The sequence below is a fragment of the Lynx canadensis genome, chromosome X, assembly GCF_007474595.2.
Source record: "Lynx canadensis isolate LIC74 chromosome X, mLynCan4.pri.v2, whole genome shotgun sequence".
NCBI lineage: Eukaryota > Metazoa > Chordata > Mammalia > Carnivora > Felidae > Lynx > Lynx canadensis.
In genome coordinates this window covers 42,121,348-42,190,470 of record NC_044321.2, presented here as the reverse complement: position 1 = coordinate 42,190,470, position 69,123 = coordinate 42,121,348, and the positions used below count along the sequence as shown (strand labels likewise).

Below are 69,123 nucleotides of genomic sequence, written 5' to 3'. Positions count from 1 at the left end.
CTTATTCCTTGGTGCTAGGGGGTCTTAAAATTGAGATTTCTAGCACCGGTGGTCTGGAATACACACATGATGGCCTCACTCATTCCTTAGAAGTGTTCTATTGTGCTGGAAGGTTCCAAAGAAACCATTAACTCCTTCATTCTTACAAGGAGGACATACATTATTTGTATTATAAGGAATGTGTAAGGCAGGTGTGCTGGTCCTAGCAAGAAGAGAAGCAGGGAAATGGGCAAAAAAGCAGTCCTTCAAAAAACAGCCCTTCATGGGGCCCTTTCAATTTCTCTTCTCTCTCTTTAAGGTCCTACACAAAAGGAATCTGTCCCATTAATCTTTCAAAGCCTTAGAACGTGGCTCTCACAACATATTTAATGTTGGTAGTATAATCAGAAATAATTTGTGATCCCTGGAAAAAGAAAGATGAGGCATAAATTTCTTGACATAAGAAAAGTCACTTTAGAGGTGCCTGCATGGCTCAGTCAGTTAAACATCTGGCTTCTGCTCAGGTCATGGTCTTACGGTTCCTGAGTTCGAGCCCCACATTGGGCTGACTGCTGTCAGCATAAAGCCCACTTTTGGATCCTCTGACCCCCCCCCTCGCTGGTTCTCTCTCTTTATCTCATAAAAAATAAACTTAAAAAAAGAAAGAAAACTCATTTTAGACTCTTGCTCATCTTGCAATTTTTGCCTGACAAGCACTACTTGCACATTTCTTGTAGAACTTCCTGAGATGTGTTGAAATTGCACAAGAATAGATTTCAGTAGATAATGATTTGAAGGAAACAAAAGAATGTGAGAACAAAGAGACAGTATCAGGCCAGAAGATAGCCTAATCATATCGGCAACAATAAATCAGTGGTAAAACTTCCATTTCTGATTCAAAAGTAAAGGTTGACCTGACACATATTCTTGAGTCTTCTTTGCAGGATTTAAATCCCTTTGAGCACTCAAATACCGGACCAACTGGAGCCAGAGAATTGATGATGCTGACCAGCTGTCCTGACTTCAATTAACTTGAGACCTGGTCTCAGTTGCCTTAAGATGACCTTTGCTCCAATTCCATGCTGAATTCCCAATTTTGCAAGCCCTTCCACGAATATATATGCACTTTTAGCTTGAAACTTACCCGTTTTTATTGTTGAAGGAGACACTGCTTTGGGAGTGTTCTCCTTTATTTGTTGCAAGTAAAACTCTTCCTTTTCCTATTCTTTGCTTGGATGAGTCTTTTGGCTCCATTTCTACCAAAAGGTGAACCCAGTTTTGGGTAACAGTAAGAACTACAGTTGACCCTTGAACAACATGGGTTTGAACTGCACGTGTCCGTTTATACCAGGATTTTTCTCAATAAATACAGTATAGTATTATAAATATATTTTTTCTTCCTTATAATTTTTTTGTTTATTTATTTTGAGATAGAGCGAGTGAGAGTGGGGGGAGGGCAGAGAGAGAGAGAGGGAGGGAGAGAGTGAACCCCAAGTAGGCTCTGCACGGATAGCACAGAGCCCCATGCAGGGCTTGAACCCACAAGCCTGAGATCATGACCTGAACTGAGATCGAGTCAGATGCTTAACCATCTGAGCCACCCCGGCACTCCTCCTTATGATTTTCTGAATAACATTTTCATTTTTTTCTTTAGCTTACTCTTAAGAATACAGTATAAAAAAATACAGTATATAATACATGTAACATACAAAATATGTGTAACTCTACTGCTTAGGTTATCATTAAGGTTTCCAGTCAACAGTAGGGTATTAGTAGTTAAGTTTTTGAGGAATCATAAGTTATTTGTAAATTTTCAACTGTGGGGGCAGAGGATTGGATCCCCTAACCCCTGCATTATTCAAGGGTCAACTGTATGTATGTGTATTTTTTTAAGTAGTCTTCACACCCAGCGCGGAACCCAACGTGGGGCTGGAACTCCGGATCCTGAGATCAAGACCTGAGCTGGGATCCAGAGTGGGATGCTTAACCATCTGAGCCACCCAGGCACACATGTATATATACTTTTAATATCTGTTTAGGTCATTGTTCCCTACTGGACTATGATCCTCTAGAAAGGAGGAGGTCTATTTTATTAATATTTGAATCCAGAGCTTGTGGTGTATTAAATCTGGCATCAGTAGGCACCATTTACATGTCTATTTGTTATTGTACACAACTGACACAGATTTTTTTCTTAAATGATGTATTTTTATCTACACTTCCCATACCAGTAGGGCACGGCGATTAATACTTGTTGACTACCTGAATGAAAGAATGAATACCCCCAAGAACCACATATTCCTATATGATTGGCGCGACGCGCCCCTATGAAGAACAGCAACAATTACTTCTTAAGGCCCCTGTTCCACGTACGCCAGTCGATGCCGCAGTGTTTTCTGGGAAAGGTAGTTCTAAAGCCCGTCGTCTGGCCCCGGTCAAACTGAGCCCAAACTAAACTTCCCAGAAAGCAGCACACTCGCCTGGGAAGAGGGGCAAGATGGCGGACGCTGAAGACGGTACTTTGCGACCCGCGGGAGCCTCTGCTGCCCCAATTTCATTCAGCTTCAGTCGCATGTCCGCCAGGAGACGGCTGGCGGATCCGGGAGACGACGCGAGTGCGGCTCCGGAGGAGAAGGATTTCTTAAAGACCGTGGAAGGGAGGGAGCTGCAGAGGTGAAGCGCCGTGTCTTTCATCCCTTGGAATTAGGTTCGGTGGGTTCAAGCGGGAGGGTGGAATCTGAGTTGATTGTTTTGGTGGCAGCGGCCACCAAACCTTTGGAGCACAGCCTGAGGAAATTCGTGGAGGCGAGAAGGCGGGAGTGTGTAACAGGGGAGGTGGGGAAATTGGACCTGACAGCCAGGGCGTTTGAGAAAAGAGGATGTATTCCTGAGAGGGTGTGCCTTTAGCACTTGGGGGCCTTGAGATTTGTGCGTTTTGAGAGAAGGAAAGGAGTGGAGAATGACAGGACCCCTAGTTTCTCAGCTGAAGCGGTGGAGCTTCTCCAGTATAGGGAATGGGGTGGAGTGGCAGATGGAGTTTTGGGGAGGCCATCATCAGCTTAATGCGGAAAGGAGAGTTGGAGGGAGAGACTTCCAGAAGAGAATAAGCCATCCAGGGGTTGGTGTGGAGCCTGGACCTGGGGAGAGTCTGGGCTGAAGATGGTGACTTGTGAGTCATTGTGAAAGCCACGGAAGTGGGTCTTGGGCTGAGCAGAGGTTCCAGGACTGAAGGCTGATTCCTCAAAGGCACTGATATTTAAGAGTTGGGGGTGGGGGAGAGAATCTAAAGAAAACACCATTAGACACATGACATGAGAGCGAGGGTGTGGTCCCTCCAGCTGGGGGTGAGTGTGGCTCTTGTGTTTTCTCTGAAGGGAGGAGTGTGGCTCAGAACCCACTGACCATGCTACTCTCCCAACTTCACATCTCTGTGTCCACATCAGTGTGAAGCCCTCAGAAACCCCCAAGGAACTCGTCATCCCTTTGATCCAGAATGGCCATCGCAGGCAGCCACCGACCCAGGCTCCTGGGCCATCCACAAACACTGAGGCCTTGGTGGAAGGGGTGCTGTCTCAGGCTGTAAAGGAGATCATTGAGGGTAAGTGATCCCCTCTTTGCCTTGCCCCAGTGAAGGAAGAGGGGGAGGAAAATGGAAGGAGAGGGTGGGACCTCATTGCTTCCTCCCATTCTTCCTTAGACTCCAAGAAGTCCCTGGAGGAAAGAGAAAATTCGGGTGTCGACCCCATGCTTGCTATCCCCATGATCCAGAAAGGATGCATCCCTAACGGAGAAGGGGCAGACAGCGAACCCCGAGCTGAGACAGTGAGCTGGCCCCTAACTCCTCCAGCCCCAGCCTCTCTTTGCCCTGTCTGCCAGGCTTGCCTCTCTGCACCCAGCAGGGAAAGTCAGTGTGTGTACTAGAGGCCTGCTGCCTAGCTCTTCCTCCTTCTGTCCTTTTTTGGAAGCATTAACAGAGGAATCCAGATACTGAGGTGTGGAAAAGCACTTGCATTCTGAAATTATCTGAACAAGATGAGCAAATGGAACAGGAAATGTAAAGATCCTGAGGGTAGATTCTGCCTAGAGTGTTTGAGGAACACCAAGGAGACCAGTGTAGCTGGAGGGGAATGAGTGAAGGGGAGGAGTAGTAGACAATTTCAGGCATCCCAAGACCAGAAACACAAGTTTGAAGACACATAGGAACACTAATAATATTAAATGCCAAGTAGAACTGTCTGTGATGACAGAGTGTAATCTATCACACTGTATTAAGCAGAGGTAGAAAGTGACAAAATTGGAAAGTAGGAAGTGGCTGGGGCTAAACTAGGCAGGGCCTTGTGGGCCATGGTGAGGACTCTGGCTTTTATTGTGAATGATATGAGGGCCATGAGAGGGCTCTGAGCAGAGAGGGTGAAGACTTAAGATTTCACAAGATCTCTCTGGCTACTATGAGCAGAACAGACTAGTAAGTAAAGGCGGAAGCAAGGAGACTAGTAGTGCAGGCTAGAAATGATGGAGCCTCAGACCAGAGTGGTAGGAGTGAGGCCTGGAAGGACAAGTAGGGTTTAGTGAGAGAGGGAGGAGCAGCGTGAGTACCAATGGCAGGAACAACCTAAGCAACAGCATGGTGGCAGGGAGTCGGTGTTGTGTGTGCCCATCGGTGAAGCAACTTGCAGTGTGTCTAAAGTGAGTATAAAGAATTGGAGTGAGGATGGGAGGTGATCGATAAGGAGAAGTGAAGGGTATGTCTACAGAAGCAACAAAGTCTGTCTTTCATACACATGGATTCTACTTTTCACCTCTTTATTCGCAATTTTTTAGCGATGCTTCTTTGGGGCCTATTTCTCTTACAGCCCCAGACCACCCTCTCTTTTGACTGAACTGTTCTCATTGGCCTTCAGATGTCTTCTGATGTCTTTCATCTTAAAAAATAGGACCTTCATTTCACTTTCCACCCTGTTCCCTCTTTGGCCTCATTTCTCTCATTTCCTCTCCTCCCCCAGCCTTCCACATCTCAGTTGAACCCAGGTACATCTATCCTTCCTCTCAGCCAAAAAACCTTAGTCAGTGTTGACTCCCCTCTTTATTCCATACCCCAGGTACAGCCTTTCAGCAAAATCCTATCATGTCCCTTTGCAGAATACATCCAGAATCTGACCACTTCTCACCATCACCACTCTGGTCTGAGCCACAAGTATCTTTCATCTGGACCATTGCTGTAACTTCCTCACTGGGTCCCCTTGTGTGGTGGCCAGCATCCTGTAGCTCCAGCCCAGATCTCCTGATTAATGTCTCACCACCCTCTCTGCCTCCACAGCACTGTTTCAGTCAGGTTGATTTTCATGATGCTCTTCCCACACCAGATCTTGTCCTGCCTCAGGGCCTTTGCTCTTATTGTTCTCTCTGCTTGGACTACTCTCCCTTCTATATCCTCCTGGCTCCCTCTGTCATCTCTTTCTGGTCTCTGCTCAGATATCAACTCAGTAACCCTCTCTTCTCCATCCCTCTGCATCCCCTTAAGCTGCTTTATTTTTCTTTATATAACTTATCACTACCTGACATACCATGTTTTGTGTATTTTATTTATTGTGTGTCTCTACAACTAGAATGTAAGCCTCACAGAGCAAGGGTTTTTGTTTTGTTTACTGCTTTATCCTCATCACCTAGATTAGTACCTGGCACAGAACAGGTGCTTTATAATTATTTGTTGAAGGACAACATGGAGGAGTAAAGTGAGAGACAGCAAGAGGAAATCAAAACTAACCTTAAGCTTATGGAAAAGAAGCATTGAGGGTCACCCTGTGGGTGTTAGTAAGCGCACTTCGGAGGACCCACTGTGAGCCAAGCCTAACCATCCTTCCTCTGCCTGAACCTGTAGGTGCCGGAAGAAGCTGATTACGAGGCAGTCCCTGTAGAGGCCTATGGGCTGGCCATGTTACGAGGCATGGGCTGGAAACCTGGCGAGGGCATTGGCCGCACCTTCAATCAGTGAGTTCTAGGGTAGGGGCAAGGGGCAACAGATGGGGGCAGCGAACAAGACCCCCATGGTTACTACCCATCCAAAACCATCCAGGCAGGGAGAGGGCATGTTACCACCCTAATTAATTTAGTAAGCCTTTCCACTACTGTTTCAATCTCCTATTTACCCTTTGAAACTCTGTAACGAGATCCCATTTATGTAAAGGTTACTTTTCTGAACATCAGCTTCGTCATCTGAAAATGGGGATAATGACAATATTGACTTCCCAGGTCTGTTGTGGAGTTATGTGAAATTATACACATAAAGCACTTACAGCAGGCCCTGGCCCCAAATAAACATAGACTAGACATTTGCTATTATCACACAGACTTATGGTCACTTCTTCTCAGTTCTCAACTCCAAAGAATTCTGAAAACCAAACATTTTTTTCATAAACCATTTAGTAGCCAAACATGACCTGAGACACAGAGCATTTTATAGTCTATTTCTCCTGCTTGGCGTGAACATTTGTATGATTTCCCCTGTAGAAATATCAGGGTGTTTGATTACAGGGATCTGCCTCAGGTCCTGCTGTAGATACTATGTAATAGATGGTCTATCCAATGTGTTATTAGGTTGGACCAATGAAATTGTTATTTCTGTAGATCAAAAGCAGTCCTAGTGTGAGATGGGGAAGGCTATTCTTGAACATGTTGACAGGGTGGAATTTGAATAGTAGTGCGTGGGGGAGGCACTGAAAACTTACATTTTCCCCCTCTCCTGGCCAACAAGCTCACATACTGTGCTCCCTGCAGAGTGGTAAAGCCCCGTGTCAACTCACTGAGACCAAAGGGGTTAGGGCTGGGTGCCAACCTGACTGAGGTCCAGGCCCTGGCCCCCACTGGCCCCCACCGCCTGCCAAAGCCAGATGAGGAGCAAGAGAAGGATAAGGAAGACCAGCCTCAAGGACTGGTGCCTGGGGGAGCTGTGGTGGTTCTTTCTGGCCCGCACCGAGGCCTCTATGGGAAGGTAAGGAACAAAACTGTGCCGGGAGCCTGAGACAGGCAGCGGGGAAGATTGATGTGAGGGCCAGAGGGAGGAAGACTTGGGTTTGGGGTGGAAAGGGCTGGAAGTCCTTGTCTTTCAGGCGTGCCTGGCTTGCTGCCTCATTCGGTAACTCAGAACCACTTGCTGGGCCTTTCTGAGCCTCAGTTTCCAACTAAAAGAGAGAATGCCATATGCCACATGTTCCTGAAGATTAAATTCTTAAAATATATCCAAGCCACAGAGTCTGTCAGGGGAGACATATGGACCAGGGCCCGTCCCAGACCTTGGGTCAGTCTGGTGGGGGAGACACAGGGGTCAAGCCTATTGGAATAAGAGTGGACAGCTGGGGCCTAGGAATGTGGGTTTAGTCCACATTCCTAACTTCCTCCCCCCAACCATTCAGGTAGAAGGCCTCGATCCTGACAACGTTCGGGCCATGGTTCGCCTGGCCGTGGGGAGCCGCATGGTGACTGTTAGTGAGTACTACCTGCAACCTGTCTCACAGCAGGAGTTTGACAAGAATTCCTTGGATCTCAGTGAGTGAGCTTTTTACCTAGCTGGGAGAGTTAGAGAAGCATTCCACGGGGCGGGGTGGGGGGGGTGGTAGGGCCTGTCCCAGGTGGTGGGGGTGGCGGGGAGATCAGCAGTCTGCCTGGCAGGCGTGACTTCTGGTCAGAGGTCAGGAGGCGAGAATGAAGATAAGTGGTTTATTCAGTTTGAGGAAAAATTGATGTAGTAACCCTGGGGCTTTCTTTTGCTTCTTTCTGAGAGAGAATAAACAGGTATGGAAACCAATTCCTATCCTTGGGAGGTCTATTCAGGGTGATGAGCCTGTCTTCTTCTAGGGAGTGAGGGCAGCTGGGACTAGGCCATGACCAGGGATGAAGGCATTCTAGGCATGGCAGCAGGATGGGGCAGTTTGGCAGATGGGAGATTGGTGCTGACAGAGCTCTCAGGATTTTCTAGCCCATACTAGGTGGTCGCCTCAGATTAGCAGCATCAGCGCAGGCTCGAGTGGCTGAGGAAGGCTTCCTAAAGGAAGCCCCAGCAGTTGAAGGGAAGGGGAGAGCATTCCATTGGTGTAGGCAAAGTCATGATGGTAGGAGGGGACACTGAGGCAAGTGGGAGGTGGCCTGAGGCTGAGGTGTAGCCTGCAAGATAAGAGAATGGCACACTGAGGCTCCTTCCTCCTTCTCCCCACACACCCTTGTGTAGGCCAGATGCGTAAAACTTCCTCAGTGCAACAGAATGGAACAGCTTCGTCATGGAAGGCCCTCTGGGATCAGGACCTCCCCAGCCAGCAAGAGGACTCACAGAGGAAGCGAAAACACCTTCCCGACCGGTGGGACCCTGGGCATCTGGGATGGGGGGGAGAAGGCAAGGCTGTGGAGAGGCTCCAGCAGTCAGAGAAGGCTTCCAGGGCAAGGCAGGCACATAGAAGGAACTAGAGACAGCATTATGGGTGGGTTTCACAGCAGCAGCAAAGGTGGGGTGAGCAGAATGTGCATCTAATGAACTAAGCCCCGTGTTGGCCCCTTTCCACAGACAGGGGGAGCCTGCTGCCAAGAATGAGAAGGCAGGTCCCAGGAGCCAGCACTGGTTGCACAGGGACCTACGCGTACGCTTTGTGGACAAGCTGCACAAGGGTGGCCAGTATTATAACACCAAGGTGGGAACCCTGCAACCTGGGTTCTCCTCCTCCCCCAGGGACTAGGTCCCCATAACTCCAACATTCTCACATCCCTTGACCTCCCCAGATGACGATCGAAGATGTCCTCAGCCCAGATACCTGTGTGTGTCGAACAGATCAAGGCCAGGTCCTGGAAGGTGAGTCTGAGGGATGGCCACTGGGTCGTTATCATCCTGGAGGCTGATGGGAAGGCTGTCTTAGACCAAGAGGCTGGTGTGGGCAGAGGCTGAGAGATAGGGTAGAGTTCAGATATTTTGTAAGGTCCAGAATCGTCTTTTTTTTTTTTTAATTTTGAGTCTTTTTTTTTTAAGCTTATTTATTTATTTTTGAGAGAGAGAGGGAATGAGGGAGGGAGAGAGAACCAGCAGGGGAGGGACAGAGAGTGGGATGGAGGATCTAAAGCAGGCTCTGAGCTGTCAGCACAGAGCCCAATGCGGGGCTCAAACTCACAAACCATTAGATCATGACCTGAGCCAAAGTTGGACGCTTAACCGACTGAGCCACCCAGGCGCCCCCAAGGCCCAGAATCTTCTGACAGAACATTAGGCGCTTCTGTGATAGTGATTATCTGAGCCCCTCCTTTCCCCATCTGCGACATTGGCATGAAAATGAGCTATTTCTCCCTCTTGTACAGATGTGTCCTGAACTCCTTGTGCAGGGCAGGGCATATAACGTGCCCACAGTAAACGGTATCTGTTGTCATCACCCATCATCTTCCTACATAAGTGCTCCCTTTTTTAGGAACTGTTCCTTAGGTGTCCTCACCCACACCTGTCAACAGGGTACAGAGTGGCTCTCAGGAATACAGAAAAGGACTTGTGACAGGACCCTGGGTGGGCTAGTCCTGGCTGTGGGCCTCACTTCCTCCCCTCATCTGTAGGTCTGAGGGAAGACATGCTGGAGACCCTGGTCCCCAAGGTCCAAGGCAACCGGGTTATGGTGGTGCTGGGGCCACAGGCTGGAAAGGTGAGTCCCAGACCTGGGCATGGGGGGTGGAAGCATGCAGGGGATGTCCCAGAGTCTGGGTTGGCTCTGCTGACTCCACCCGCTCCTACTCTAGGTGGGCCGCCTGCTGGACTGGGACAGAGAACAGAGCCGGGCTGTGGTGCAGCTGCAGAGAGAGAATCAGCTGGTGGAACTTCACTATGATGCTGTCTGCCAGTACCTGGGCCCCAGTGACTCAGATGAAGACTGACCCATGGCCCCGTTCCCACCCCCAACGCTGCCACCTGCTCTGTATGGTGTGGAAAGACAGTCTTCACAAAGGTGGGGAGGTCATTGTTCCATCCTCCACTTGCACCTCAGCCCCAGGACCAGGACAGGGACAGGGCATAAGATAGATGGGCCTGAAGGGAGGCTTGAAACAAACCTGGTATTCTCCAGAAGCTAGTGTGTAATAAAAATCATTTCAAAAACTCAGTAAAATGACAAGATCGTAAGTGTGTGCTGAGCTGAGTAGAAACGGGAGCTGAGCTGATGGAAGTGGGAGCCGTTCCAGGCTTCAGCCCCACCTCCCTGCATGGGCTGACAGACAAGTTCAAGGATCTGTCTGCTTACAAGTTCATTCTTGGAATACAGAAGCTACGAAGTGTGTCCCCTGAGCAGACGCTATGGAGTCTGGAGTGCCACATCTCTGTACAACTTCCTGAGGAAGAATCCTAGTGGTGGCTCTACTTTTTTTTTTTTAATTTTTTAAATGTTTATTTTTGAGAGAGAGAGAGACAGAATCCGAAGCAGGCTCCAGACTCAGCTGTCAGCACAGAGCCCAACACGAGGCTCAAAGTCACAGATGGCAAGATCATGACCTGAGCCAAAGTCAGAAGCTTAACTGAGCCACCCAGGCGCCCCATTGGTGGCTCTACTTTTTACTCTTGGTCCAGACCAGACGTCCAGAGGATATCTTGAGCCAGTGATGAGAGTCCAGAGGAAGGGAGTCTTCTACCCACAAATGGGATGTGTTTGTACTATTTCTCAGAGGACTCAGTTAATTTCAGGGCCCCTGTTTTAGTCCCCAAACTTTGGCTAGAAGGTAAAAAAAAGTTTTGTCCCAGGTAGGATTTCTCTGATCCAGGTAACTGGACTCTCAAAAAGGTTATTGTCAGACAGCCCTCAAACTTTTTCCCATTTAATGGGCTGAGATCCAAAATCAACAAGGGAAGCAAGAGCTTTAGGTCCAATTGCTTCTAAGTCATCCCCAAATGCAAACTGGTGCAGCCACTCTGGAAAACAGTTTGGAGGTTCCTCAAAAAATTAAAAATAGAACTACCCTATGACCCAGCAATTGCACTACTAGGCATTTATCCAAGGGATACAGGTGTGCTGTTTCAAAGGGACACATGCACCCCCATGTTTATAGCAGCACTATCAACAATAGCCAAAGTAAGAAAAGAGCCCAAATGTCCATCGATGGATGAATGGATAAAGAAGATGTGGTGTGTGTGTGTGTGTGTATATATATACACACATACATACAATGGAATATTACTCGGGGATCAGAAAGAATGAAATGTTGCCATTTGCAACTACGTGAATGGAACTAGAGGGTATTATGCTAAGTGAAATTAGAGAAAGATAAATATGTAATTTCACTCATATGTGGAATTTAAGAAACAGATGACCATAGTGGTAGGGAAGGAAAAATAGATAAAAACAGAGGGAGGCAAACCATAAGAGACTCTTAAATACAGAGAACAAACTGAGGGTTGCTGGTGGGGTGTTGGGTGGGGGGGATGGGCTAAATGGGTAATGGGCATTAAGGAGAGCACTTGGGATGATGAGCACTGGGTGTTATCTGTAACTGATGAATCACTAAATCTACTCCTGAAACCGATACTATACTATATGTTAACTAACTTGAATTTGTTTTAAAAAGATGATATAACTGTTATATACACCCAAAATCAGAGTACCTAAGTATATAAAGAAAATATAGATATATATGAAGGTAAAAATAGTTTTATTACACTATATGTTAACTAACTTGGATTTAGATAAAATTAAAACTACAAAATAAAAACACAATAAATCATCCCTAGTCACTAAGTTATTGATGTAATAAATGGTATTTGAGTTAGATCTAGACCACTGGTATGAACTCCTGACCTGTCAGGACATGGCCCAGTGCTGTAGAATTTTTTTTAAAAAATAATTGAATTATCACATTAAAATTATTACAACTCTTGGGGCGCCTGGGTGGCTCAGTCGGTTAAGCGTCCGACTTCAGCTCAGGTCACGATCTCGCGGTCCGTGAGTTCGAGCCCCGCGTCGGGCTCTGGGCTGATGGCTCAGAGCCTGGAGCCTGCTTCCGATTCTGTGTCTCCCTCTCTCTCTGACCCTCCCCCGTTCATGCTCTGTCTCTCTCTGTCTCAAAAATAAATAAAAACGTTAAAAAAAATTTTTTTTAATTATTACAACTCTTTTTTATCTGATTAAATCTTTTGAAAATTTTAATTGTTGAATACATGTTATCATACATACATACAATGTTATCTTAGTTTCAGGTGTACAACGTCAAGTGATTGAACAATTCTAATACATTACTCCATGCTCACTAAGAAAAGTGTAGCTACCATCTGTCACCATACAACATTATTACAACATTATTGACTCCATTCCCTATGGTGTACTCCTTGTCTCCCTGACATTTTTTTTTTTTTTTTGATAACTGGGAGTTTGTACCTCTTAATCCCCTTCACCGATTTCACCCATCCCCTTCCTCTTTGGCAACTACCCCTAGAGCGGGGCGATAAAGGTAAGCTACTGTCTCTGCCCAGCAGAGGCAGAATGCTGTTTAGAGCCAAAATGAGCAGGTATAGAAAAACAGTTGGCCAAATCAATGGCCATATGCTGAGTAAGGTAAGGGATGATTGGAAGACCTTCCAGTATCATAACCCCATTGTGAAGTACAATTGCACAGGAGCGCCTGGGTGGCTCAGTCAGTCAAGTGTCTGACTTTGTTGGTTCAGGTCATGATCTTGTGGTTTATGGGTTCGAGCCCTGCGTTAAGCTCTGTGCTGACAGCTCAGACTGGAGCCTGCTTCGGATTCTGTGTCTCCTCTGCCCCACCTCCACTCATGTTCTGTCTCTCTCTCAACAATAAATAAACATTAATTTTTTAAAATGTGTTATGAAGTATAATTGCACAGACAGATATTACTGATTTACTAATTTACTGATCCCTAATTAATTCCAGAACCCCTCTGTTTTCAGGATTGGCCAAGCAGGGCGGTTAAAGCAGACAGCAGAGGACAAACCCCCACCCCTAGTTTCTCCCGTTGCTGAGTCATAATTGTGATGGTACACACTGTCCCCAGAATTCCAGGCTGGGTTGTATTTTTCATGTTGGGGGGAAGGGTCACAAGTTCTAAAGGTTCCCAATCTGGCACGTCCAGTAGTCCATTTGCCTTATTGTATGTGCTACACCCAGTCAAGAAGGCCTCCTTTCTCCAAATCATAATAAATTCATCTTGGTAACACCCTCAAGAAGAGCTTAAAGCTTCCTGGAGAATGGTACTGGTCCTCTGTCTCTGCCCTGCAATGTGGTATAACCTGGCAGTTTCAGACAATCCCTTCCTCTCCTCCATGTGTCATAATACTTAAAATAGATTTCATCAGATTTTGGTTTCCTGGAGATGACATTTCTCCTGAGCCTGTCTTTAAAAACAGGGCCAAGGGGAAAAAAATAAAAACAGAGTCGGGGAGGGAGGGAGCCTCTGGGTGGCTCAGTCAGTCTTGATCTCATGGCTCACAAGTTTGAGCCCTGGGTTGTGCTCTGTACTGACAGCTCCGAGCCTGGAGCCTCCTTCCGATTCTGTGTCTCCCTCTCTCTCTGCCCCTCCCCCGCTCATTCTCTCTCTCTCTCTCTCTCTCTCTCTCTCTCTCTCTCACACACACACACACACACACACACACACAAATAATAATAGACATTAAAAATACAAAATAAGGGGGCGCCTGGGTGGCGCAGTCGGTTAAGCGTCCGACTTCAGCCAGGTCACGATCTAGCGGTCCGTGAGTTCAAGCCCCGCGTCAGGCTCTGGGCTGATGGCTCAGAGCCTGGAGCCTGCTTCCGATTCTGTGTCTCCTCTCTCTCTGCCCCTCCCCGGCTCGTACACGGTCTCTGTCTCTCTGTCTCTCTGTCAAAAATAAAACATTAAAAAAAATGGGCTGGGGGCGCCTGGGTGGCTCAGTCAGTTGAGTGGCTCTTGATTTCAGTTCAGGTCATGTTGTCACTGTTCCATGAATTCAAACCCAGCCTAGGGCTCTGTGCTGGCCTTGAGGAGCTTGCTCAGGGTTCTCTGTGCCTCCTCTCAAAAATAAACATTTATGTAGGTAAAAAAACAAAAACAAAAACAAACAAAAAAAAGCGGGCCTGAAGTTCTTAAATACAACCCTGTGTCCCGAACACATAGCCCTAACAGAACACCTCGTCCCCCAACAGACCACGGTGGCTTTTTGTTTCCCCTGAGTTCATCCCTCCTGATCCCTCAGTTCCAGGACAGGCTCCTTACATTCTGAGAAGCGTGGACAGCATCAAGAAGCTTCCCCGATCTGTCCCTTGTTCATCGCACACAAAGAAAGATGACCCTGCACAGTTTTCTCTTGGCCCGATGCCTGGTGCTTGCCGGCTACCAAGGTTGCCCTTTGCCAGCTGTTGCTGTGGCAACAGCTGTGAGCCTGTGAATTCTCCCTGGGCCACTCACAAGGCCAGGGCTGTGACCCATACAATTTGTTCAGACTGGCTTCTTCCACATCACAGGGAATGAGCAAGATGTGGTTGAAAAAGCATCTGCCTCTTCTGCTAAGTCTCCAGAAGTCTCCCTGGCAGGGTGCTGCCTCTATTAAACACTGTGCAGGGGCAACTGGGTGGCTCAGACAGTTAAGCGTCCAACTTTGGGTCAGGTCATTATTTCATGGTCTGTGGGTTCAAGACCCAAATCAGACTGTGCTGACAGCTTGGAGACTGGAGCCTTCTTCAGATTCTGTGTCTCCCTCTCTCTCTCTGCCCTTCTCTGCTCATGCTCTGCTTCTCTCTCTCTCTCTCTCAAAAATAAACATTAAAAAAAAAACCCGTCCAGACACTGGGTCATAAATTTGTGGAAGCAGACTCAAGAAGCAGTTTCTTTGCCTTTCAGAGAGTGAGTTATTTGGGTGATTGGGACTCTGTTGCCTAAGGGCTGAGCCTGGTGGCAGATGCATGCAGTTAGATTCTCCTCTGACATTCCTTCCTCAGCCAGGGAATCCTCCCCTGCACCCCCACATTGGCTCCTGTTAACCTCCATGTTCCAGCACCATGCAGAAGGATTAAGTGCCCAACAACTTGGAAAGCTGTATGAAGGGCAGTGGGTCCTCACCAAGTGCTCCTATTGCCCCAATCCATTCAACAGGCATCTATTGAGCCCTTACTGTATTCCAGGTACTGTTCTGCATGCTGGGGGAAAAGTAGAGAGTAAATCATTCAACAAACATGAGTCCCTACTATATGGCAGATGTGATGCTGGGGATATGGCCATGAATAAGACAGACAAAGATCATTGCCCTTGTGGCATCTGTGGTTCCAGTGAGGCTGAGAGACAGTAAGCAAAAAACACAAGAGGTAAATTACCTAGTATGCTAGAAAGTGATGAGTCATGGGGGGGTGGGGCAGGAGCGGTGTAGTGGGGGCAGGGAAGAACAGCAGGGTAAAAGTGAACTGGAGTGGGCAGATGGCAGGATTCATAGCATGGCCAGGGAAGGCTTTCTTTGCTACAAAGGTGACACAGGAGTAAAGATAAGAAAGAAGTGAGGAACAGTCCTGCAGCAGCTTGGCCTGTGGTGGCACCATTGCTGGTATGTTTGGGGAATAGCAAGGAGGCCACCATGGCTGCTGGGGAATAAATGAGGGAGAGGGAAGTAGGAGGTGAGGTCAGAGAGGTACCTCAGTGCCTTCAGGGCCACACTCCATGTTCTCACTGAGACAGAAGCATGGGAAACCTCCACACAACCACTGCCAAAGGCTGCGTGCTGATGCTCCTGTCCCCCCCCCCCCACCGCCGCTCCCCCCACACCCAACCACAGTAAACACACTTGTCCTTCTAGTGCTTTGGTCAGTCTGGCTGATTTTCACTGTTGGGGATGAATTCTCCCACTGGCCACTCACTGGGGTTTCCTGGAAGGCTTACCTTTCCCATCAGTGCCAGTTGGGGTGCTTTGGGGTACTTGCTTCAAACTGGGGAAGCACCTTTCCTCCCAGTCCTCAGACAGATCTCCAGCACCTTTCATATATCCCTGATCTTTCACCACTTCTCTGGAAGCGTTACCATTGCCGGAGGATCATCAGACCACCAGCTAAAGGGTGAGAAGCTCTCAATATTTCCCCACAGCATCTCAAAAGAGGACTAAATGCCACTATTTGTGCTCACTAATCCTTTGGGAGTTCTGATTTCCCTCATAACCTTATCCCATCCTTGTCTTCAAAAGTGCTTTAGGGGCGCCTGGGTGGCTGAGTTAGTTAAGCATCCGACTTTGGCTCAGGTCATGACCTAAGGGTCTGTGGGTTCAAGCTCCACATTGAGCTCTGTGCCGACAGTGCGGAGCCTACTTGGGATTCTCTCTCTCCCTCTCTCTCTCTCTGCCCCTGTCCTGCTCTCTCTCCCTCTCTCAAAATAAATAAATTTTTAAAAGATAAATAAAAGTGGGGCTCCTGCATGGCTCAGTCAGTTAAGCGTCCGACTTTGGCTCAGGTCATGATCCTCTGGTTTGTGAGTTCGAGCCCCGCGTCAGGCTCTGTGCTGACAGCTCGGAGCCTGGAGCCTGCTTTGGATTCTGTGTCTCCCTCTCTCTCTCTGACCCTCCCCTGCTCACACTCTGTCTACTCTGTCTCTCTCTCCTTCAAAAAATAAACATTAAAAAATAATAAAGAATGACGAAAAAAATAAAAGATAAATAAGAGTGCTGTAAATCAGGAAATTGCAAATTAAAACAATGAGCACTACACAGAATGGCAGCTAACCAATTGCTGGTGAGGTGGTGGAGCAACAGGCACTCGCATCCATTGGAGGCTGGGACACAAAATGGCACAGCCACTCTGGAAGTCTGTCTGGCTGTTTCCTACAAAACCGAACATACTCTTGACTCTATGATCCAGCAATCGCATTCCTTGGTATTGACCCAAAAGAGTTGAAGGCTTATGGATAAAGACATTGTGGTTTATATACACAATGGAGTACTACATGGCAATGAGAAAGACTGAAATATAGCCCTTTGTAGCCACGTGGGTGGAACTGGAGAGTGTGATGCTAAGTGAAATAAGCCATACAGAGAAAGACAGATACCATATGGTTTCACTCTTATGTGGATCCTGAGAAACTTAACAGAAACCCATGGGGGAGGGGAAGAAAAAAAAAAGAGGTTAGAGTGGGAGACAGCCAAAGCATAAGAGACTGTTAAAAACTGAGAACAAACTGAGGGTTGATGGGGGGTGGGAGGGAGGGGAGGGTGGGTGATGGGTATTGAGGAGGGCACCTTTTGGGATGAGCACTGGGTGTTGTATGGAAACCAAGTTGATAATAAATTTCATATATTGAAAAAAAAAAAGAGTTGAAGGCTTATGTTCCCCCAAAATCCTGCACATGGATATCTACAGCAGCTTTATTCGTAATTGCCAAAACTCGGAAGCAAACAAGAGGTCCTTCAGTCGGTGAGCAGATAAATAAACTGTGGTGCATCCAGACAGTGGAATATTATGCAGCACTAAAAAGAAGTGAGCTATCAAACCACAAAATGCTACGGAGGAAACTTAAATACATATACTAAGAAGGAGCCAATCTGGAGAGACTGCACACTAGAAGATTCCAACTACATGCCATTCTGGAAAAGGCAGAACTAGGAAGTCAGTAAAAAGTGCTTCCCAGGAGGGGCACCTGGGTGGCTCAGTCCGTTAGGCATCCGACTTTGGCTCAGGTCATGATCTCACGGTTTGTGAGTTGGAGCCCTGCCTTGGGCTCTGTGCTGGCAGCTCAGATACTGGAGCCTGCTTCAGATTCTGTGTCTCTGTGTTTCTCCACACCTCCCCCACTCACGCTCTGTCTCTCTCCCTCCCAAAAAATAAATAAACATAAAAAAGTGGTTTCCAGGAGTTGGGAGGGAGAGAGGGATGAATAGATAGATCAGAGAGGATTGTAGGGTGATGAAACTATTTTGTCTATTATGTGGTGCATACATGGCATTATACATTTGTAAAAACAGTTTGCATGTACAACACTAAGAGTGAACTCTATTGTAAGCTATGGACTTTGGGTGATGATGATATGCCATTGTCAGTGTAAGTTCATCAGTTGTAACAAATGTACCATTTTGGTGTGGGATGTCAAGCAGGAAGATGTGCATGGGGAGGAGGGGAGCAGTGTTCTAATTTCCACACAATTTTTCTGTGAGTCTAAAACTGCTCTAACAAATAAATAAAGCCTATTCCTTTTTTTAAAAAAAAGTGTTTGATGGGCACCTGGATAGCTCAGTTGGTTAAGCGTCCAACTTCGGCTCAGGTCATGATCCCACAGTTCGTGAGTTCGAGCCCCACGTTGGGCTCTGTGCTGACAGCTTGGAGCCTGGAGCCTGCTTCAGATTCTGTGTCTCCGTCTCTCTCTCTCTCTCTCTCTCTCTCTCTCTGTCCCTCCCCTGCTCTAGTTCTGTCTCTTTCTCCTTCAAAAATAAATATTTTTTTTATTAAAAATAAATAAATAAACATACAAAAAAGGAATTTAAAAAGTGCTTGAAGAACATTTATAAAAATTAAGGCTACACCACCCCCTTTGTCTTTGCCATATCCTATTTGTATTGTTTTCAAAAAGCATTAATACAAAGATTCAGAATATCCACAGTAGTGAATAAAATAAAATAATTGTTCATGTTTGGGGTCTACGAGATGACTTTTTATGCTGTCAGAAACATCGCAAAAGGACATGCACACAGAAAGAGATGGCGGTGGCCTAGGAAGGCAGGAGACGTGTTGTATTATTTCTATAACATGTATACACCCATGAGAACAGCATCACAATCACGATAGTGAACATACCATTATCCCCAAAAGTTTCCTCTGCCCCTTGATAATCCCTTCTTCTGGCCCCAGCCCCATCCCCAAGCACACGCTGATCTGCTTTCTGTCACTACAGTTTATTTTGAATTTTCTAGAGTTTTCTATAAATTTTCTAGAGTCTGTCTGACATACTCTACAAAATTATTAAAAATTCATCCACTTGACTCATGTATCAATAGGTCATTCCTATTTATATATAATAAAACCCACAGGGGCACCTGGGTGTCTCAGTAAGTTAAGCTCCTACTTCCACTCAGGTCGTGATCTCATGGCCCGTGAGTTCGAGCCCCATGTTGGGCTCTATGCTGACAGCTCAGAGCCTAGAACCTGCTTCAGATTCTGTGTCTCCTTCTCTCCCCTTGCCCCTCTCCCACTCCCACTCTGCCTCTCTGTCTTTCTCTCAAAAATAAGTAAACATTAAAAAAAGAATTTTATAAGACAAAACTCACATACCATAGGTTGCACCCCTTTCAAGGGTACAATTCAATGGTTTTAGTACATTCACAAGCTTGTGCAACTATCACCACTAATTCCAGAACATTTCATCACCTCTAAAAGAAACCCTGTACCAGTTAGCATTCACTCTGTTTTCCCCTTCCCCCAGCCTCTGGCAATTACTAATCTATTTTCTGTCTCTACAGATTTGCTTATTCTGGATAGTTCCTATAAATGAACCATACAATATGTGACCTTTTGTATCTGGCTTCCTTCACCCAACATCATGTTTTCAAGGTTCACACATGTTATAGCGTGTGTCAGTAATTCACTCCTTTCTATTGTGTAATGCTTCAATGATATACCACCTTTTGTTTATCTACTCAGATGTTGATGGAGATTAGTGTACAAGTCTTTGAATGGACATATATTTCCTTTTCTTGTGGATAGACTTCTGGGAATGGAATGCCTGGATCATGTAATAAGTATACATTTAATGTTTTTTTTTAATTTTTTTAAATGTTTTATTTATTTTTGAGACAGAGAGAGACAGAGCATGAGCAAGGGAGGGGCAGAGAGAGAGGGAGACACAGAATCCGAAGCAGGCTCCAGGCCCTGAGCTGTCAGCACAGAGCCCAACGTGGGACTCGAACCCACAAACCGTGAGATCATGATCTGAGCCAAAGTCGGACACTCAACGGACTGAGCCACCCAGGCGCCCCATAATGTTTTAATAAACTGTCAATATCCCAAGTGTCCAGCACACTATGTAGCATATAGTAAGCTTTCAATAAATAATTGTATAAAGAATAACTGACCTTATGACCAAAAAATAAACACACAAACAAAAAACTCTGTCAAACTGTCTCCCAAAGTGATTATACTATTTTACATTCCTACCAGTAGTGTACAAGAGTTCTAGTTCCTCACATCCTTGACAAATTTTGGTATGGTCAGTCATTTGGATTTTATCCATTCCAATGTTTATTTCTGGTATTTGTTGTGGTTTTAATTTTCGTATCCCTAATAACCAATGATATTGAGCATCTTTTCACGTGTTTATTTGCCACCCGTATATCTTCTTTGATGAAAGGTCTGGTAAAATTCTTTGCCTATTTATAAAAAATGGGCTGTTTGTTTCCTTGTTGAGTTTTTAGAGTTCTTTATATATTTTGGATAGAGATACTTTATCAGATAGATGCTTTGCAAGTATTTTCTTCCATTGTGTGGCTTGTCTTTTCATTTTCTCAACAACGTCTTTTGAAAAACAAAAATGTTGGGGTGCCTGGGTGGCTCAGTCAGTTAAGTGTCTGACTTTGGCTCAGGTCATTATCTCACAGTTTGTGGGTTCAAGCCCTGCATCGGGCTCTGTGCTGACAGCTCAGAGCTGGGAGCATGCTTTGGGTTCTGTGTCTCCCTCTCTCTCTCTGCCCCTCCCCCGCTCATGCTCTGTCTCTCTCTCCTTCAAAAATAAATAAACATTAAAAATGTTTAAAAAATAAAAACAAATATTAAATTTTGATGAAGGCAAACATATTGATTTATTCTTTTTGGTTTGTCCTTTTGATGTCATATCAAAGAAATTTTTGCCTAATCCAAGGTCACAAAGGTTTTCTAGAAGTCTTATGGTTTTTAAAATATATTTATTTATTTTTGAGAGAGAGAGAGAGAGAGTGGAGCAGGGGCAGAGAGAGAGGTGGATAGAGAATCCAAAGCAGGCTCTTCGCTGACAGGAGCAAGTCCAACATGGGGCTCGAACTCACAAACCATGAGATCATGACCTGAGATGAAGTCAGACACTCAACTGACTGAGCCACCAGGAACCCCTAGAGGTCTCATGGTTTTAGATTATACATTTAGGACTTCATTTAGTTTTGAATTAATTTTTGTGTATGGTGGGAGGTACAGATCCAAGCTCATTCTTTTGCAGGTGGCTATCAAACTATTCCAGTACCATTTGTTGAAAAGACTATCCTTTCTCCACTGCATTGCTTTAAAGCTTTATCAAAAATCACTTATTCACCACAATGGAAAGAAAAAAAATCAGTTGTCCATATACGTATCAATTTGTTTCTGGACTCTATAATGTTCTATCGATATATTTGTCTATCTGTGTGTCAGTATCATACTGTGTTGATTACTGTAGCTTTATAATGATTCTTGAAATCAGGTAATGTTAGCCCTTCAACTCTGTTAATCTTTTGCAAAGTTGTTTTGGCTATTCTAGGTCTTTTATATTTCCATATGAATTTTAGAAAATGTCAATTTCTACAACAAAAGAGACTACTGGATTTGGATCAAATCTACGGGTCAATTTGGGAAGAATCGACATGTTAATAATATTTAGCCTTTGACCCATGAAAAAGGTTCGTTTATATATGCCTTCCTTAATTTCTCTCAACAGTTTTTGTAGTCTTCAGTATATAGGTCTTGCACATCTTCTGTCATATTTATCCCTAAATATTTCATATTTCTTTTTTTTTTCAGAGTAGGCTCCATGCTCAAATATGGGGCTTGAACTCATGACCCTGAGATCAAGAGTAGCACGCTCTACTAACTGAGCCAGCCAGGTACCCCAGTACTTCATATTTCCTGATATTATTGTACATATTATTTTTTAATTTCAATTTCCAGTTGTTCATTGCTAATGTATAAAAATACAGTTGATTTTTGTACATTGGTCTTGTATCTTGCAATCTTTTTTTTAATTTTTAAAAAATTTTTAAATTTACAACCAGATTAGTTAGCATATAGTGCAACAATGATTTCAGGAGTAGATTCCTTAAGCCCCTTACCCATTTAGCCCATCGCCCCTCCCACAACCCCTCCAGCAACCCTCTGTTTGTTCTCCATGCTTAAGTCTTTTATGTTTTGTCCCCCTCCCTGTTTTTATATTATTTTTGCTTCCCCTCCCTTATGTTCATCTGTTCTGTGTCTTAAAGTCCTCACATGAGTGAATTCATATGATATTTGTCTTTCTCTGACAGACTAATTTCGCTTAGCATAATACTCTCCAGTTCCATCCACGTAGTTGCGAATGGCAAGATTTCATTCTTTTTGATTGCCGAGTAATGCTCCATTGTATATATATACACCACTTCTTCTTTATCCATTCATCCATCGATGGACATTTGGGCTCTTTCCATACTTTGGCTATTGTTGACAGTGCTGCTATAAACATTGGGGTGCATGTGTCCCTTTGAAATAGCACACCTGTATCCCTGGGATAAATGCCTAGTAGTGCAATTGCTGGGTCATAGGGTAGTTCTATTTTTAATTTTTTGAGGAACTGTTTTCCATAGTGGCTGCACCAGTTTGCAAAAGAGATCCAGCAATGCAAAAGAGATCCTCTTTCTCCTCATCCTCACCAACATCTGTTGTTGCCTGAGTTGTTAATGTTAACCATTCTGACAGATGCGAGGTCGTATCTCATTGTGGTTTTGATTTGTATTTCCCTGATGATGAGTGATGTTGAACATTTTTTCATGTGTTGGTTGGCCATCTGGATGTCATCCTTGGAGAAGTGTCTATTCATGTCTTTTTCCCATTTCTTCACTGGATTATTTGTTTTTTGGGTGTTGAGTTTGATAAGTTCTTTATAGATTTTGGATACTAACCCTTTATCTGATATGTCATTTACAAATATCTTCTCCCATTCCGTCAGTTGCCTTTTAGTTTTGCTGATCATTTCCTTCGCTGTGCAGAAGGTTTTTGTTTTGGTGAGGTCCCAATAGTTCATTTTTGCTTTTGTTTCCCTTGCCTCTGGAAACGTGTTGAGTAAGAAGTTGCTGCGGCTTGTATCTTGCAATCTTGCTAAACATTACATTTACTAGCTTTTTTCATTGGATTTTCCACTAGATAATCATATTGTCTTCAAATAAAGACAGTTTTACTTTTTCCTTTCCAATCTGGTTGCCTTGTGTTTTTTTTTTTTTTGTTTTTGTTTTTGTTTTTTTTTTGTTTTTTTTTTTTTTTCTTGCCTTGGTGCACTGACTAGAGTCTTTAGTACAATGTAAAATAGTAGTGGTGAGAATAGATATCTGTTCCTGGTTTTAGGGAAAAAGCACTAGCCATTAAGTATAAGGTTAACTGTAGGGTTTTTTTCTCCCCTCTCCAACATACCTATCATTTATTAAATAACCATTTATTACCAAGCAGGGTCAACACATCCTAACTATATGCTATAAATTCAGCAAAGTCCCAGCTTCCTGTCCTTCTAGGGGTTCTGGTCATACCTTGAATCAAAGAGTTCCCTTGTGATGGGTAAGACAATACTCCAGGGGTAGAGTTGTATTATTTTGTAGTGTCAGGCACCCAGTGATTCTAGCAATGTGGACCCCAGACCAGCAGCAGCAGCATCAACTTGAAACAGCATAGAAGTGCAAATTCTCAGGCCCCTCCTGCATATGAATTTGGCATTCTGGGGATAGGGGACAGCACTCCATTATTATGAGCCCTCCAGAGAATTATAATATGAGCTCCAGTTAAGAAGTGCTCTTCCAAAAAATAATGGCAGAGGTAGGTTTGTTTCAGGGTCAAGCCTTGGGCAACACTTCTAAGGACAAAGGCCACAGTCACAACTAGATTCTCATGCCTATTAAGGCAAGATAGAGAGGGCTTCAGAAATACTTCAACCAATACACATATCTGTTTTTTTCTTTCAAGGAGATTTTACTTTTTAAGTTTTACTGTGGTAAGAGCACAACATGAGCTCTATCCTCTTTTTTTTGAGAGAGAGAGAGAGAGAGAGAGAGAGCGCACAAGCAGTGGAGGGGCAGAGGGAAGGAGAGAGAGAATCCCAAGCAGACTCCATGGTCAGCATGGAGCCCAACACTCCCATGACTGGGAGATCATGACCTAAGCCAAAACTGGCTGCCCAGCTGATCAACTGACTGAGGCACTGAGGCACCCTGAGATCTATCCTCTTTGAGTGTGCAATACATAATTGTTGACTATAGGCACAATGTTGCACAGCAGATCTCTAGAACTTATTCATCTTATTTTATGGATGTATGTATGTATTTTTATTTTATTATTTAATTTTTTTTTAACTTTTATTAAGTATAGAGAGACAGTTGGGGCGCCTGGGTGGCGCAGTCGGTTAAGCGTCCGACTTCAACCAGGTCACGATCTCGCGGTTCGGGAGTTCGAGCCCCGCGTCAGGCTCTGGGCTGATGGCTCAGAGCCTGGAGCCTGTTTCCGATTCTGTGTCTCCCTCTCTCTCTGCCCCTCTCCTGTTCATGCTCTGTCTCTCTCTGTCCCAAAAATAAATAAACATTGAAAAAAAAATTAAAAAAAAAAAAGTATAGAGAGACAGAGTGTGAGTGGGGGAGGGGCAGAGAGGGCAAGAGACGTAGAATCTGAAGCAGGCTCCAGGCTCTGAACTGTCAGCACAGAGCCTGACACGGGGCTCAAACTCACAAACGGCTCATGACCTGAGCCAAAGTCAGCTGCTTAACAAACTGAGCCACCCAGGAGCCCCTGAATTTTTATTTTAGAGAGAGAGAGGGCCTGAGCAGGGGAGAGGGGCAGAGGGAGAGAGAGACACTCTTAAGCAGGCTCCATGATCAGTGTGGAGCCCAAAATGGGGCTTCATCCCATGACCCTGGGATCATGACCTGAACCTAAATCAAGAGTCAGACAACCGACTGAGCCACCCAGGTGCCCCTAGAACTTATTCATCTTAATCTAACTAAAACTCTATGCCTGTTGATTAGTAACTCCCCATTTCTCCCTTCCCCCAACACTTGTAAACCACCATTCCAGTCTTTGATTTTATGAATTTGACTATTTTACATACCTCATATAAGTGAAATCATGCATCTTTCTGGGTCTGGCTTATTTCAGTTAGCAGAATGTCTTCAAGTCCATCCACGCTGTTGCATATTGCAGTATTTCCTTCTTTTTTGTAAGGCTAAATAGTATTCTATTGTATGTATATGCTGTATTTTCTTTATCCATTCATCTGTTGACTAATATTTAGGTTGTTTCCACATATTATCTATTGTGAATAATGTTGCAAGGAACATGAGAGTGGTAATTTCTCTTCAAGATCCTGATTTCAATTCCTTTGGATAAATATCCAGAAGTGGGATTACTGGGTCACATGGTAGTTCTTTTATTAATTTTTTGAGGAACTTCCATATTGTCTTCCACTGTGGCTGCACCAGTTTGCATTCCCACCAACAATGCATGAGGGTTCCTTTTTCTCCACATCCTCACCAAAACTTGCTGTTTCTTTTTTTTTTAAGTTTATTTATTTTGAGAGAGAGAGAGAGAGAGCAGGGGAGGGGCAGAAAGAGGGAGAGAGAGAATCCCAAGCAGGCTTCTCACTGTCATCACAGAGCCTGACATGGGGTTTAATCTCATGAAGAATATGACCTGAGCAAAAATAGAGAGTTGGACACTTAACTGACTGAGCCACCCAGGGACCCCTTGTTTCTTGTATTGTTGATTTTATCCATTCTGAGAGGTGTGAGGTGGTATCTAATTGTGGTTTTGATTTGCATTTCTCTTCTGATGAGTGATGTTGAGAATCTTTTCATATACCTGTTGCATTAGGTTGAAGAAGTTATTTTCTATTCCCACTTTCCTTAGTGTTTTATCAGGAAATCATGTAATTTTACCAACTTCTTTTCTGCATCTATTGAAATGATTATATGGGTTTTGTTTTCTTTTGTTGTTTGTTAGTATGTGAAGTTATATTGATTTTTTTAAAAACACTCATTTTTTTTTATTTTACAGAAAGAGAGAGAGAGGAGAAGAGCAAAGGGAGAGAGAGAGAATCTTAAGCAGGCCCCACACTCAGAATGGAGATGGACTTGGGGCTCAGTCCCACAACGCTGGGATCATGACCTGAGCTGAAATCAAGAGTCAGATGCTCAACCGAGCCACCCAGGCGCCCCTACATTGATTGATTTTTGAATGTTAAAGCAACCCTGTGTTGCTGGGATAAACTCCACTTGGTTGTAACATATTATCTTTTTAATATAATGTTGGAATAAATTTGCTAAAATTATGTTTATAATTTTTGCCTCTGTGTCATAAGGGATATTGGTCTTTAGATTTCTTTTTCTGTAATGTCTTTATCTGGTTTTGGTATCAGAGTAATGCTGGTTCCATCGAATGGCTGGGAAGTATTCAAATTTTTGTAAGAGTTTGTATAGAGTTGATATTATTTCTTCCTTAAAATGCTTGGCATAATTCACCAGTGACACCGTCTCGGCCTGGAATTTTCTTTGTAGGAAGAATTTTAACTGGAAAGTCCATTTCTTTAATAGATATATAGTTAGGTTATCTATTTCTTTGGTTTAATTGTAATCAAATACACATAGCATAAAGTTTACCATCTTGACCATTTTTAAGTGTAAAGTTCAGTGGTATTTTTTTTAAATTTTCTTTTAACGTTTTATTTATTTTTGAGACAGAGAGAGACAGAGCATGAACGGGGGAGGGGCAGAGAGAGAGGGAGACACAGAATCGAAGCAGGCTCCAGGCTCTGAGCCATCAGCCCAGAGCCCGACGCGGGGCTCGAACTCACGGACCGCGAGATCGTGACCTGAGCTGAAGTCGGATGCTTAACCAACTGAGCCACCCAGGCGCCCCTAAAGTTCAGTGGTATTAAGTATATTTACATTGTTCTGCGACCATCACCACCATCCATCTCAAGAGCTCTTTTTATCTCACAAATCTGAAATTCTGCGTCCGGTAAACCATTGCTCCTCTAACCTGGCAACTATCTAATTCTTCTTGAGTGAGCTTTGGTAATTTGTATCTTTCAAGGAATTTGTACATTTTTATTAAGTTGTGGAATTTATTGGCATAAGTTTTTTAAATATTCTTTTATCCTTCTCGGTTTCTGTAGAATCTATAGTGATGTCACCTTTCATTCCTGATATTGGTAAGCTGTGCCTTCTCTCTTTTTGTTTTTAGAAGTCTTCATGTTTATCAATTTTATTGATCTCAATGACCAGCTTTTAGTTTCATTAATTTTTTCCATGGTTTTCCTGTTTTCTATTTCCATTGATTTTCACTTTGATCTTTATTATTTCCTTTTTTCTGCTTACCTCACCTTTAAATTTTTAAATGTTTTTTTTATTTTAGAAAGAGAGAGAGGAAAGTGCAAGGGGTGGGGGAATAGGGCAGAGGGATAGAGAGAATCTTAAGCAGGCTCCATGCTCAGTGTGGAACCCAACACAGGGCTGGATCCCATAATGCTGGGATCATGACCTGAGCTGAAATCAGAGTTGGACACTCAACCGACTGAGCCACCCAGGCACTCCATAGCTTACATTTACTTTTATTTTTCTAGTTTCTTTATTTTTTAATTTTTTAAAGTTCATTAATTTTTGAAGGAGAGAGAGAGAGAGAGAGACAGAACGCTAGTGAGGGAGGGGCAGAGAGAGAGAGAGAGGGACAGGGAGACACAGAATCTGAAGCAGGCTCCAGGCTCTAAGCTGTCAGCACAGAGCCCAACACAGGGCCAAACTCATGAGCCATGAGATCATGACCTAAGCTAAAGTCGGACGCTTAACCAACTGAGCCACCCAGGCACCCCTTCTTTTTCTAGTTTCTTATGGTGGAAGCCAAGGTAATTGATTTTAGACCTTTCTTAGTCCTTTCTTCTTTTCTAATATTGGCATTCAGTGTTATAAATTCATCCACAAGTACTGCTTTAGTGGCATCCCAGAAATACTAATATGTTGAATTTTTAGTTTCATTCAGTTCAAAATGTTTTCTGATACCAATGTTTCTTTCTTCTTTGATCCATGAGTTATTTTAAAGTGTATTATTTAATTTCCAAATATTTAGTGATTTTCCAGACATCTTTCTGTTATCAACTTCCAATTCAGTTCTATTGTGGTCAGATAAAATACTTTGTATAACGTGAATCCTTTTGCATCTTGAGACCAATTTCATGACCCAGCATAAAGTCTCTCTTGGTAATAGAGAGGAGCTGCTACATGCTGGTGCCCTGACAACTTTGCATATATCTGCATACTTCATGTAAGCAAATTTAACCACAGCTGATCTAAGTCTTGGCAGAAGATATGATTTCCCAGAACATTAGAACATGGGAAGCTTGTGAGAAGCTGCTACAAGGTAATTTCCCACTCACTTTCCTATCTTTTTTAAAGGTTTTTTAAAAGTAATCTCTACACCCATTGTGGCGCTGAAACCTACAACCTCAAGATCAAGAGTTGCCACGTTCCACCGACTGAGCCAGCCGGGTACTGCTCACTTTCCTTTTTTTCCCCCCAAACTACAAGAAAGTATTTTTTTCCAAGAAAGACTTTTAATAAAATGAGGCACAATGTTTGATAAGGCAAAATTCACACAGAGGGTTAAAATAGCATCACATTCTCTTGTGTGTCCTATGGGAAAAAAGGAGGTATAGAATTGAAGTAGCTTAAATATTTTTTAGAGCATTTACCATTACAAAGTAATATATAAATTTGATGCAGTTAACTATATCTTGTTCTGAAAAGAAAATTTAATTGTTGAATCATGTTACTGAATTACATTTATTGTTATCATTAAGTTTTAAATATCTATATATTTATATAGATATCCCTAATTCACAAGATTTCAAATACATAAAATTAAGAAATCAGATAATGAAAAGTAATTTGACTAAAGTAAAAGTACATATGTTTTCAACATCTTTTTTTTGATAAAGTCCCAAACTGTATAAAAAGTTAAAGTTAAAATACTGGTAATTTAAAATATTTCTCCCATGATATTTTTGTTTCTCACGAATACAAAGTGGGATCAGAAATGCAACAAACACCAATTATAGGCACACAGGTTTCTCCGTGATTGTATTGTTGTAAAGTGATTGTTGCAAGTTAATATTCCTTCTCAATAACATACATCCATCCCATCACATCAGTGACCACATCAATGTCAACCATTAAAGCTTAAAGGGATTCCTTTAAAACATCAGTTGTAGACAGAAGAACTAACCAACTTAGTAATGTTTTTGTAGTACCATCTCTCACTTTCCTATCTTTGAGGGAGAGTTTTTCATTTTCTTACAAGTTCTGATGAGGTATAAGGTTTTCTGTCTCATCCTGACCCCTCAGTGTATAGCTGCACGCTATAAAAGTGCTTAGGGACAGGGTGTTCTGATACTGGTGTTGCACTCATCTGGCCCTTTTGTTTTGGTGTTATCCTATGGGGCAAAAGATATGGGTAGCTGACCCCTTTGCTACTCTTGTTTTTGCTATGTAACAAACTGAATCTAGCAAAGGTTTGTTATTTCTTGGCCAAATATTTCAGCCTTGCTTAACAGGTAAATTTTTTGTGTGCATTTGAGATGAGTGTTATTCTGCTGTTGTTGGATGGAATGTTTTATAAATATCAGTCAGATCAAGTTGGTTGCCACTGTTGTTTTAAGTCTACCATATTCCTGCTGATTTCCTGCCTACTTTTTCTACGAATAATGTAAATAGGAATAAGGAAATTTGCAACTGTAATTGTGAATTCATCCATTTCTCTTTGAAGTTCTATCAATGATTGCTTCATGTGTTTTGAAGCTCTGTTACTATGTGCATAAATGTTTAAGATAAATGTTTATCCTTTGTAATAACCTTTACTCTGAAATCTACTTTGTCTGATATCAATATAGCAATTCCATCTTTTTTTAACAACTAGTGTTAGCATGGTATATCTTTTTCCATCCTTTTATTTTTAACCTATTTGTGCCTTTGTATTTAAAGTGTGTTTCTTACAGGCAGCATTTAATTAGTTCTTGCTTTTTATCCAAAGTGGCAATCTTTGTCTTTTAAATGGATATTTAGGTCATTTATCTTAATGTGATTAGTGCGATAATGTGATATGATAAAGTTTGAGTATATCATCATCTTACTATTTGTTTTCTATTTGTTCTGTCTTTGTTCCCTTTTCTCACTTCTTCCATCTTCTTTTGGATTAATCAGAAATTTTTTTTTTAATTTTTTTTCAACGTTTTTTATTTATTTTTGGGACAGAGAGAGACAGAGCATGAACGGGGGAGGGGCAGAGAGAGAGGGAGACACAGAATCGGAAACAGGCTCCAGGCTCCGAGCCATCAGCCCAGAGCCGACGCGGGGCTCGAACTCACGGACCGTGAGATCGTGACCTGGCTGAAGTCGGACGCTTAACCGACTGCGCCACCCAGGCGCCCCTGGATTAATCAGAAATTTTTAACTATTTCTTTTTATCTCCTATGTTAGTTTGTTATCTGTAACTTTTGGATTTATTATTTTATTGGTTGGTTTAGCATTTATAGTATACATTTTTAACTTATAGTATGCCTCTTTAACTGATATACTACTTCATGGATCATATAAGGACCTTATAGTAATAAGTTTCCGTTTATTCCTTCCCGACCTTTATGCTATTGCTTTCATGCATCTTACTTTTACATATGTTATAAACACCACAAAACGTTGTTGTTTTTGATTAGTCAATTATCTTTTATTTTTAAATTTTTTTCTTAAATTTTTTTTTCAACGTTTATTTATTCTTGGGACAGAGAGAGAGCATGAACGGGGGAGGGGCAGAGAGAGAGGGAGACACAGAATCGGAAACAGGCTCCAGGCTCTGAGCCATCAGCCCAGAGCCTGACGCGGGGCTCGAACTCACGGACCGCGAGATCGTGACCTGGCTGAAGTCGGACGCTTAACCAACAGCGCCACCCAGGCGCCCCTTATTTTTAAATTTTTAAAATGTATTTGTTTTGAGAGAGAGAGAGGGAGGGAGAGAGAGAGAGAGAGAATGAGCAGGGGAGAGGCAGAGAGAGAGAGAGAGAGAGAGAGAATGAGCAGGGGAGAGGCAGAGAGAGAGAGAGAATCCCAATCAGGCTCCACACATCAGTGCATAGCCCAATGCAGGGCTCGAACCCACAAACTGTAAGATCATGACCTGAACTGAAACCAAGAGTTGGTCACTCAACCAACTGAGCCACACAGGCACCCTTATCAATTATCTTTTAAAGAGATATAAATAATAAGAAAAATATATTCTATATTTATGTATGTAGTTACCATGTCCAGTGCTCTTCATTTCACTGTGTAGATCCAGATTTCAACCAGATATCATTTTCCTTCTGCCTGAAGGGTGTTCTTTTACATTTCCTGTTTTGCTGTTCAAATGGTGTTGAATTCTTTTAGCTGTTTCATGGCTAAAAATATCTTTATTTTTTCCCATGTTTTTACAAGACATTCTTACTAGGTATGGAATTCTAGGTTAACAATTTCTTTTTCAGTACTTTAATATGTCATCCCACGGTCTAATGGCCTCCCCGGTTTCTGGTGAGAAACTAATAGTAAATCTTATTGAAGATCACTTGTATGTCCTGCTTTTATGATTCTCTCCCTTGGTGCCTTTAAGATCCTTTTTCTTTATGTTTTGAAAGCTTGATTATCAAATGTCTGGGTATGTATCTCTTTAAATGTATCCTACTTGGAGTTCTTTAGTTTCTTGGATGTACAGATTGTTTTTCATCAATTTGGAAAGATTTTGACTGATCTTCAGTCATCTCCAACCACCTATTCAACATCTCTACATGATACCCCATAAGCATTTTAGACTCCAGAAAAACAAAACCAAACTCCCAATTTCCCATCTCAGATCTGCTCCTCCAGCTGACTCCCAGGTGAATCAAAACCTTTTGACTCATTCTTGACTCCTATCTTTCTCACACCCTATATCTAATCCATCAACATATCCCTTCAGCTCCACCTTCAAAATAATTCCAGAATGCATCTTATCTCTTCCACTACCCAGTGTCCAAGCCACCAAAAACCATTGTCTGATTTATTGCAATAGCGTCCTAACTGCCCTCTTTGCTCCCCCTTTCCCTGCCCCCACCTTGGTCTTCACATAGCAGCCAGGAAGTACTCTTTTGGAAAGGCAAGTCTGGTCACATCTCTGTCCTCTCCTTCAAACTCTCCAGTGGTTCCCTATCTCACTCAGAACAGAGCCAAAGCCTTTAAAAAATTTTTTTTAACCAAACCTTTAAAATGGCCTACAAAAAATAAAAATAAAAAAAAAAATAAAATGGCCTACAAGGCCCTGTATGATCTTTTCCCAACCCCATACCTCTGTGACCTCACCTCTCAAGCTGTATTGATATCCTTCCTGTTCTTTTTGCCTACCATGCTCTTCCCCAAAATTTCCATAAGACTCATTCCCTCTCTTCCTTCAGGTCTCTGCTAAAATGTCACCTTGGCACAAAAGCTTCTCTGAGCACCCCAAATAAAATAGCAACCCCTACCTCTACTCCAGTTCTTCCTATATTCTAATCCTTTTTCCCTTCATAGCATTTATGTATATGTCCATCACCTTTCTTTTTTTTTTTTTTTTTTTTTTCAACGTTTATTTATTTTTTTTGGGACAGAGAGAGACAGAGCATGAACGGGGGAGGGGCAGAGAGAGAGGGAGACACAGAATCGGAAACAGGCTCCAGGCTCTGAGCCATCAGCCCAGAGCCTGACGCGGGGCTCGAACTCACGGACCGCAAGATCGTGACCTGGCTGAAGTCGGACGCTTAACCAACTGCGCCACCCAGGCGCCCCTGTCCATCACCTTTCTCTTTAGAGAACAAGGATATTGATCTGCTTACTTTTCTATTCCCAAGATTTCATACAGTGTGCCTGTTTTAGGGATTTAATAAATGAATGAATGAATGTTCAATGATAAATGAAGACCTGTGGAAATCAAGATGCTACTTTTCAAAACATCAGAGTAAAACTTAAATGATTCTTCCAGCCACAAATAATCCATTTTCCAGGATGCATTGAAGAGGAAGTTTAATTCAGTGTGTCACACCCACAAAAGAAGGTAAAACATTCCAAGAAGGGGCTCTAACTTTAGTTGGCCCAACTGGGTCTGAGCAGAGTGATGTTTAGCTTCAAGATTCATGCATCGAGAAAATTTTTGACTGAGATGTAAATACTTATAACTCATTCCCATGAATCTGGAATACCTAAATGTTCATCCAAGTTTGGATTTCTTCAACAGGTTACTCTGTCATTGAAACTTGGTCCTTTCAATCCTGAAACCTTTCCTCATAACAACTTTGTATAACAAGAATGTGCATCATTCTTCATTTTCTGGTGAGTGTCCTATTAACATATAACATTAATAAACAGACCACTTGTTTGAAAAGCAAACCAAGAGGACTTAAACACCTAGGAACCCATCTTTATTCAAATACAATGTCAAGCCCTATTTACTCAAGTATAAAGATGAGGTAAAACATTCATTGTGGAAGTGAGGATAAGTTGGTACCTTTATAACCAGAAGTTTTAACAGCACTGATTAATAAGTTCTAAGTGTGGTCTGGGATCCGTGGGGGGTCCTTGAGACTCTTTTAAGGTGTCTGGAGATCAGAAGTATGTTCATGACACCAAGACATTATTTGCCTTTTTCATACTCATTCTCTCACAAGTGCATAGTAGAATTTTTCTCAGGACACCAAATATGTGATATCACAAGAGATTGAACTCAGGAGCAGATATGAGAATCTAGCTGTTTTCTATTAAACCAAACATTAAAGAGACTTGCAGAAATGTAAAATGCCCCTCTTCTCACTAAATAGTTTTTGTTGTTGTTTTGGAAAAATTCTATCTATGTTAACATGTGATTTTTTTTTAAAGGATGACAATTCTTTAGGCATATAGCATTTTTTAAAATTTTTTTAACGTTTATTGATTTTTTTGAGACAGAGAGAGACAAAGCATGAACGGGGGAGGGTCAGAGAGAGGGAAACACAGAATCTGAAACAGGCTCCAGACTCTGAGCTGTCAGCACAGGGCCCGACATGGGGCTTGAACTCACGGACCGCGAGATCATGACCTGAGCCGAAGTCGGACACTTAACCGACTGAGCCACTTAGGCGCCCCAGGAACATAGCTTTTAGGGGAGCTCCAAGCACATTTTCCTCCCTCCATCCTGATAGGCTGCTGGCTTTTATTGGTATGATGGAGCTGGGTAGAGAGGGGCAGGAATAAGGCAAATTAAAATGACACAAAGCTCATTCCTACCAAGATGCAGGCATTTTTCTTGAATGGATGCTCCTCAGATTGTTTCAAGTATTTGGCTAATGTAGAAAATTCTCAGAAAGTTAATTTGGACTTTTTTGGCTATTGTTGTTGGCCAGTGTTTTCATTACCTTTATGGAGGAATGGATTTGAGGGTTCCTTACTCTGTCATTCAGAACGTACTATTCTCTTTTAAAGATGTTGCCCTACTGTCTTCTTGTTTGCTGACAAGAAAGCTGTCATTCTTCTCTTTTTCTCCTTTAGGTAACACATCTTTTTTCCCTGGCTGCTGGTAGGATTTCATCTATTATCATTGGTTTGGAGTAATTTGATTACAATGTGCCTTTGTGTAGTATTTTCCAACTTTCTTGTACTGGAGATCATTGAACTTCTTGGATCTGTCTGTTTATATTTTTTATTAATTTTGGAAAGTTTTAGGACATTATTTCTTCACGTACTTTTTCCGTCCCCCTTCCTCTCCTTTGGGGATTTTATTTCAAATGGCATATTAGGCCATTTGAAATTGTTCCATAGCTCATTTATGCCTTATTTATTTATTTATTTATTTATTTATTTCTCTGTTTTGTTTGTTAGTTTCTATTGCTATGACTTCAAGTCACTAATGTTTTTCTTTTGTGATGTCATTAATCCCATTTGGTGTATTTTTCTATAATTCACATACCACATAATTCATCATTTAAAGTGTACAATTCGTTTAGTATACTGTTGTTCAACCATCACCACAATCAGTTTTAGAACATTTTCATCTCCCCCAAAAGAAACCCCATACCCCTTAGCAGTCATTTCCCTTTCCTTCCTAATCAAAGTCCCCCCACCCCCATGCCATCACTACTGCCATCAGCCCTAGGCAACTACTAATCCACTTTCTGTCTCTAAGGACTTGCCTATTCTGGACATCTCATAAATGGAATCATATAATATGTGGTCCTCAGGGTGCCTGGGTGGCTCAGTCAGCTAAGCATTGGACTCTTGGTTTCAGCTCAGGTCATGATCTCACAGTTTCATGGGTTTGAGCCCTTCATCAGGCTCTGCACTGGCAACATGGAGCCTGCTTGGGATTCTCCCTCTCTCCCTCTCTGCTCCTCCCCCACTTGCGCTGTCTCTGTCTCTCTCAAAATAAATAAATAAAAACACTTCTAAAAAAACAACATGTAGTCCTTTGTGACTGGCTTCTGCCACTTAGTATACTACTTTCAAGGTTCTTCCATGTTGCAGTATGTACCTCCTGCTTCTTTTATGCCTGGTCATGCTTGTTTGGATAACAGAAATGGTAAATTTTACTTTTTTAGGTGCTGGGCTATTATTATTATATTATTCCTATAAATTTTCCTGACCTTTGTACTGATATAGTTACTTGGAAACAGTTTCCTCTTTCAGAGTCTACCTCTTATGAATTGTTAAGTGGGTCTCAAGCAGTGCTAAGTCTACAGCTAATTATTTACCACCATTGAGGCAAGACCTTCCTGTGTGTTCTATGCCCTACAAATTAGGAGTTTTCCCAGTCTAGCTTGTAGAAGCAAGAACTATTCTCTGCCTATGTACCAGGCCCTGTTCACTCTAATTCATTTGGATGGGCCTTTCCCTAGCCTTAGGTAGTTTTCTCAAATGCATGCACTGATCACTGCTCTGCTCACAGGGACCCTCTGCAGATTTCTGTGCTTCTCTCTCTTTGCAGCTCTCTCCTGATACTCTGTCTTTGAACTCTAAGTGCCCTTGTCCCTCTGGACTATCTTAACTTAGGGAGGCCTGATGTCTGTGTCTTGGAAACCACTGTTTGATGTATTTTGTCTGGGTCTTTTTTGGGGGGGGTGTTTCATGTGAGAGGGAAAATTTAGTCCTTGTTACTCTATCTTGACTGTAAGTAAATGACTGAGGGGTTTATTTCTGACACCTTTTGATAGGGAGACCAACAGAATTTGCCAACGACAATGGAGAATAATCAATTGAGCATGATATGTCTGCTATTTGACTTGAGTGACAAACTGGGTGTTGTGGTCCCATTGGTTGAGATGAGGGAGACAAGAGGGTGTTTGAACCAAGAAAATGTGAGAGATCTGTTTGGGTGGGTTAAATCTGAGATACTTTATGAGATATCCACAGGAAGACGTCAAACAGGCCATAGCATATATGAGTTTGGTGTTCAGGAAAGAGGTCTAGGCTATAGGCCTAAATTAGTGGATCTCCAAAACACTTGCAATAATTAAAGCTATGAAACAAGATGAAGTCACCTAGGGAGAGTATATTGGCTACAAAAGTAAGGGGACCAGGATACTCTAATATTTGGAAATTGGATAAAGGCGGAAGAGTAGCCAGAAATGTAAGAGAAAACCAAGAGAATGAGAGAAAGCAACTGTGGAATGCATTGGGCAGTCACAGGAGAGGGTAGGGAAGTGACTGCTGGTTAGTCAAGATGATTATTCATGGGTGATCTGGTTAAGAGCAGTGTCTGAGACATAGGAGTGGCAGAGCCCAAACTAAATTAAGTTAAATATGGTCTGGAACATGAGAAAGTAGAGACCAAAGAAAGCCAGAAGATTAGCTTTGTTGAGGATCACAGAAATGGAGTCACACCTAGTATACGGAGGCCAAATTCACAGTATGTTGAGAACACCATACATGAAACAACCTAGATGGCCATCAGTAAGAGAACAGTTGAACAATGCTACATTTATTCCACAGAATTCCATGAATCAGTTAAAAAGGTGCAATTTTTAAAAATTGGGGGGGGGGGAGGGGGCTGGGTGGCTCAGTCAGTTAAGCCTCTGACCTCAGCTCAGGTCATGATCTCGAGATTTGTGGGTTCGAGCCCTGCATTGGCCTCTATGCTGAGAGCCCAGACCTGCTTCAGATTCTCTGTCTCCCTCTCTCTCTCTGCCCCACCCCACTCGCACTCTGTATCTCAAAAATAAACATTTTTTTAAAGTTAAAATAAATAAATTTTAACGTTGGAATTAAACATACCCATTATATATTAGTCAAAAATTTAAGAAGCGTCAAAACAACACTTAAGTGGAGCGCCTGGGTGGCTCAGTCAGTTAAGCGTCCGACTTCACCTCAGGTCATGATCTCGTGGTCCATGGGTTCGAGCCCCGCGTCAGGCTCTGTGCTGACAGCTCAGAGCCTGAAGCCTGTTTCAGATTCTGTGTCTCCCTCTCTCTCTGTCTCAAAAATAAATAAATGTTAAAAAAAGTTTTTTAAAAAAACAATACTTAAGAAAAAGTAAAGGATGGGTACATTGTATCAATATCAATAACCTGATTGTAATATTTTACTATAATGTTACATGTTACCTTTGGAGGAAACTGTTACAAGTACATCTCGTTTCTCTGTATTATTTCCCCAAATCACACGTGAATCCACAACTACCTCAAACGTTAAAAGCTGAATTAAAATGTATTTCCAGTATGTACGTATTTGATTTCTTTTTCCACAGGAAGCATTATACCTCTTACCATTAAAAACCCCCTTTTCATTTTGTAAACAAAACCAAGCAAGGGTATGGAATCTCATCCCTGACTTCCCCTGGGCAAGGCGTTGCAGCTTTACCGGGTCTCCAGGTCCGCCCCCGCCTCGGGCCTCCCCCCCCCCCCCGCCTCTCTAGAAATCTGGGAGGACTAGTATTTCCAACAAGGAAGGCCCCTCTAGCCCACCTTGGAGGTCCAAATCTTGCTAGCCCAGAAAGTTGACGCCTTTCGCCCTCAGAGCAGGACTGAGCGGGGGAATGCTCGGCCCTCTTCCTCTCCGCGAAGGAAGGGCTCCCTCTCCGCGAAGGAAGGGCTCCCTCTCGCCCACCCTCCTCTGCTCCCTCAGACAGGCCCTTCAGCATCCTCCCCGGAGGACGCCACTATCGCTTGCGTTGCTCCAAAGACCTGGAACCCAGGGGAGGAGGGTTGCGGTCGCAAATGAGTCATTTCCGGTCACAGACTCCCTCCCCCGGAAGTGAGACCTGATGTAAACACCAGAGCCGGGCGTCAGGGCCCGGGAGGTCAGAAAACCGGGCCGCGGGCGGCACCGACGGCTGGGGTTGGAATCGGGAACGCGCGGAGATCAGGTCAGTGCAGGCAGCGGGAAACTGGGGCAAGATTACAGAGTTGGTCCGAACCTGGAGGAGGGTCCAGCGGGAGGGTTCCATGAGCAGAGGTTTTGGTGGATGGTGGGAGGGGGGTGTCTAGGACAAGGAGTTTAAGTTAGTGCTGGTGTTGGAAGGAGTATAAGGGCGGTCTTGGACATGAAGAAGTGGAGGGAGGTAAGGCATCCCGGAGCAAAGTTCTTGGGTGGCACGGGTATTTGCAATGGTGGTCCGAAAAAGGGACCTTGAAAGGTGGGGCTGTCCAAAGAATGAGTCTTTGGAGAGTGAGGCGGTCTGGTGGAGGTGGTACAAGGGCGGAAAGTAGGTTTGAGCTCCTGGAGGATGGGGAACGGGTGTGCTTGGGCAAAGGTCTTGGGGAGATGGGGATTTGAAGAGAGCGTGGGGGCTTTTAGGACAGGAATCTTAGAGGGGTCCGGGGCAGGCGTCTTGTTGGGTTAAGTTGTTCCAGGTAGGGGTTTGGGGAGGTATGTCCTGGGCAAGAGTCTTGATGGAGGAGGGGTGCCCTGGGGCAGGGTGTTTGGGGAGAGGATAGAGAATCTGGAGGAAGAATGTAAGGGGGATGAGATTCCTGGGGGTAGGTTCTAGTCAGTCTATGTTGGAGGAAATGACAGCAAAGCACATGGAAGGGAATGTTCCAGGGGTGGGCGATTTGGAGTGATAGGGGAATCTGATGTAGAGTCTTTAGGGCATAAGGAGGTCTTGGGGAACATCCAGGCTGACCCGGGTTGGGCAGAAGTTAGCATGGCATGAGAAGAGGTCATCTGGGGCTAGGCATGGGATCCTGAAGGGGTTTGGAGAGGCTGTGAGGAGGGGAGGTGTGAGAGGGCTCTGAGATGGTGGAATTGGCTGGGAGCCTCAGAGGGCATGAGGAGAGGTGGTCCTGTGGGTGATGGACCAACCATAGCAGGTCTCGGGGCCAGGTCAGGGAGGTGTGGGAAGAAGTGGATGACCTAGCTCCATTTCCCTGCTTATTGACAGGTGGAGTTGGATGCTAGGTCCAGGTGTGAAGATGAGAAGTGGTTCTAGGCCATGTGGGGCATTAGAGCCAGGATTGGCTGGGGGTGGGGAAGAGATATCACTAACCCTCTACCCCCATTACTTCCTGACATGCATTGATGGCTACGGAGTAAGAAAGAAATGGGGAATACAGGTCAGGGTAGGGCTGGAGCTGGGCTCATCCAAGTGTGAGAAGATGGGGAAGTTCCTGGCCATGCTCTTTGGGATCTTAGGAGATTCGTGTGGAGACCCCAGAACTATCCCTCTTTTTTCTTTTTTGTTTTCTTCAGTCCTGCTGGCGGCAGAAAGTGGCAGAGGAGGAGGAGGAGGAAGAAGAAATCCACTGGGGACAGGAGTTCTAGGAGAAGGGCAAACCCCAGGACTCTTCCCAACCCTACCCCCATCTGTGTCCAGGGAAGCAGTCCTGGACCATGACTCAGCAGCCACTTCGAGGAGTGACCAGTCTGCGTTTCAACCAAGACCAAAGTGAGAGAGGCTTGTGCCTGCACCCTTGTGGATTGGAGGGAGGGACAGAAAGAATGGCCAGAGGTGGGCCATGGCTTCCACCTGGGCATCCTTTGAAGCAGCCCCAAATCCCCCCCTCCCCAGGCTGCTTTTGCTGCGCCATGGAGACAGGTGTGCGCATCTACAATGTGGAGCCATTGATGGAGAAGGGGCATCTGGGTGAGCCATTGGTGGAGGAGGGGCAATGGACAGAAGGGACGGGCTGGGCATTGGCTCCCACCCCTACTGACATCCTGGTCCTTGTCCAGACCATGAGCAGGTGGGCAGCATGGGCCTGGTGGAAATGCTGCACCGCTCCAACCTGCTGGCCCTGGTGGGTGGTGGTAGCAGCCCCAAGTTCTCAGAGATCTCAGGTAAGTGCCCTCATCCCATCCCGCCCTTGGCCCAGATTCCCCGGAATCCTGGCCTCCTTCAGGCACCCCGAGGCACTGGCAGATGAAGATGTCAGAGCACCTCAGAGTCCCACAGTGAGGCCTACAGCTTGGAAGTCATGGATCTTATCGCTTGAGAAGCTTGGTGTTTTGCCTTCGCTTAACACTTATTGAATGCCTCCTGTATGCCATGTCTTTACCTATGGAGCACTTGCTATAAGCCTGGTACTGTTCTACGCACTTTATATATATTAACTTATTTAATCCTCACAGTAACTCCATGTGGTAGGAAGTATTGTTATCCCCAATTTTACAGATGAAGAAACTGAGGCTTAGGGAGGTTAAGTGGCTTTTCCAAGGTCACACAACCAACAGGTCTTAAAATCTTGGTGCTGTCTCCCCAGTATCCTCTTGCTTTGAGCCTCAGGAGACATCTTGTTCTAAGGGTTTTGTTGATCCCACTGGGACATGGCAAGAGATGCCCTAGGCAAGTCACAGAGCCCGAGGATTCATCGCAGAAATCTTCTAGGGGTACGGACTGGGACCCTGGAGGCAGAAATAGTTACTAATGGGAGTTACAGTCCTGAATGTGAGTCCCTGCTTGGGTTGCTCATGGGCAGTGAGGTTCTTGGCCAAGATACTCAACCTCTTCAAACCTCAGTTTCTTCATCTGTAAATGAGTATGTAACAGTTTTAGAAACCTATTCTCAGAAATCACATCCACAAGTGCTCATGCCGTATGAAGCCCACGCTGGGTGTTAACAAAAGGTTAAGCAAGTGGGTTGAGGTCCCATGGGGAGTAGGGGTGGGTCTTGTGTCACCAGGGCTGCCCCTCACCCTAAACCTTGGCCCCGACAACGCACCCACCTGCCCAGCAGTGCTGATCTGGGACGATGCCCGGGAGGGCAAGGACTCCAAGGACAAGCTGGTGCTGGAGTTCACCTTCACCAAGCCAGTGCTGGCTGTGCGCATGCGCCATGACAAGTGAGCCTGAGGAGGACTGGGGTGGGGGAGGTAGGAGGTCCCCACAGCAGGCGAGAGGGTTAGTCCTGCATGGGCATCCCGCCATCCCCTCATGGCCATCCTGTGTTGTGTGTTGCCCACAGAATCGTGATCGTGCTGAGGAACCGCATCTACGTGTATTCCTTTCCCGACAACCCCCGAAAGCTGTTCGAGTTTGACACCCGGGACAACCCCAAGGGTGAGAGGACCCAGATGTGCAGGTGTGAGGTCAGGAGGCAGTGGATGGGGCAGAGGGGCAGAAATGAGAGGTTGGAAGGGGCACACCGGAAAATGGGGAAAGAGGGGCAGAGAGAGAGTCTTTGTGCAGAGATGCTCAGATGGGTTGACAGATGTTCATATTCCCAGTCAGTCCATCTTTCCAACCCTTAGCCAGTTCTCTGTCCCCACCCGAAGCCCTGTCCCACGCCCAGGTGCCCCAGATAGCAGAGCAGAAACACCCAGTAAGGACATGGCTGGCTGTGCCAGGGATCCTTGGGCCTCCTGGGGCTACCGCAGCTGCATCAGGAGGTGGAGAATCTGCCTCACTGCTGGGGAGCACTGTGGAGGGCAAGCTCCCCGAGGGTTCTGTGGGTAACATATATCATGGAAGGTCAAAGTCTTGGCCCTTATCCTGCTTCTGTCCATTCTGAGACCCTGCCTGGCCCCTGCATCCCCCCAACCCCGACACTTCATCCTCACACCCTAGGGCTCTGTGACCTCTGCCCCAGCCTGGAGAAGCAACTGCTGGTGTTCCCAGGACACAAGTGTGGGAGTCTGCAACTTGTGGTGAGCCATCCAGTGGGCAAGGGTAGGTGGGTGGGCTGGCTCCCCCTGTGGATGCTTGGCCCCTGCTTCCCATACCCCCAAGCCCAAACTGCTCCTTCCACCACAGGACCTGGCAAGCACAAAGCCTGGTACTTCATCTGCTCCATTTACGATCAATGCACATCAGAGTGACGTGGCCTGCGTGTCTCTGAACCAGCCAGGCACTGTAGTGGCCTCGGCCTCTCAGAAAGGCACCCTTATTCGCCTCTTTGACACGCAATCCAAGGAGAAACTGGTGGAATTGCGCCGAGGCACTGACCCTGCCACTCTCTACTGGTGAGCACAGGATATGTGTGGCGGGCTGGTGACCCCATGTGACATGACACATGGGCGTCACTGCTGGTCTGTCTTCCAGCATCAACTTCAGCCATGACTCCTCCTTCCTCTGCGCTTCCAGTGATAAGGGCACGGTCCATATCTTTGCTCTCAAAGATACCCGCCTCAACCGTCGCTCCGCGTGAGTACTCCCTGCCCTGCCCTGCCATGTCCCCAGTCCCCCTGCCCATGTACCACACCTGGGCTTAGCCAGTGCTGCCTGCAGGCTGGCTCGTGTGGGCAAGGTGGGGCCTATGATTGGGCAGTACGTGGACTCTCAGTGGAGCCTGGCGAGCTTCACCGTGCCTGCCGAGTCAGCCTGCATCTGCGCCTTCGGTCGCAATACTTCCAAGAACGTCAACTCTGTCATTGGTGAGTGGGAATAGCCCTTGACTGGGGGCACTGCATGGGCGAAGTCCTGCAATTTGGACCTGAAGGAATTTTAAGGCATGGGAAGCTAGAGTGGGTGGCTCGACTCCATCGTCACAGGGATGGCATGTGGACAAAGGTCTGGAGGTAGACCCTAGGCCATAGGACACCTGAAAGGATTGGAGTGTGTGGCTTCCGCAGCTTCTAACCTTTTGCCCATCCTTCCCCCTCTTCTAGCTATCTGCGTAGATGGGACCTTCCACAAATATGTCTTCACTCCTGATGGAAACTGCAACAGAGAGGCTTTTGATGTGTACCTTGACATCTGTGACGACGATGACTTTTAAGGACCCTGTGGGTTGTGCGAGGGACCTGCAGTGGCAGATTGCAAAGCCCTCGGGGGGTCAGGAGTACTGTGAAAGCTACCAGCCAGCGAGCATTAGTGGGGCAGGTGCCCACCTTCCACTCGGCAGTGCAAGACAGCTCACTTCGCCCAAGCACTTCTTGGTGACTGTGTGCCAGCAGGGCCAGGCTAGGGAAGCAGGGAGGGAGCAGACCCCCTGGGGCTCCCAGCCTGGAGACGACTGCTAGGGACCCAGAGGGAGTGTCCTAATTCAACCTGTGGGGATTAAAAAACCTTCCCAGAAAGAGATATCTCTGATGTGGTGAATATGAATAAAAGGCCCTTAATAGTATTTATGGCTGGACCTGGGGGGCATGGGTGGGGCCTGGAGGAGATGTAGTGGAAAAGGCCCTGCAGGGGTTTCCAAGTAGGTGTGACCTTCTTGGACCCTGACCGGAAAGAAGTGGCATCCTACCCAAGTCCTTCTGACAGTCCCTGTTTTTCTTTGCGTGTCCTCGAATGTCTGATTACCGAGGACTTGAGCCATCAGCACGGTCCAGAACTACCTGCTTGGGCGCCCCCACCCGGGGGTGAGTGGGAACGCCTTGCGGGCGGCGGAGACTTAATTTCCCGGCAGCCCTTGCTGCCTCACAGCCCCGACGTGTTGTTGGCATTTCCGGTCACATGCGTTGCTGCCGCGGCCCAATCTACTTAGGGGGTGAACGTAGCAGCCGCTCGGTCCAGACTCCATTTCCCGGTGTCCCTCGCGGTGCAGCGGGGTGTTACGGGGGTTGTAGTCCGGCCGCTCTTCGGGCTGGTCCAGCTACTTCGACCGGCAGGATGTCGGAGGTGCGGCTGCCACCGCTACGCGCCCTGGACGACTTCGTTCTGGGGTCGGCGCGTCTGGCGGCTCCGGATCCTTACGACCGGCAGCGATGGTGCCACCGCGTCATCAACAACCTCCTCTACTACCAAACCAACTACCTTCTGTGCTTCGGCTTCGCACTCGCTCTGGCCGGGTGAGGGAGGGAGGGAGATGCCGGTTGGCTAGGGACGCCTTCAGGGCAAGAAGGGTGGACCCGCGGTATTTTGAGGAACGGGAGGGGGATGCAAGGCTGGAAGGGGGAGTTCATTAGAAACGGAAAGCCTACGGGACAGGTGAGGGGGGACTTGAAGGAAGTCAACATGGTTAAAAGGAGTGCCTTGGGTGAGATAGGGCCTGAGGGGGATAGAGGGTTGAGAGGATGGAGAAATGTGGGACTGGAGGGAAACTGGGTATCGAGGTGGACCTAAAGATAAAAAGGGTCTGAAAGTAGGGGTAGGGGAGACGGATGTGAGTGATGCCCCCAGATTAAGGCAGCCCTGGAGGACTTTGGGCAGATACAGGGACAGGGATGTGGTCAAGTTGAAGGGTTGGGAGGGTGGGCTTGTGGGGGCTCTAGTTTGGAGGAGATCCTGGCTATGATTGGAATGCTCCAGGAGCAGGTACCTCTTGGGGAACTTGAACCAAGAGGGAAGACCCAGGGGTGGAAGGTTTGAGAGCAGAGAAGGATGGAGAACCCCTGGGAACTTGGGCAGGGTTGGAAATTAAGAGTGGTACTGAAAGCCTGAAGGGGTTCTTGCAATGATGGAGAGAGGGATCTGTAAGAAGTGGGGAGTGGATGGGGAATCTGAAGGGGAGGAAGTCTGGAAGGATGTCTTTCTTGTAAGGACTCTGGGCCCGGGGAGAGGGAAATGTATAGAGACATAAGGCCTGGAAGAGGAATCTACAGGCCTAGCTCCAAGGGTGGATTTAGGGGCGGGTTGGGGTGGGGCCTGAGGGGTTGGAGATGGGCCCTGTGGGGAAAGGGTTGGAACGAAAGAGCTGGGAGCCTGGAGGCCTAGCGGGATGGGAAGGCCTGAAGTGGAAGAGCTAAGGAAGATGGGACTGTAGGATCGACACCAAAGAAACGAGGGTCCACAGGACTCCTGGGAGTCAGAAATCCTGGAGGGTGGACCTATTGGGAGACAGGGCTGGGGGAAGTTATTTGTTGGGCTGGAGGATCCGGAGAGAGGAGAACCAAAGCTCCTGGGGTCCGGGATTGAATGGACGGTGGTCCAGGAGGCTTGGAGGCTGGGCAGCTCTCTCCCCGTCTGCTGGACTAGCTTAGTTCCATTGTCCTCACAGGTACGTGCGCCCGCTGCATACCCTCCTAAGCGCGCTGGTAGTGACGGTGGCCCTTGGCGTGCTGGTGTGGGCGGCAGAGACTCAAGCAGCCGTGCGCCGCTGCCGCCGCAGCCACCCGGCCGCCTGCCTGGCCGCAGTGCTTGCCTTCGGCCTCCTTGTTCTCTGGGCCGCGGGCAGCGCTTGCACCTTCCTGCTAGGCGTCGCCGGACCTGTGCTTCGTGAGTATTCACTACCCTGAGACGGCCGAGAAAACGGCCAGCGCTTGCGCACAGTGGCAGCCCTTCCCTGCCCTGAGAAGAGGCCGAGAAACCAGGCGGGCACTTGGCCACACCCCCTTCACAAAGCGCCTTCCCTGGCTTTGCCTTCCTTCTTCTGGGAACGCCCCTCTTTAACTACCGCCTTTTCTGGCTTCCCTGTTGGTATTAAGTGTCTTCCACCAGCCACGTCCCAGTTGCTGTGCGCCCTCCCTGGCCACGCCCCAGCTGCAAAACTCTGTACTCAGCCACACTTTAAGATCAGAGGCATCCTGGCCACTTAAGACTGTTGGCCTGCCTGTGCTCCAATTCCCCTCCGTGGTCCCCCCACTGGCTAAAGCTGATGTCTCACCCCACTGACCCCACTCCTCTCGGCACTGCCCACAGTGATTCTGGTGCACGCCTCACTGCGCCTGCGGAACCTCAAGAACAAGATTGAGAACAAGATTGAGAGTATTGGTCTCAAGCGGACGCCAATGGGGCTGCTACTGGAGGCGCTGGGACAAGAGCAGGAGGCTGGATCGTAGGGGTCTAGGATTTGTACCCAAGACCTGGAGAATGCCACCCCCACCCTGGCCCTGTACTGGGACCCAGAGCCCTTTCCAAGCCCTTGAAATAGAGGGCCCCGTCCAGTTCAGAAAGCAGGACATCTGTGACCCTCCCCCTGATCAGCTCCCATTACCTAGGGGACCAGACTCTTCTTCAGCCCTGAACTTGAGGGCTTGGATACCTGAGCATCCATGGCCATCCTCAAACCCTGGACCCAGTGATACTCCCCCACCTCCAGTCTGGGACCCACCCATCTCCCACCCTCAGCGCCAAAGGTGGGATCTGGGCCCAAGGCATTCTCTTGAACCCTGGACTAAGGCTTTTCTAGACCTCCACCCCAGCTTTGAACCCAGATCAGGGCATTGCCAAATCTTGAACCCAGGACCCAAGTGTTCCCAGCCCCCATCAGGACAGAGGATTCAGGCATCCTGACCCTGTCGAACCCTTGGTTCCAGGTGACCCGAACCCTCTCCAGTCCCACTTGCCTCCCTCCAGCTCTGCTTAGTGATTCTGCTCCTCTCTCCAACATCCCACAGTGATGAGGACCAAGGGGTGGGGTGGGGGTAGCCCTGACCTGGAATGGGGCATCTGTATCAGTGTTACGGCAACAATAAAGACTGTTGCATCTCTCAAGCCGATTTGGGCCTCCTGGGTAAAGTCTGCATTTCAATGGCCAGAAGTGGCCTTCTGCTTTTTGATCCTGCTAGACTCTTTCTGACTAGGTCTTTTTGTGTCAAATACATGGACTGAAGGGGTGAGCTCTCAGTTCCTCCCTCGAACCTGTTATCTCTGGCGTGGCATTAACACACAAGGTAGTTAAGGGCAGGGTGTTTCCTATCATTTGTATTACTGAGGACTCTTGTTCAGGGCAGGCCAGCAATCTGAGTGCAGACAGGAAGACATGTGAACCCACATCACAGCAAGAAAAGCCAAAGTAGATGGTATTATCACGGGCTGTTTCCAGTGTTCTATTTCTTATCACATGGAGTCATAAAAATATATTATCTGGTCTTAACTATAGGTGTGGGCCCCCAAGGCAAGGCAGACAGAGGAGTAACACATGGGTTCAGTTTACACATTTATTATAGAAATCCCCTTCCAGTGTGGGTAGTGTCTTGGGCCCAGGTCCATTGGTAGAAAAAGAAAAGTTTAACACCAGGTAAAGGAGGTAGGGGGACCCCCAGCTCCAGAAAGTCACAGATAGGTATCATAGAAAACACAGCTTGTATAGATTTAAAAAGTGGTGGATGGAACGAAAGCCAAGGAAGACGTGACGTAGCCTGTGGCCAGACGTCACCTGAGGATTTTACTGGCATCCACCAGATGCCAGATTCCACCACCGCAGCATCCCAGGACACAACACACCCGATGGCTCTGCCCTCTAGCCCCTCCTGCAGGGCTTCCTGACTGGGGATAGATAGGGCAGAGGCTGCCACCAAACGCTGGGCCATCTAGTCCTGTGGGCAGAGGCAGCGGGCACAGACAGGCAGACAGGGACTGGGGCTCCTTCCGGCACCCCTGGGGGTAGGAAAATGAACCCAAGCCCCCTACCCAGACTTCAGTCTTTCCAATTGCAGGCAGAGAGCCCACCTCCCCAATAACTGCCCTGGTGGGGGGTGGCAGGGGGTTCTGTTCACACCAGAGTCTCCTGGCTGCCCCAAACAGGGCCCTGAGACCCTATATGATCCGTTTTGTGGAGGGGTTCCTGAATGGAACAGGCTGGGCATGGGGACAGGAATGAGCCCAACCAGGACGAGATCACAGTTTCCCTTTTATAAAACGTCTAGCGTTGGGGGAAGACAGCGAATATCTAAATCACAACTGTAAACAGAAATGGAAGGGGCTCGGAGTCCCCATTACACCATCCTCCCTCTTTTATGCTGGCTGAGGGCCCCAGTTCCCAGCACAGTGTGAGAGGGGAAACAGGGTGTCAGACACCTTCGTGGGTCCACAAGGTGCCAGGGGCCTTGGAAGATCAGGTTCCGCACCCCCCAGGACTGAGAGCAACCACATCCCAGGGTTCAGCGAGGTCAGCTGTGTGCTCCCCAGACTAAAGCCGTGCCCAGGCCAACAAGGAGCGTATCAGAAGGGGTCAGACCAGTGTCCCCGGGGTCTGGGGGTCAGAACTGGAGGACTGCTCCCCCTCTAGCGTCAGGTCACTTAAACGAGCGCTCAGCTCCGGAGCGTACAGGAAGTCCGCGTAGTATCTTTAGAAGGGGTAGCAGGAATCCAGACAGGGTGGCAAGATAGAGGAGAGAGGAAAAGACAAACAAGACACAGAAAGAGAGGAAAAGAAGCTCGTTAAAGAGGCGGAGGCAGACACAGGAGAGCACGTCTGGGCTTGCAAGCATGGGGAGCACAGCAAAAAGGAAGAAGAGAAAAACGAGGGGCCCGGGAGGCCCTTCCTCCCAGCACCCTGCTTTCAAGGCTCATTTTCAGCTGACATGCACTGTTTTGTTCCAATATTACAATTCTTCTATGGCTTGGTGGAAAATTGCTGCTGCCAGGGCCCAAGACACCCCTCTCCACCAAGCCCCCGCGGACTCATGCAGGTTAGACCCTGTGCTGAGGCCGCAGCTAGTTCTCTCGTGGTCTGAGTCATTAGCTACCATGACTGGCTGCTCCCCAGCCTGGACACCTTTGCCATCTGCCTCCAGAGACCCCTACCCATCAGTAAAAGCACCCCCCATACCTGCCGGAGACAGGGGGTGCCGTGAAACTCCTCGAGTGCGGGAGCGGCGCCTGGCTGGGGGCCCCATACAGCGCCTGGCCCACCTCATAGCAGCGGGCATGGAGGAAGGGTGGGTGTTGTGGGCCCATGTGGGGGGGAACAGGCCGGCGCTGGGGCCCGGCGGCCAGTCCCGAGTTGCGGATGTACCAGTCCCGCAGCCCCTCCAGGGCAAGGTTCTTATGACCACTGCGCTCACCAGCTGGGGGGATACGGGTGGGCGGGGGCATCCACAGCAGAGGGTTGGGATGCACCTCTGGACCCTCGGTGGCCTCCAGGGGCAGGCCACAGGGCTTGGTGCGGGTAGCACGGGTGTGGGGATCCTTGCTGCGGAGGAGGGGGCTGCTGCCGTCAGCTGCATATACAGGTGGTGGACCTGGAAGCATGGTGAGGAGCCCATCCCGGCGGGAGAGGGGTCCCGGGACCTCAGCCGCAGGCAGCAGCTCCCCCCAGCCTGCCCCACCACCACTGCGGGGCAGGCCCCGGTCCAGGGAATAGTCCAAGAGGAAGTCCCCACACACAGGTGGGAGCCGGGGGGCCCCTCGGGAGGCAGGGGCAGCTGAGCTAGGCCGGGCAGCCCGGGGAGGGTCTGGGGGGCCAGATGTGCGGGAGGAGAAGGCAGGGGTTGGTTGGGGGCGCTCGTACAGCACCTCACTGCTCTTGCAGACCGGGGGGCCAGCGGCAGGGGGAGCCAGAGGCGCCGGCGGGGAGCCAGCTCCCCCGCCAGCCGCCCGGTCCACAAGCAGGGCTTCAGAGCTGTTGCTGCGGCGGGTGCGGGCTGCAAAGAGGGAGGCACGGTCGGAGGCCGGGTCCGCCCGGGGGAAGCCCATCTGGGAGTCCTGGCTGCCGGACCACTGGCGAGAATGGAGGCCTTCGGGTCTGGGAACGCAGAGGTGGGGGTGACAAGAGTAGGGTCAGAAATATCAGGCCAAGTGCCCACCGTACTTCAACCCTTCCTGAGCCTTCAACTTGCACCAAAGGGACCCAGGATTAGGAACCGTGAGTATAAAGGTGTTAGGTAGTGGCGTGTAAAAGACAGCAGAGGTTCTGTCTGACGCTGGGGGGTGGAGGGACTGAAGACATATGGGGGGTATCAGCGCCAACACCAAGGGAGATGCCTGTGGCAGGGGCAGGGGAGTGCTGGAGAGGAAGTACTAGCAGAGGAAGGCCAGCAGAGGGCTCTTCCCAACACACGTGACCCTCAGCCCTACTACCATGTGTCTCATAGCCCCCCACCGCCTCCACGATGGGGTGCTGATCCTTGGGTCCGGAATTCAACTTCCTGAACTCTGTCCTCCCCATGTGTATGAACCACCTGAAACTATCATCCCAACAGCCACCGGTCACAGGATGCAAGTGCCATAAGGACCCAGACTTTGTTTTGTTCACAGCCTTGGAGAAGCAGGCACTTGGCAAGTATTTAAGAAGCACAAGGGTACAGTGTTTAAAAGCACAGACTCTAGAGTCAGACTTGCCTGGGTTCAAACACCAGGTCTTCAGTTTACTAACAAGTCACTTAACCTCTCTGTGCCTCAGTTTCCTCATCTGTAAAATGGGATCAGCAATAGCACCTATTGGAAAGCATGGATTCCCAGCAGATGGTAGATGCTCAGTACATGTTAACCAGAACTTACTGTGCCTACAGTGTCTTTCAGAGGCAGGTATTATGCCCACTTCGCAAATGAGGAGCAAAGATTCAAAGAGAAATGACTTAACCAAAATACACCTTTCAAAGCCCAGCCTCTCACATCCCATGCCCTTTGATAATGCTCTCATAGTTAGAACTAACAGTTCCTTCCTCTAGTCCTCGAACCCACCCTCACAGTCCCCTTACTTGCAGAGCTGGGGGCCAGCGCCCCGGGTGAGGACAGGGGTGGCAGGCACACTTCGCCCCTCAAAACTGGAGGCACTCCTGGGCAGCGAGCGTGTGGGGCTAGACAGAGATGGGCAGGCCCAGGTCAGGGGCCAGGTTAGAGACCATACCCACCAGCAGGCCCTCCTGCCAGCCCCAGGCTCAGGATCCTGCTCCTGGTTCCTGGGGGAAGGATGGGGCTCACCCTCACCTGGTGGGGCTGGCCACAGAGTTCCGCCGGCTCTTCAAATCCCCATAAAGATCTGACGGCGGTGGTTTCCATGGGGTTCGCCGCTCAGGGCTGCCCCCCGACACTGTCCGCAGTTGGTCCCAGGCTTTGGGCGGCGAGGGGCGCTCGGCCAGAGGGAAGCAGCTGCGGGGCTCCTCTGAGAGGAAGGCAGAAAGTGGGGGAGAAGTCAATGAGAGGGGGCCAGATGGGTTGCAGGCAGAGCAAAGGGCAGGAGCCAGGGAGACAGGCAGTGGCAGCGGGCTGGGCAGGGGCTAATACATGGGGCTGGAACTGGGGCTGATGAGCTGGGCAAGGTGATGCAAGAAAGACAGGGGCCCCATGAGAGGATGGGGCATGGCTGAGATGGGGTTGAAGAGGGAGGGGGGGGCTGAGCATCAAAGGATGGATGGGTCTGTGGGGGGGACAGAGGTCCTCACCATTATCATGGCTGGCTCCAGACTCTGACAGGGAGCTGCTCTCGGAGTGCAGAACTACGTCCTCTATAGGTGATAAGGGGGAGACCGAGGCCTATCAATACAAGGCCTGGGTGCCATCCCCTTACACCACTGGATGGTCTCCTCCCTGCCCTGTTCCTTCCCAATAACCCACCTTCACCTGAGTCCAAGACCACCTGAGGCTCGGCTCCTCATTCTCCTGGTGCCATGTGGTCTAGTTCCCAGCGGCCCCACCCATGCTGTGGAGCCAGTTCATCACAACTCCTCTTACAAGTCAGGTCCCTTAAGATCCACCTCACTCCCACTTTTCACTATTTACCCACCCCACCCCTACCATGTCCCTCAGCCGATGCCATGCTCTGCTTTCACCATGGGGGCCGGGGGCAATGGGGCCCAGCTCACCTTGGCTGAGCTGAGCGAGGCGCGTGCCCAGGCAGACTCCTTGGGCCGTGATAACTGCCCCTGTGGACAGGGGTAGGGGCTGCGGCGGTGGGAGCACCGGGAGGCCAAGGCGGGCCCGGAGGTCCCCAAGCTGTTCCTCCAGCTCATGCAGCCTCCGCAGCGCGTCTGCCTGGACCTGGCGCCGGCGCCGGCGCTGCTCGATGCTCAGCTCAGGGGCCAAGGCCAGGCGGCGGGCGGCGGCCGCAATCTGCTGCTGCACAGACACCTCACGCTCCAGCGCCTCAAGAGCCAGCTCCTGTGGGACCCACCCAAGAGGGTGGGACAGGACCAAATGTTGGAAATGGTCGAGCACAGGGACCACTGCGGGCACAGCCTGTCTCCACTTGAGGTGGGGGAGGGGGGCGGTGCTATTCTAGGGTGGAGCTCATTTCTTCTGCAGGCAGGGCCTGTCTCGATTAAGAGACTAGACATATTCATTTTCCTGAGGGTGAGAGGCTTATCACGGACGAGGACCAGCATCCTCCCTCAGAGCCAGAACCCACCTCCCTCAAGTCATTCCCTCCTCACCTCAGCCTCTCCCTCCCCTGGATGCAACCCCAGCCCTGCCTGGCTTCCTCTAGGCTCCTCTTCCTCTGCACCCGTCCCACCCCCATCTTGCTCTCCAAGCCCATCTGTTCACCTCAGCAGGGCACAAGGAGTGGTGTGCTGGGTTGGGGTGCGGCGGAGGGTAGGCTCGGGCCGCAGGGGGCCGCCGGCGGACCAACTGGGGCCGTTCACCAGGCTCCAGCGGGCACTCGGGGGGCAGCTGGCCAGTCAGCTCCTGGTGGGGGCAGGGGTCAGAGACTACCAAGGGTTAGCTGGGGGAATGGGGCAAAACAATAACGACTCCTGAAGCTACAGGTGTCCTACTAAGAGCGCAGTGATGCTGAGCACGCCATGCCACCCTTGGTGGCCCAAATCCCTGGGGCAGTGGGCATGGGAGGTAGGGGGACCTGCTTTGGAATACAGAATTTCTTATTTTTTGTAAACGTGACACAGTCTACATACTGCATGATACGTAACACCCCCCTCAGGGCCTGGGGCTGCATGCTCTGAACCACACGATCATTTCTGGCAAACCAGGTAGACGTTCACACCAAGAGGAATAAATCAAAACTAAAACTCACCCCTTGTCAGTTCAGGTTGGGTTTTACTGGCAGATTTTGGAAATAGCCATTATTTTTGAGGCATTTTGGATTTCAAATTGCTGATAGGGAACTGCAGGCCTGCACTGCCATATTTTACCGATTTGAAGATGTCTAAGTTGAGCTTTGAGAAGCTACAAGGTGACAGGGAATCTACAGCTCAGACAGGTGGCTCAGCACCTACCTAGTGGCCCCGTCTCCTCACCGCCGCCCCACCCACCAGGCACTCTTAGGGCCAGGCTCTCACCGCCTCCTGGAGACACACTTTGCGGAGCTCCTGAAGTTTCAGGCTCAGGGCCTCCTGTAGGGCCCGCTGCCGGTCGAGCAGCCCCCGCAGACGCTCTGACTTCATCTGGGGGACAGCCTCTCCAAACAGGGCAGCTGGACACAGAAGGAGCAAAGTTCAGAGCAAAGATCAGCCAGGGCACCCTGGCACAGCTGTGGGGCCAGGGACCAACCCTTTCCAAGTAGGCAGGTGGTGACTCAGAGCAGGGGAAGAGGCAGAAAAGGGGAACAAGCCAGCTACCTGAGGCATTGAAGGTGGGAGAGCTGATCAGCTGACCTTTGACTTCCATCCTGGTGCTGTCGAGAGGCCGTGGCTGATGGCTGGACAAGGCCTGGCAGTAACACACAGGGGCCATTAAGGAAGCGTATTCTGTGTTCCCCCAGCCCCTGCCCCTACCCAACTTCCCACACCCCAGCTGGGAAGAAGGGGGACCCTGACCCCACCCGCCTGATTGACCTGCCCTCTCAGAAATCTGTGTCAGTGTCCAGACCCACTTGGCCCTGGTACCTTGGTTCCCTTCCCATTGAGTGGGAGCACAGCAAGCGGGGAGCTGGGCGGACTTACGACGCCTCCTCAGAGGTCCATGGGCCACAGTCAGGAGTCTTGCCTGGGAAGGGAGAGTTAAGGGTACAGATTCAGCCAACTATAACAACAGTGGGCATTTATTGAGCACCTGGGTGCCTGGAACAGTTACCTTCCATGCCACATTTAATCTTTACAACCACCCTGTGATGGCAGTTCTGTGATTATTGCTCCCATTTTAGAGATGAAGACAGTAAGTCACAGAGGGGTGAAATAACATCCATGGTTAAGGATGTAGCAGCCTAGGCCCACCCCTCTGGCCCGACTCTCCCTCACTGGAGCTGTTCTAACTCCACTAATTCGTCATAAGCTCCCAGTCCAGTGAGCCTCAGGGCCTTTGCTCAGGCTGTGGCTGTCTGGAGTGCTCTTTTCATGTCTTGCCTCTCTGGCCCCTGGCTCTCACATTCTAGGGCTTAAATGTCACTTCCAGAGGTGGATCCCTACATTATGTCCCCTCATAACTGCTGTCCAGCAAGAGACTGAGCCTCCTTTACATATCTGTGAAGACAAGAAACATATCTGTCCTGGTTTTTTTTTTTTGGTATCTCTGGCACTCAGAACACTTCTGAGCATGTAGCAAGTACTCAATGAATGTCTGTTGCATAAATGAAAGAATGCCAAAGTAGCCAAGCTAGGGATCTAGCCCAGATCTGTGGGTCTCTATTTGTCCCAACTCCATCTTGTGGCCTTGATGCAGCGAGGGAGTGTTTCCTTAGCCCCAGGACCCCTCCAGCCCCTCTCCCCACCCCAACCTGTCCTGTACCCAGCACAGAGAAGATGCCCTGCAGGAACTGTGATCAGAAGAGTCCATAGCTGCAGATAACAAGCCTCCTGCCTCCTGCTTCCTTCTCTGCTCCCAGACACCCTGGCTGACCACAGAACCTGCCTTGGCTGGCTGCCAGCCCTGCCCTCATCCCCTCCTCTGGAGTTTGCTCCTTCCCTCCCACATCCTGCTTGGTCCCCAGCTGGGTAGCCAGGTGACATCACCTCCCACCACCTGGCCTGACCTCAGTGGCAGGCAACTGGGAGGGCCTCATGAGGCCACAGACATCCCATACCCACCTAATCCCCAGCTTTTCATGACATGGTGGCCAGCTGTGGAGAAGACCCAGGCAACCAAGGAGGTGTGGGTTCAAGCTCCTTCCCCATCTGTACACTGGGGGATGTGGTCGACTGGCTAATATGGTGCCACTAGTTTCTTGGCAGTCCTCCTATCGGCCCCATAGAGTCTGTATGACCTCCACAAAACAGTGGTCCTCTGTCCTCAGCCTCAGGGACAGGGATCAGTCTCTCAAGCTTTTTGCACACCCAGGCAGCAACGCGTACTTTGCAGAGAGGTACTCAAATGCCCGGCTTCCAAGGTCCGACACTGCCCAGCACAGTGTGGTTTCCTTGAGGTCCCAGTTCAGCTTCCTCTGTCCCTAAGCTCCTGGGGCTCCTTCTTCCCCAACCCCCATTTGAGTTTGAGGAACTCTCCCAGGGCTCCCCTAATCCTCCCCCCACATCCCACACTGGGCTTCCTTAAGCCTGCTTTCCCTGAGAGCTCACTGCATCCTAGATCAACGGGGTCCAGACAGGAACCCCGACTCCACCCTGTAAGCCTGACCTTGGGGACATAGCTCAGGCCTGAGTCACAGGGTCACTGGGTAGGGAGACACAGGGTCAACGCCCCACACCTCCACACCCGGCTCCCAAACCTCTGCCTCCACTTGCCTCCCCTCTGCACATTTGCCTAGGGGTCCGGAACTCCCCTAGCCCCACCTGGAGATGGTGAAAAGGGGGATTCCAGCAGTCCCCTTCCCTAACGTCCCCCACACCACCCCCCACACCAGCTCCTAAGTCCCGTCCCAGGAAGGGCTACAGCAGGAGAGCTGCAGAAGATACCCCCCCCATACACACCCAGAGGCGGGCCCAGCAGGTTTTTCAGGTCTGCCCTTCTGACACCACAGCCGAGAAAGAAATTCCTGGCCTTAATGACTGTTTACAACCAAGACACCTCACCTGGGTGGCACCCCAACACTCTCAGTGGGACCCCCATTTCCATATCTTGTCCCAATCAGAGCACAAACTCCCAGTGTCTGGAACTGTTCCCCACACTGCCCTGGAGGCCCCCCTGCCCCCACTCTGGGTGAACAGGCTGGGGGCAGGCAGGTGCCAGGAAATAGTTTCTCAACAGCCCAGTCTGGGCTTTGCTGGAGGGGCCAGGCCCCAGGTTGCAGGAGGGCAGATGCTCCTTCCCAGGGCAGGGGAAAGGGGGAGAGGAAGTAGGGAGGACAGTGGAGAAGGGGGGACTCTGGCTTCTCTTCTCCCCCAACCCTTCCCCTTGTTCATTTCCGGCAAGGAATCGGCTTTGTGCCAGCAAAGGAAATTGGGCATTTTGGGCTTTGCTCTTCCACTCGGGCCCTCCTTCTTCGCTGTACCTCTTGCACAGACTTGGCTTTCTCCCACAGGGGGCCTCAGTACACCCTAGACCCTTCTTCCCCTACCCTGCCCCTGGGCCCCCTGTTCCCAGGTGCTCACCAACGCCAGAGAGGTGCTGTGGGGTGGCCTCAAGTACCTCGACAAAATAGTTGTCTCAACCAGGCCCTGTTCCAGCTGGTAGTGGCAGTGAGCAGTGAGCCAGTGGCAGATGCCTAGGCCGCCTCCCACTAGGCAATAGCCCAGCCTACCTGGCCAGGGACTGGGCCAGCCCATACCTCTTAACCCTTGCCTGCCTGTCACCAGGGCTCAGGACACCCTTAGGGGCAGTGTCAGGGCTAGGGCCCTTCAAGGCGTTCAGCGTGGCCAAGAAGAGAGCCCAGACAGCCCTGCTCTCCCCAGTCACCTAGCAGAGAACCAAGAAAGAAGGGCTAAGGGTAGTGGGTGTGGGGCTGCCCCTGGTCCTACCCAGGTTCCCACGTCAGACCCTGCCCACCCAAGGGTATTTATGACCTTGGAGCTGGGGGACGGAGTTCTGGGGCGTTGTTAAGCACACAGGAGGCCTCAGGTGTATGTAAATCTGGCGTGTGTCTCTTGGCAGCGAGCACCACATTCCTGAGGCCCCTACCCTTTCCTCCCAGGGCAAGGCTGGGGTGGGATAAGGTCTTGGGACAACCGCCACCCTCACTGGGGTAACAGTTTCCCAAGCTGGGGACAGAGGAGGTCAACTTTTCCCAGGAAAAACCGGGTCTCAAGACCCAACCACCTTCTGCACCTCCGGAAGAAATCATCCCAGCAAACTGACAAAACACACGTTTTCACCCATCCTGGTCGCTACGAACCTGGGAGAATGACGCAGACCCACCTCTTCATAGCCAGCTTGCTGATGAGGAAGCTGGGGCTTGGACAGGTGAAGAGGTCTGATTCTGATCACAGAGGCGTTAAGAGCGGGTGGACTCAGAACTCAGGGGGCCGGGTCCTGGGTTGGAGGCAGACAGAGGCTACTCCTGCAAGGGAGGAGGAGTGGGGAGGGGGCTCATGCTTCTTCACATCCAGGCTGGCTCTCCCCCACTCCTCCCCCGTGGGCATTTCTGGCCAGGAGTCAAGGAAATTGAGGGCTCTGGCCTGCCCCAGCACATACCACACATCCTGTGCTCCATTTGGGACCATCTGCTCTGTGACCTCAGGGCCCAAGCCCAACCCGGGCCCCTGCAGCAGCCCATGCTGTGATGTGAAAGAGCAGAGTGAGGAAACCTCCCTCCCCACTTGGCAGGTGGGCCAAGCCTGGAGGGGAGCTCTGTATCAGCAACAACGCCCTGCCCCACACACATGCTATTGAGGCCTCCCATCACCCTGCCCACCTTTCTTCCTGGGGGTGAGATTTCCGGCAAGGGACACAAAGGCCCCTTTCATCCACCCCCCTTTCTCCCTGCTTCACTGTTTAGGGCTGGTGGAGGCAGCAGCCATAAGGTAGGTGGCTGGGTGTTGACGGGGAGTGTCCCCTCAGCTGTGGCCTCTCCTGCCTCTTGGCGGACACCAAGAATGTTGGGAAGAAGGACAGTTCTAAAACCAGAGCTGAGAGGGACAAGGGTATCTAGCTGGCAATGTAGAATGAATAGCAAGGCCTAGGTTTCCTCATCTGTAAAATGGGTAAACAATGGTTACATAGCCAACAAAGCCAGAGTCACTTTGGAAGGCATTTCAAAGTACAAGGAAACTCACATCACGTCATTAATGATAGTTGATAACAACAAGAATAAACTCATGCAGAGGTGGCCTGGTGCAGGAGTAAGGAGGGGAAAGCAGGTAACTGGGCCTCTTGGGCCAGGCAGACAGGCGGGGCAGAATCACCCACACACATTGTTGCCCTGGTCCCCGACTTCTAACAGCCTGGAAGATGGCCAACCTCTAGGCCCTACCCCAGCCAGGACCTGAACCTCATGTGGCCTCATGTAGGGGTAGCAAGTGGTAACTCTGGGATTCAACCCTGCTCTGCCACTTATGTCTGTGTGACTGCTTGGACAAGTCACTTATCCTCTCTGTGCCTCAATGTCCTCATGTGTAAAATGGGGATCATAACAACAGTATGGACTTCACAGGATTGTTGTGAGCATGACTTGAATTAATACACTTAAAACTTGCTTAGGACAGTAACTGGCCCTTGGTAAGTGTTTGATGTGTGTTGGCTGCCACAATTAAATTTTTTTCAATGTTTATTTACTCTTGAGAGAGAGAGAGAGAGCAGGAAAGGGGCAGAGAGAGACACAGAATCTGAAGCAGGCTCCAGGCTCAGAGCTATCAGCACAGAGCCCAACACGGAACTCGAACCCACGAACCATGAGATCATGACCTGAGCCAACGTCTGATGCCTAATCGACTAAGTCACTCAGGTGCCCTAACTGTCATAATTACAACTATTCCTCTCAATCCAAACTCAGCAATCAAATGTGTGTGTGTGTCTGTGTGTCTGTGCATATTTTTTGAGACCAAGCTGGTATCCCTGTGCTGTACCTGATAAATTTGAAGCAGAGCTGTTGTTCATCAAATAAATGTGTCCAAATTCTCACTATCCAAAATCAAGAACTAAATGTATTCAGATGCACTGGTGAGACAGAGCTCGTATCCCTCAGCCTCCAAACCCTCCCTACCTGCTACCCAGACATGGAACCCTCCCTATCAATCCAGGCATATTTGAAACAGAGTTGTTTTCCCTCATTATCTGACTTCTCCCTGCTCAACATCAAAAATGCAGGAACCAAACATCTTCAGATCAATTCTCTGAACACTCACTATCCATATACAGGAGCTGAATGGATCTGGATGCACTTTTTTTTTTTCCAACGTTTATTTATTTTTGGGACAGAGAGAGACAGAGCATGAACGGGGGAGGGGCAGAGAGAGAGGGAGACACAGAATGGGAAACAGGCTCCAGGCTCTGAGCCATCAGCCCAGAGCCCGACGCGGGGCTCGAACTCACGGACCGCGAGATCGTGACCTGGCTGAAGTCGGACGCTTAACCGACTGCGCCACCCAGGCGCCCCTGGATGCACTTTTGAGATAGAGCTGGCACCCACTACTCTCTGAGCTTTCCTTACGAGGCAAGATGCAGGAACCAAATATATTCACACAACACGGTATTCTTACTATCCCAACTCTTGCCACTGGAGCTCAGGGAAATGAATCTATTTGAATATATTTTTTAGTTGGGGCCATTGTCCCTCACCTCCCCACTCACTGTGTAAAGTGCAAAACCAAAAAACCTCCAGATAACCTGGTATCTTTTACTGTCTGAACTACCCAAGCTCTCCCTCTCAGAAGTCAGGTGCCAAACAGACACTGGGACAATGAAGGATGCTTGTGTTGTTATTAATAGGTTTGGATAAATGTTTTAGATGAATGAGATGGGTCTAGTATCTCATTATTCAAAATCTCACTACTCTATGACAAATGGAGGAAACAAAACATAACTGAATTAACACGTTATCTTCTCACTCTCCACATTCTCCCTGCCTGTCCTCAGAATCAAGGGGATTCAGAGAGAGAACCTCGTATTGTTCTTGTGGTTGTTATTGTCACTATTGGATAGGCCTGATTCTAACACCCAGTGACCACCCCCTACACACACACGCCCCACAGAGGTGGGATGGATTTAGCACCAAAATTTGTATTGCATACAGCCAAGAGAAGGGGGATAAACCCCCCACCACCACTCCCAACACCCTCCCCACGAAGCCCTGAAGCCTCTGGCCTGGAATGGACTTTTTCCAGATCATGCACACCCAGGATTGAGACTAGGAGATGGGGTAACATGACACAGAAGATTCACACACACTCCTGAGTCCCCCACCCGTCTATGTTTGCTTGCCACCCGCCCCACCTGGACATGGGACAGCCCCCAACCTAGCAAGGCTGGAAACATGATCCAGACCACACAGACTCCCAGAGTCACTGAATAATTTAGGGTGTTCTTTCACACTCGGGGAGGGTGGGGGGCATAGGAACAGTTCCATGCTCTCCCGGGGCAGGGAGACAAATGCAAGCTCTGTGTGAGATCACTGGGTGGGGGTGAGGGACATCACATATGAAAACCCTCTTAGCCACACAGGGCCCACAAGGCTGCTTGCTCTTGCTCATGCTGAGAGAAGCATTTGGGATGAACTTGAGATCATGGGAACATCAGAATCTCCAAGTTCAGGGGCAGGGTATAATGGGACCCCAGTTCTTTTAGGCTCAGAGGAGATGGAAAGTGGGTGTTAGGAAAAGAGAGCTCTGAACAGGGTGGAGGGGCAAGGTAAGGGGTAGAACAGGGGTCTGGGGTTGGGACAGAAAGGGAGAGGGCAGGAAGGGGTGTAGGAGACAAGACAGAATCAGAGTCATTGGAGGATGGAGGTTGGGAGGCAGGACAGAGAAAGAGCCAAGACACTGGCCAGGGGATGGGATGGAGTGAGGTTCAGAAGAAGGGTAAGAGAAAAAGTAGGGGGCAGCAAGGAACAAAAGAGAAGAGCAAGGCAGGGTCAGTATAGAATAATCAGAAGACATGATGAAGGACAGACCAAGACACCAGTCAAGGTAGGGGAGAGGGAAAAAGGGCAGGTTCAGGATGGAGGTAAGGAGCAGGAAAAGACTGGAACAGAAGAAGTATAGGCATGAGGACAGTGATGGGACAAGAGAAAACAGGAGACAACAGCATAGGGCTGGGGGCAGGGACAGGGCAGTTAACAGGGGTATGGTCTAAAGGGGGTGGGCCAGGATGGAGATGGGGAGTCAGGAGGAGACCAGGATAGTACAGATGGGGAGAAAGTTTAGAAATCAGAGGTCAGGAATCTGGACAGACCTGAATTAGACTGCGGTGAGGGGGGCAGGACATGAATGGAAGGGGTTCAGGGACAAGAGTTTAGGGAACTGACGTGTCAAGCATCAGGACAGAAATCAGGATGATCAGGACAAGGCAAGATGAGCTTCAGGGATGGAACAGGGTCAAGCCAAGGATCTTGAGAAAAGAACTGGGTGGGGTTTGGGGTCAGGACTGGGTTTAGGGGAACAAAATAGGGATTGAGGATCACGCCAGGCCTAAACATGGTTAGGTCAGGGGTCAGAGCGGAGGTACTGGGGCCAAGACTGGCCAGAGCTTGAGGTTAAGAAAAGATGTAGTCAGGTCAGGTAGGGGTCGGGAGTGAGACCACAGGGTCAGAGATCGCGGGTGCGCACGCAGGTACAGCCCCTGCCGGCGTTTCCGGGCCCTCACCCCGCCCTGTCTCCTCCCTTCCTCTCCAAGCGGGCGTTACTCACCGAGGGTCCCCGTCCCGCGATGTAGGCGGGGTCGCTGTAGGCCAGGACGGGTGGTGGGTGCGCCCCTCCCTCGCCGCCCCCCCCCTCGTCCCCAGCCTCGCGTCTACTCCCCTTCCGCGCCCTGCCCGTGGGCCGCGTTTGGCCGCGCGACTGTTAGCAGTGGGGGCCACACGGGGGGCGCGGGGAGGGTAGGAGAGGCGCGGGGACTCGGCCGCGGGCGGTGGACCCCAGCCCCCCACCTTCACCTCGGGTCCGTCCGCTCCCGGCGGCACCAACACCGCCGCCGCTGAGCGCGAGCCTGGGGGGAGGTGGGGGGACGGGGGCGGGGCGCAAGACCACAGCAGCGGCGGAGACCAAGTGCGCAGGCGCTAGTTTGGGTCTTCGATTTTCCTTCCCTGGGAGCGCCAGGAGTGAACCAGCTGGGAGCGCGTGCGCACACGCTTTCTCGAGGGCGGTGAAGCGCTCCTGTACTGAGGCCACGCCCCCTCGGTGATCAGACTGGAACCCCTCACCCCAAGTCATCCCCGAATGGACCCCCAAGCAGGACCCCAAATTGCCTTCTGTCAGCCACCACACACTTCTAAACTCTTCTAAACTTCTGTGTCCCCAAACCACCCTCCATCATCCCTCAAAATGTATCCCCAAACTATTGCTCATTGATCCCAAGCAGTACCCCCAATCCACCCTCCGTGGACTCCCAAACTTTATGAATAAACTGCCATTCACTACCCCCAACTTGTTCCCCTAAACCATCTGCAATCAGCCCTAAAACCATTAACCTCCAAAGAGCACTTCCAAATCACCCTCCCATCTACCCCCAATATGCACCCCAAACACCCCATATTGACTCCAAAGCACTCTCCATGTACCCCCTGAAGCATACTCTGCAGCCCAAAACTATACCTCCAAACCACTCACTCTTGAATTACCACTATACCCAGCCTTGTCTTTCCAATGGATCCTAATTATACCTTCAAAATGTCTTTGAAAGCCACCAAGCATAATCTCTCCAAGAACCACCAAATATACTCCAAGTCCTCTGCATTAGCTTCCTGTGGCTGCTGTGATAAATTTCCACAAACCTGGTGACTTACAACCTAAGAAATTTATCCTCTCACAGTTCTGGGGGCCAGAAGACCAAAATCAAGGTGCCAGTAGGGCTATGCTCCTCTTTCTAGGGGAGAATCTGTCACCTTCCTACATTAGCAGCTGTCAGCATTGCTTGGCCTATAACCACATCACTTGAATCTTTGCTTCCTTGGTCGCATTGCTTTCCATTCTGTCTATGAAATCTGCTTCTGCTTCCCTCTTCTAAGGACGCTTATTGGGCGCCTGGGTGGCGCCTGGGTGGCTCAGTCGGTTAAGCGTCCAACTCTTGGCTTCAGCTCAGGTCATGATCTCATGGTTCATGGGTTCAAGCCCCGCATCGGGCTCTGTGCTGACAGTGTGGAGCCTGCTTGGGATTCTCTCTCTCCCTCTTTCTCTGCCCCTCCCCTGCTTGCTCTCTCACTTTCTCTCTCAAAATAAATAAATAAACTTTAAGAAAAATTTAGGTAAGGACACTTGTTATTACAGCTAGGGTCCCCTTAATAATGCAGGATAATTTCCCCATCTCAAAATCCTTACCTTAATCATATCTGAAAACCGCAAAGTCCTTTTTCTTTTTCTTTTTTTGCCATCTAAGGTATACTCACATGTTCCAGGAATTAGGATGTGCATATCTTTTGGGCGGCATCATTCACCCTTTGATTCCCAAAGTTATACATCTACCCCACATGCAAAACACATGTACCTCATCCCAATACCCCCAAAGGTTTGAACCATTACAGCATCAACTCAACTTCAAAATCTCACTTTAATTTTATCAGCTCAAAGGTTCCAAACCTCATCATCTAAATCAGGTATAAGTGAGACTCTGGGTACGATCCAACCTTAAGGCAACCTTCCTCTCCATCTCTGGGCCTGTGAAACTAGAAAACAAGTTATCTATTCCCAAAACACAATGGTGGGACAGACATGAAATAAGAGTTAAAGCCATTCCTATTCCAAAAGGGGGGAAATGGAAGGAAAAAAAGGTGTCACTGTCCTGAGTAATTTTGAAATGCAGCAGAGCAAGTTCCATTAGGTTTCAAGGCCTGGGAATAATCCGCTATGGCTTGAAGTTCCACCTCTGGGCCCACAGCTCTGCCCTCAAAGTCATTCTTCCCTTCTTTTGAAGAGTAGTACATGTTTGCTGCTGAGTAGTTTTACCCTGTATCTTTCTGGTAGAATTTTGGGAGCCCAACATCCTTCCTTCATTTCACGTATTTCTGTTTCTTTCAAGCCGACCAGGCAGTGTTTCTGGCAATATAACCTTCATTCTCAAAAATTTTGTGGGTCTTCCATGGAAGTCACAGGAATTCACACCATTAGACAAGAGGGTCCTCAAAAGATCTTCCATGGAAAATCCCATCTCTATTCCTGACTTCTGCTGAAATGGTTGGCAGGATCCATGAGGCACACACCTTATCTCTTTAGTACTAGCAAAGGTTGTCCAGCCACACCTTTGGTTCTCTCCAGAGCATATTTTCCTGACAGCAAATCTCCTAAATTTTGTGTCTTCTGCAATCTGAACAGCCTGAGAATTTTCTAAATCATCAAAACCTGGATCCATTTTGCTTAGCAGTTCTTCTCTCAATTTATCTCTTTCCTTTCACATGTTACTAAAATCAGCAAGAAGAATCCAGGCAGTACCTCCAACACTTCCCTTGGAAATCTCCTCAGCTAAATATCCAAGTCCATCACTTACAAGCTCTGGTTTTCACACAACAGTAGGACACAATTCAACTCCACTTTCTGTTTCTATATAATAAGGATCTCCTTTTCCCCAATTTCCAATAACATGTTGATTTCCCTCTGAGCCCTCACCAGCAGCATCTTTAACATTCATATTTCTACCAATATTCTGTTTATGATTATATATATATAGATAGATATATAGATATATAGATATATATGCATATACATAATTTTAAGTAGGTTTCATTCCCAGCATGGAGCCCAACATAGGGCTTGAACTCACGACCCTGATATCAAGACCTGAACTGAGATCAAGAGTCAGACGCTTAACCGACTGATCCACCCAGGTGCCCCAATATATATGTATTCTTAAGACAATGTAAGCTTCGGGGCATCTGGGTATCTCAGTTGGTAAAGCGTCTGACTCTTGGTTCCAGCTCAGGTCATGATCTCATGGTTCATGGGTTCAAGACCTGTGTCAGTCTCCACACTGACAGTCCGGAGCCTGCTTGGGATTCTCTCTCTCTCCCTTCTCTTTCTGCCCCTCCCCTGCTTGTTTTCTCTCTATCTCTCTCTCAAAATAAATAAATAAACTTTAAAAAAAGACAATATAAGCTTTCTCAACTATTCTCCTCACTTCCTTCTGAACCTTCACCAGCAGTGCTTTCCATGTTCATGTTTCTACCAACAATTTCTTCAAGGCAATCCAGGATTTTTCTATCATGTACCTCAAACTTGATCCAATTCCAGCCTCCACACATGATCCAATTCCAAAGCCACTTCAATATTTTTAGGTATTTGTTACAATATGTTATGGACTGAATTGGTCCCCCATTCATATGTTGAAGCCATAACCCCTAACATGACTATATTTGGAAATAGGGCCTTTACAGAGGTAAAGTTAAATGAGGTCATAAAGGGGGCCCTGATCCAATAGGGTTGGTGTCCTTATAAGAAGAGGAGGAGACATCAGGAGCACATGCATAAAGGAGAGGTCATGTGAGGACACAAGAGGCACCTATCTGCAAGTGAGGCAGACAGTCCTCATCGGACACCAATCCATACAGCATCTTGCTCTTGGACTTCTAGCCTCCTGATCTTCAGGAAAATAAATTTCTGTTGTTTAATGCAACCAGTCTGTGGTATTCTGTTATGGTGGCTCAAGGAGACTAAGACAAAGCAGCATTCTACATCCAAGTACCAAAATCTGTGTTAGTTTCCTGTGGCTGCTTTAACTAATTACAACAAATCCCATGGCTTAAAATATAAGAGATCTAGGGGCACCTGGGTGGTTCAGTCGGTTAAGCATCCGACTTTGGCTCGGGTCATGATCTCACGGTTCGTGGGTTCAAGCCCTGCGTCAGGCTCTGTGCTGACAGCTCGGAGCCTGGAGCCTGCTTTGGATTCTGTGCCTCCCTCTCTCTCTGTTCCTCCCCTGCTCACACTTTGTCTGTTTGTCCCTCTCTCAAAAATAAATATTAAAAAAATTTTTTAAATATATAAGAAATCTATTATTTCACAGTTCTGGGGGCCAAAATTTCACACAGAAAATAAATTTCACAAAGCCAAAATCAAAGTGTCTGAAGAGCTGGACTCTCTCTGCAGACTCTAGAGGAGAATCTTTTTGTTACCTCTTCCAGTTTCTGGTGGTTTCTTGCATTCCTTTGCTTGTGGCTACATCACGTTGCATCACCTTCTCTTTTTCTGTCAAATCTGCCTCTGCCTTCCTCTTATAAGGACACTTGTGATTACAATCAGGTTCCATTCAGATAATCCAGGATAATCTCCCCATCTCAAAATCCTTTTTTTAAAAAATGTTTATTTCTTTTTGACAGAGAGAGAGAGAGAGACAGAGTCCAAGCAGGGTGGAGGGTGGTTCCAGAGAGAGAGACACACAGAATCCGAAGCAGGCTTCAGACTCTGAGCTGTCAGCACAGAGCCCCATGTGGGGCCCAAACTCGTGAACCGCAAGATCATGACCCAAACCGAAGTCTAACACTCAACCACTCAACCAACTGAGCCACCCAGGCACCCCTCCCTGTCTCAAAATCATTAATTAAACCACATATGCAAACCATATTTTGCCATAAAAGGTAACACTCACAGGTTCCGGGGATTAGGACACGGACATTTTTTGGGGGGGGGGGGATCATTAGTCAGCTGACCACACCATCCTATGACAGTTAACAGCTCTACTACTTTACAACCTTACAGAAGACCAAACTCTCTCTCTAATCACTCACTATCTTCCCATAGTCTCTCCAACTGCACCCCAAACCATCTTCCAGCCCCCTAATGGTATTCCCAATTTACCCTCCAATAGCTCCCACCTGCACTCTTAAACTGTTTCTGGCAGCCCCATTCCTCCTGAAGACCTTCACATGATCCTTGAGTTACATGCAAACTGTTCTGTAATAGATCCTAACCTTGCCCCAAGCCACCCTTGATCACCACTCACATCTAGCCCTAAACATGCCCAACTTCACCATCTGAGTGCCCTCTCTTCTCCCTCCATATCTCCTGGGTTTTTTTAATAAAAAAAAAAATCTTAAGTGTTAATTTATTTTTGAGAGAGAGGGAGAGTGCTCAGGCACATGCGTGAGCAGGGGAGGGGCAGAGAGAGGTGGGGGTAACAGGTTCTGAAGCGGGATCTGCGCTGACAGCAGTGAGCCCAATGTGGGGCTGGAACTCATGAACCATGAGATCATGAACTGAGCAGAAGTCAGACACTTAACCGACTGAGCCACCCAGGCGCCCTCTTCCATATCTCCTGTTTTTTTCCCACCCCACAGTTGCCTTATAATGAGACCCCACATGCAAGAGAGAGAGAATGATAGGGAGCAGGGTTGAAAAATTGTGAAGTTGTGAGCAAGAGATTAAGAGAGAGACTGAGAGGGAGGACGAGCTTATTGTGGAGAGTATGTGATGGGCAGCACTTGTCATGGAGATATTTGAGATGTGTGTATGAAGCTCGTGTTTGTAGAACTGGGATGTGTGACAGGATGATTAGCCTGTGAGTCTAACGCTGCAGAATTTTTTCTCCCAATCTGCTGCAAGTCTTTTAAATTTGTAGCATCTTGCAACAGATTACAGTTTTATATATTTTTTAAATGTTTATTTATTTCGAGAGGGAGAGAGAGTGCCATCAGGGGAGGGGCAGAGAGAGGGGGGCAGAGAGTGAATCCCAAGCAGGCTCCATGCTGTCAGTGCAGCACCCTACTTGGGGCTCAAGGGACCATGACCTGAGCCAAAATCAAGAGTCAAATGCTTAACCGATTGAGCCACCCAGGCCCCCCTGGAGTTCTATATTTTGATGTCATCAAACCGGAGACATAGTGCAGCAGGGTGGTAAGGAATGCTTGGGTTCCAATTCCAGGTTTTATAAACTGGGATTACCTAGAGCAAGTGACTTAACCTAGCTGTACCCCGGTTTCCTGACCTAGAATTTGGGATAATAAATGGAACCCTACTCAGAGGTCTGTTGTGAGAATTAAAATGAATTAATGCAGATAAAGTACCAAGAATGACCAATCAGTGTTGCTTATTGTTACTTTTTAAAAGTTTATTTACTGATTTTGAGAGTGGGGGAGGGGCAGAGAGAGAGGGAGAGAGAGAATCCCAAGCAGGCTCCAGGCTGTCAGTGCAGAGCCTGACGTGGGGCTCAATCCCACAAACTATGAGATCATGACCTGAGCTGAAATCAAGAGTCAGATGCTTAACTGACTGAGCCACCCAGGTGCCCCTTTAACATTTTTTTTAATGTTTATTTATTTTGGAGGGAGGGAGAGAGAGAGAGAGAGAGAGAGAGAGAGAGAGAGAGAGAGAGAGAACTAGTAGGGGAGGAGCAGAGAGAAAGGGAAACAAGAGGATACAAAGTGGGCTCTGTGCTGACAGCAGTGAGCCTGATATGGGGCCCAAACTCACAAGCCAAGTTTTTAATATTTTTCTGAATGTTTATTTATTTTTGAGAGAGAAAGAGAGAGAGAGTGTGTGAATGTCAGTGGTGGAGGGGCAGAGAGAGAGCAGCAGGGAGGATACAAAGCGGGCTCCTTTCGTCAAATTTTTAAACGTATTCTCCAAAAGTATTTTTTTTTTTTACAGAAAAATGATTTTATGATCTAAAAGAAAAAATCACATATTATAATTTTCTTTAGGCCAAGCATGTTTTAGTATATAAATTGAGTAATGCCTTATAACAGTTTGGTAAGTGACTTTTTTTTTTTTTTGACCTTGTTGAGCATCTCTATTATATAATTGTTTTCTTTTTTTTTTCTTTTTTTTTTTATATATATATGAAATGTATTGACAAATTGGTTTCCATACAACACCCAGTGCTCATCCCAAAAGGTGCCCTCCTCAATACCCATCACCCACCCTCCCCTCCCTCCCACCCCCCATCAACCTTCATTTTGTTCTCAGTTTTTAACAGTCTCTTATGCTTTGGCTCTCTCCCACTCTAACGTCTTTTTTTTTTTTTCCTTCCCCTCCCCCATGGGTTCCTGTTAAGTTTCTCAGGATCCACATAAGAGTGAAACCATATGGTATCTGTCTTTCTCTGTATGGCTTATTTCACTTAGCATCACACTCTCCAGTTCCATCCACGTTGCTACAAAAGGCCATATTTCATTTTTTCTCATTGCCACATAGTATTCCATTGTGTATATATACCACAATTTCTTTATCCATTCATCAGTTGATGGACATTTAGGCTCTTTCCATAATTTGGCTATTGTTGAGAGTGCTGCTATGAACATTGGGGTACAAGTGCCCCTATGCATCAGTACTCCTGTATCCCTTGGGTAAATTCCTAGCAGTGCTATTGCTGGGTCATAGGGTAGGTCTATTTTTAATTTTCTGAGGAACCTCCACACTGCTTTCCAGA

At 47.8% G+C, this 69,123-nt stretch overlaps 4 protein-coding genes across 14 annotated transcripts in view; 3 read left to right on the top strand and 1 right to left on the bottom strand.

The window, feature by feature from the left end:
- The window catches only part of GPKOW (G-patch domain and KOW motifs), a 13,834-nt gene extending 3,720 nt beyond the window's left edge, over positions 1-10,114 (top strand). Inside the window, exons 2-12 of the mRNA XM_030305038.1 lie at positions 2,211-2,652; positions 3,423-3,577; positions 3,677-3,801; positions 5,858-5,967; positions 6,754-6,967; positions 7,389-7,521; positions 8,201-8,327; positions 8,531-8,654; positions 8,743-8,812; positions 9,556-9,641; positions 9,736-10,114. Coding sequence (XP_030160898.1) covers positions 2,477-2,652; positions 3,423-3,577; positions 3,677-3,801; positions 5,858-5,967; positions 6,754-6,967; positions 7,389-7,521; positions 8,201-8,327; positions 8,531-8,654; positions 8,743-8,812; positions 9,556-9,641; positions 9,736-9,870 — 1,455 coding nt within the window. The 5' untranslated portion in view covers positions 2,211-2,476 and the 3' untranslated portion in view covers positions 9,871-10,114. The remainder of the gene's footprint in view (positions 1-2,210; positions 2,653-3,422; positions 3,578-3,676; positions 3,802-5,857; positions 5,968-6,753; positions 6,968-7,388; positions 7,522-8,200; positions 8,328-8,530; positions 8,655-8,742; positions 8,813-9,555; positions 9,642-9,735) is intronic.
- Positions 10,115-38,169: 28,055 nt separating this feature from the next.
- WDR45 (WD repeat domain 45) lies at positions 38,170-43,377 on the top strand. Of its 6 annotated transcripts, none has more exons than XM_030305358.1 (11): positions 38,171-38,283; positions 39,609-39,804; positions 39,928-40,002; positions 40,092-40,196; positions 41,093-41,198; positions 41,321-41,415; positions 41,923-42,002; positions 42,109-42,317; positions 42,397-42,498; positions 42,583-42,728; positions 42,963-43,377. In XM_030305358.1, the coding sequence occupies exons 2-11, from the start codon at positions 39,750-39,752 to the stop codon at positions 43,070-43,072; spliced, it is 1,083 nt and encodes a 360-aa protein (XP_030161218.1). In that variant the 5' UTR covers positions 38,171-38,283; positions 39,609-39,749; the 3' UTR covers positions 43,073-43,377. The 6 variants fall into 6 exon arrangements, with proteins under 6 accessions (XP_030161223.1, XP_030161218.1, XP_030161217.1 ...); XM_030305357.1 differs by having other exon boundaries at positions 41,090-41,198; XM_030305363.1 differs by lacking the exon at positions 42,583-42,728 and having other exon boundaries at positions 38,170-38,283; positions 41,090-41,198.
- Positions 43,378-43,489: 112 nt separating this feature from the next.
- Positions 43,490-46,676, top strand: PRAF2 (PRA1 domain family member 2). The gene is made up of 3 exons (XM_030305364.1): positions 43,490-44,087; positions 45,236-45,453; positions 45,877-46,676. Exons 1-3 carry the CDS (start codon positions 43,753-43,755, stop codon positions 46,014-46,016), a joined length of 693 nt encoding a protein of 230 aa, XP_030161224.1. The 5' UTR covers positions 43,490-43,752; the 3' UTR covers positions 46,017-46,676.
- A 427-nt stretch (positions 46,677-47,103) lies between these two features.
- Positions 47,104-61,750, bottom strand: CCDC120 (coiled-coil domain containing 120). Of its 6 annotated transcripts, XM_030305844.1 has the most exons (12): positions 61,464-61,750; positions 57,316-57,398; positions 57,040-57,181; positions 53,682-53,781; positions 53,415-53,505; positions 53,136-53,269; positions 52,384-52,524; positions 51,705-51,999; positions 51,285-51,347; positions 50,830-51,004; positions 50,601-50,699; positions 47,104-49,645 (listed from the first exon to the last, which is right to left on the bottom strand). In XM_030305844.1, exons 5-12 carry the CDS (start codon positions 53,461-53,463, stop codon positions 48,709-48,711), a joined length of 1,893 nt encoding a protein of 630 aa, XP_030161704.1. In that variant the 5' UTR covers positions 53,464-53,505; positions 53,682-53,781; positions 57,040-57,181; positions 57,316-57,398; positions 61,464-61,750; the 3' UTR covers positions 47,104-48,708. The 6 variants fall into 6 exon arrangements, with proteins under 6 accessions (XP_030161704.1, XP_030161705.1, XP_030161708.1 ...); XM_030305845.1 differs by lacking the exon at positions 57,316-57,398; XM_030305848.1 differs by lacking the exon at positions 61,464-61,750 and having other exon boundaries at positions 53,739-53,781; positions 57,316-58,407.
- Positions 61,751-69,123: the final 7,373 nt, after the last annotated feature.

Bases quoted from the DNA above. Each gene is read 5' to 3' on its own strand.
- WDR45 (XM_030305357.1), top strand. From the start codon at position 39,750: ATGACTCAGCAGCCACTTCGAGGAGTGACCAGTCTGCGTTTCAACCAA. The intron at 41,416-41,922 runs GTGAGAGGACCC...CTCACACCCTAG, and splicing joins CACCCGGGACAACCCCAAGG to GGCTCTGTGACCTCTGCCCC. The intron at 42,003-42,108 runs GTGAGCCATCCA...CTTCCACCACAG, and splicing joins GTGGGAGTCTGCAACTTGTG to GACCTGGCAAGCACAAAGCC.
- PRAF2 (XM_030305364.1), top strand. From the start codon at position 43,753: ATGCGTTGCTGCCGCGGCCCAATCTACTTAGGGGGTGAACGTAGCAGC. The intron at 44,088-45,235 runs GTGAGGGAGGGA...TTGTCCTCACAG, and splicing joins TTCGCACTCGCTCTGGCCGG to GTACGTGCGCCCGCTGCATA. The intron at 45,454-45,876 runs GTGAGTATTCAC...CACTGCCCACAG, and splicing joins CGTCGCCGGACCTGTGCTTC to TGATTCTGGTGCACGCCTCA.
- CCDC120 (XM_030305849.1), bottom strand. From the start codon at position 53,463: ATGGAAGTCAAAGGTCAGCTGATCAGCTCTCCCACCTTCAATGCCTCA. The intron at 52,525-53,135 runs GTGAGAGCCTGG...TGCCCCCACCAG, and splicing joins AAGTGTGTCTCCAGGAGGCG to GAGCTGACTGGCCAGCTGCC. The intron at 51,348-51,704 runs GTGAGCTGGGCC...TATCACCTATAG, and splicing joins CCTCGCTCAGCTCAGCCAAG to AGGACGTAGTTCTGCACTCC.